We start from the raw sequence: 72,089 nt of genomic DNA on the forward strand, positions 1-72,089 counted from the left end.
TCAATAAGTTAAAAGGTAACCTTTTTTCCCCCTGAAAGACTGATATAAATCAAACTTTCTACAAGCATGGAAAACGTTGATCACATGGAAGCATTTCAAGGTCCAGTGATGATTCATGTGTTATTTTACTCTCTGTGTTCACACAGATGGTGTCAGTGTACACAGCTGTTATTTTTTTAGGACAAGAGGGAAGGTACCATCATCAGAACTCGGAATGAATTATTGTCTTCTTATGCATATACCCAGGAAGGTATTTATGTGTGAGATTCTGAACTAGGCTTTACATTATGCAGTAACACTGATGATGTGGGAATTCTGTCTTTTAATAGTTCTCTAAGTGATTCTGATAATAAGCCACATTAGTGGGTCTTCATGTTTGCTAAACTATATGTGAATTGACTCAATTCTGTAATACTTTTTTGGATATTTCAACATTAAATAACAGAATAAATTTACTTTCTCTACATCAGTGTTCTTAGAAACTAATTTCAAATGTAACCATTTGGGGGATATTTTAATGGGCAGGTATTTGTAAATCTCTTTATAGGATCAAGCAGTGTGTTCTCTATGCATTGATTAATATGCTAAAAATTAGTTGATATAGCATCTGTAGAAGTGGAATGAGTGACTTTAAATAACCCAAGGTAAGACTAAAGTAAGCAAGGTGTTACTTCAATTCATAGGAATGATAGGTCAAGTAAGAAGAGTATTGAAATTGACCACTTGATTTAGTAAAGTGAAAGTGTTATTTAGAAAGAATAACAGAGAATCAAGATGGGGTGGTTGCTTGAAAGAGATATGCGGTCCAAGGATATAAATATATTTTTAAACGTGGGGATATATCATACAAATATGCTGGAAGAAGGATGCAATATAGGGAGGAAAATTGTTGACGTTCAAAATGGAGAAAATTGAAGGAACACTGTTCTTAAGAGTGGTAAAGAGCACGGAATCTAGTGCAACCTCTAGAGAGGTTGGCCATAGTTAGCAACACAGACAATCTGTGTATTTGAAGAGCAGATGGGACATTATTTATGAGGTTAGATTGAAGTAATGTCAACAGAGACTTAGCGACTAGTTGTCATTACTACGCTTATTTTAGGAGATAGCTGGGCTAGTGAATATTGTCACTACTTATGATATAGTTTTTTGTGTGTGTGTGTGTGAAGCCTTCTTTTCCTCTAACTCTCTCTTCCCTCCCTCCCTCCCTTCCTTCTCCCCTATTTCTTTCCCTCCCTCTTTTATTCCATCTTCCTCCATCTTCCTTCCTTCTTTCCTTCCTTCCTCTCCTCTTCGTTAGTTTTATTCTTTCACACACAACTTCTCTCCTCTCCCCCACATCACCAATGCAAATGTAAACCCTGCTTACAACAAAAAACATATATCCTTCGTTATTTTCCCATGCTCATATAATCATATGCAAACACTTATAAATGGATACATGTATAGTATTTTTATTTTGTTTGCTGAATCATATTATTATACTGAAATGGCTGCCATTAATTGTTTTAAATATCTGTATTCCATATTTTTTGTTTGTTTAATGACATTATAAATAATGTCACAAAAACATGCCATGCATCTGTCCTTATGTTCTAGGGCTCTAATTTCTATGGGGTAGCTTTTGAAGGGAGCAGTTGTGTTGAAAGATATTTTTACTTTCATTAGAGATTGCTAACTTTTGTTCCAAAAATATTATAAAATCCATATTTTCCCTATCAGTGTAAGAAAATACCCTTTTTTATTTTTGCTAGCTATAGCTACTATCACTTTTAAAACGTTTTTGTCAGTTTCATGAATATAAGGTGATATTTGTTTTTTATTTTGTATTTTTCTATTTATAGGTGAACTTCAGCACCCTATTATATTTGGCCACTTTAATGTACTGTTTTTTTTAAATTGCTGGTTTCTGTCATTTGCCCAGTTTGCTATTGGTTTGTCTCTTATTTATTAATTGCTTAGAGCACTCTTTCTCTTTTAAATATTAACTCTGTGTCCTCAAAATTATAAATATTTTTAAATGGTATATTTTCCCAAATTCTTAAACAATTTTGAAATTGTCAAATATGTTTATTTTGGATTTCAATTTTTAAGTTTCTCCCATCCAGAGAATGTAGAAAGTCATCTCCTTTATTAACTGGAAAGTAAATATAAAGAAAATCTAGCTTTAGTTTTATATTAAATCTTTAATTCATTTATTTTTGTTTATGGTATTAGCTATATGCATAATTTTATGATCTTCCAGATGTAAAACTAGTTTTGGCAAACTCATTTGTTTAATAAACTGTCCTTTTCCCATATATATCCCAAATTACTTATTTCTCTCTCAATTAATTTGTAAGATTGCTGAGGTTGGGGACCATGCTTTAATCAGCCTTATATTTTTATAATGTCTTGCAATTCTGGAACATAATAACTCATAACACCTATTTGTTGAATGAATAAACAAATTATCCTAAAATTTAATGAAATTACTAGTAACAATTATATTTTTAGGTAATTTTGTCCTGAACACTGGAATAAGGACATACAGAAAGGCATGTGGAGCAAAGGAAAAATGTGATGGAGTTTGTCCTTGTGGGGCTCACTCAGAGCCCCCAGGGACAGAAAATATTATTTCTTGTGTTCTTGCTCATCTACATTGTGACAATGGTAGGCAACATATTCATTGTTGTGATTGTGGTGGTCATCCCAACTTTGGATGCCCCATGTACTTCTTCCTTGGCTACTTCTCATTTATGGATGCTGTTCATTCTACTACAGTTACCCCAAATATGATTATAGACTTACTCTATGAGAAGAAAACCATTTCGTTCCAAGCTTGCATGACCCAGCTTTTTATAGGACACCTATTTGGGGGTGCTGAGATTTTACTCCTTGTTGTCATGGCCTACGATGGCTACGTGACCATCTGCAAACCCCTGCATTATTTGACCATCATGAACCAACGGGTTTGCATTCTACTGCTGCTGCTGGCCTGGGCTGGAGGTTTCATGCATGCTGTAGTTAAACTTCTTTTTGTTTACAACCTTCCCTTCTGTGGCCCCAATGTCATTGACCATTTCATCTGTGACATGTACCCTTTATTAAAACTTGCCTGCACTGACACCTACGTTACTGGCCTCACTTTGGTTGCCAATGATGGGGCAATCTGTGTGGTCATCTTTATGCTCTTACTCTTCTCCTATGGGGTCATTCTGCACTCCCTGAAGAATCTTAGTCAGGAAGGGAGGCACAAAGCCTTATCCACCTGTGGCTCCCGTATCACTGTGGTGATCCTCTTCTTTGTCCCTTGTATTTTCATGTATGTGAGACCTCCTTTGACCTTACTCATTGATAAATCCTTGGCTGTGTTTTACACTGTTATCACCCCTATGTTGAACCCTCTAATCTATACTTTAAGAAATGCAGAGATGAAAAATGCTATGAAGAAGCTCTGGACCAGAAAAAGAAAATGAGGTGGCAGACAAATGTATCATCTATTTTCAGTGAAGAGTTGCTCCCTCCAGGAAAGCCATTTGTGATTATTTAATGGCAGTGAAATTTTCCTCAGGTTTAATAACTAGTATGCAGTGAAAATCATTTATTACATGAATACTTGCAATAATCAAAATATATTTAGAAAATTTTAATAATTTATTGGAAAAATATATGTTCACTTTTTGTCTGTAGAATGGCTCTCGAGATGATAATTTTATGTTATTAATACTATAAATTTATTTAAGTTTATGAAAGTTTTTCTCATGTTTTTCTTTTAAATAAAGTTAATCCTTTTTTGGAATTAATAGTGCTCATTACAGATTTCAGAAGAATGAATTAAGAAATAAGACATAAAAATTTCATTTACTCCTCCCCACACAAATACAGACAACATTAATATTTGAAGTATATATTTTATTTTTGTATTTGTAAGATACTATTTATATATAATTTTGTTCATATTGCTAGCATATTAAGGTTGAAGAGGAATAATGCTTCCTTCAGTATTATTCATAAGGAGACAGTATACTAAAATAATCTGAATGAAAAAGGGAGACATGCAGAAAAATAACTAAATCTTACTTATTTCTCCAATTGAGAAATCATATTAAGTCCTCAGGTGAAGCAGCTTGATTTGGTGCTATATTTATGTAAAAATGATCCATTGATCTTCCCAGATGTTTAGAATATCTGATAATACCTCTGCTATTTTCAATACTCCCTTCTCATGGCCTTCTAAAAAACAGCCAGGCTCTGCTTTTCATATGGAAAATTAGCATAATCCGTAATCTATGAACTTCAATTATGCAATGCAGAGCCAGATAGTAAATATTTTGGAATACACCATTGTCAAGGAAGATAGACAGTTGTGGTGGTGCATGTCAGTGGTTCCAGCTGCTCAGGAGGCTCAGGTTGGAGGATTTTTTGAGCCCAGGAGGTCAAGACTGCAGTGAACCGTGATCATGCTACTGCACTCTAACGTGGGTGACAGAGCAACACTGAGAAAAAAAAAAAAGAAAGAAAAAGAAAAAAAGATGCTGGCAATATATGATGCTTCCATTCTTACTTTCTTTATTGATAGAATGCAGATTATTAGGTAAAAAAAGGACTAAAACATATTGTTTCGTTGGAAAGACACTTAATTCATAAAAATCCGTGTTAAAATTTCTTTTGAATCAGGCTTGAAATAAAATTTTATCTGCCCCTGACTACAGGTAGAAAACATGTAATCAAAGAAACTCATTGTTCCTGCTTCTCCTCTGTAGTCTGGATTCATGAGGGACTAAGGCTAGGGAAAAACATGTCAATTTCCCTGGTAAATCACACTATGTGAGTTCACTTTGTATTATTATTTTTATCCTTATTATTATTACATGGAGATTTCTTATATCATCCAAGCTCTTCCAAAACATAGCACCATTCTCCAAATAGTATTGAGCATTTGGTAGTACCAGAGTTTATATAACTAGGTCCTGCATTTTTGGACATGTAATTAATTTTCTAATTTGTATGGTTCTATTAAGTGATGAAATAAAAAAATCTTGGTTAATTGTCTGTTTATGTTTATTGGTCTGAAAGTTCCGCGAAGTCAGGGAAAGTTACTTCTCTTTGTGCTCTCTGTTCCTTGCACAATGTCTGACACATAGAACCCACTCCATAAACTTTGTTAATTACTTGTTTCCTTGAGTTCTTAATCTATTGGAGGCAGAATTTTTACTGATACATTCTGATAAACTTTTTCCATATCAAAGATGCATATATGTTCATACCATTCTTTGATATTTGCTATAAACATTTACCTTACTATGTTATTGATGCTACAATTATGGATGTTTTTATATAGAAATGTTTTATCTTAACTTTTTTACTTCTTATTTTTTTCTGTCATATAACACCTCAGTAAATTCCATTTCCCTCTAGTGACTTTACACATTTTAACACCTTATTTTATTTATTTATTTTTCTTTTCAGATTTTGTTTTAGAATCAGAAGGCACATGTGCAAGTTTGTTACAAAGGTATGTTGCATGATGCTGAGGTTTGAAGTATGATTGCACCCACGCCCAGGTACTGAGCATGGTACCCAGCAGGTAGTTTTTGAGCCCTTGCCCACCTCCCTCTCTCCTGCCTCCAGTCGTCCCCGTTAAAAAAATCACTGTACAAAAACATTTGTTTTCCAGCCAATGGAAAATTTATTTTTCTTTATCATAAGAAAATATTGAAGTCTAGTTTTCCTAAACAGGTAAAATAACCTGCCAATCTAATCCATTAATTATTTTCAATAGCAATTTGGAATTTATCCTTTTAGTATGTCAAATTCTTTACATCTGGAAGGTGCAATCTCAGGACACTTCTTCTGTTTCTTCTTTTCTTGTTTTTTGTTTTTTTTTTCACCAACACACTATCCCAGTGGTCAAGGATTTTAAATATTTAAATAGAGATAGTCTCCCCTAATTACTACTCTTTTTCAGCTTTCTTGCAATTTCTAAATATTTATTTTTCCTAATAAACCTTAGGGCTGTTTTGTAAAGCTTGAATACTTTTCATAAAATTATATTTAGGGTTTCATGACTTTATTTGTTTATTTTGAGCAAAATGGTGTATTATAATATCTCATTTTCCTACCTAGAATAAGACACTTATTGTGAAGTCTTGATCGATAAATCTCAATCAAAAAGTGGGCAAAGGATATGCACAGACATTTTTCAAAACAAGACATACATGCTGTCAACAAGCATATGAAAAAAGGTCAATATTAGTGATCATTAGAGAAATGCAAATCAAAACCACAGTGAGATACCATCTCACACCAGTCAGAATGGCTATTATTAAAAAGTTAAAAAATTACAGGTGCTGGGGAGGTTGCAGAGAAAAAGGAATGCTTACACAGTGTTGATTGGGGTGTAAATTAGTTCAACCATTGTGGAAAACCATGTGGCGATTCCTCAACAAGACCTAAAAATGGAGTTACTATTTGGGCCAGCGACCCCATTACTGGTTATATACCCAAAAGAATATAAATCATTCTAACATAAAGACACATGCATGCACATGCCCATTGCAACACTGTTAATTGCAAAGACACAAAATCAACATAAAGGCCCATCATTGGTAGACTGGATAAAGAAAATGTGGTACATAGACAGCATGGAATACTATCCAGCCATAAAAAAGAATAAGACCATGTCCTTTGCAGAAACATGGATGGAGCCAGAGGCCATTATCCTTAGCAAATTAGCACAGGAACAGAAAACCAAACACCACATGGTCTCACTTCTAAGTGGGAGCTAAATGATGAGAACACACGAACACATAGAGAGGAACAACAGAGATGATGGAGGGTGGGAGGTGTGATAGGATCACAGAAATACTGATTTGTACTAGGCTTAATAACTAGATGAGGAAATAATCCATACAACGACCCCCTATGTCAGACTTCTAAAATGACACACCTCCATGACATCCCCATAACAAACCTTCACATGTACCACTGAACTTAAAGATTAAAAAAAGTTGTAAACATCTTCATAGTCTATATATACCTTGCCTTTTGACTTTTTCATTTAAAAAGGGAATTCTCTTATTTACATTTGATTAATATTTTCAATGACCTGACAAAAGAAGACTCAGCATCTTTTCCTGGCATTTCCTGGCACAGTCTTTAAAGCCATGGGCATAGGTCTGTATTCAGACACACATAGGCTTGTATCTGACTATATACAGGTTTGAATGTCATTATATAGGAGTCTGTATTTGACTGTGCACTCGTATCTGTATCCAGCAGCATTTATGTCTGTATGACCATATATAGGTGTGTATCCAGTGATACTTGGGTCTGTATCTAACTGAACACAAAGTCTATATATGAACACACAGGTCTGTATGTGAAAACACAAAGATCAGTATTTGATTACTTTTATGATTGCATTTATATAAGTTTTGCATATGATATCACCCAGTTCTGTGTCTGTCTACACATGGGGCTATATCTTGCCATATACTGAGCTGCACTGGACCACATGTGTGTTTTTATCTGCCCATACAGGCATTTATTTTGGGCCACTTACAGGTCTTTATCCAAGACACATGGGTTGTAGTATTATAGATATATGCTTGTTAGGAGGGAGGGTAAAGATTAAAATTTATAACAGTCAAAAAGTTTTTCAACACAGTTGTAAAATTATATACTTCCACAAGGGACATATGAGAGTTCCAGTTATTCCGCATCCTCAGTAACAATTGGATTGGTTTTAATTTGCATTTCCTGGATGACTAAAGATATTGAGCATATAATTCTTGGCTGGTCTGTTGAACATTAAAAAAATCATGTGGCTTGTCTTGACTTGTAAAACTTCTTAATACATTCTAGATACAAGTTCTTATTCAGACATATGTATTGTAAGCATACCCACAATGTATGGCTCACTTTTTCATATTATTAACAGTTTTTATGAGCCAAAGTTTTTATTTTGATGAAGTTTAATTTATCAATTTTTTTTGTATCCAAGGTCTTTCGGATAGAATATTAACAAAGAAACTTCAGACTTAATCTGCAATAAAGACTAAATGGATATAATAAGTATTTACAGAAAATTTCATCCAGTGGCTGCAGGAAACATTTTCTTTTCCTTAGCACACAAATCATTCTCAAGGATAGACCATATGTTAGGTTACAAAACAAGTCCAAAAACGTTCAAAAAATTTGAAATAATATCAATTATCTTCTCTGACAACAATGAAATAAAACTAGAAATTAATAATGATAAATTTTGGAAACGATACTAGTACATGGAAATTAAACAAAATGCTCCTGAATGATCAGTGGGGTCCATGAAGAAATTAATTTTATGGTATTTCCTTTGTCTTTTTAAAGGGAGGGGCATTTGAAAGACAGTTCCTACTTTCAAATGGTTTTCTAGATTTATATCAATTACCTCTCAGCAGCAATATATCAGTGCAGAATCTTACTGCATTCTTGTGAATGTAGACTATTATAAAAATAAATTATACTGACTTAAAAAAAAGAAGAAAACTGATAAATTTCTTGAAACAAACAATGGAAACAAATATACCAAAATCTATCAAATACAGAGAAAGCATTACTCAGATGGAAGTTTATAGCTATAAGTGCTTACACCAAAAAAACCCCTTCAAATAAACAAGCGAACAAAGCATCTTAAAGGAGTAGAAAAGCAAGAGGAAATAAAGCCAAAAACTAGAGGAAAATAAATGATAAGGATCACAGCAGAAATAAATAAATAAAAATACAAAATATCAATGAAACAAAAGGTTTTTTTTTTAAGTTAAACAAAATTGATAGAACTTAACCAGAGTAACTAAGGAAAAATATCCAAATAAATAAAATCAGAAATGAAAAAGGAGACATTAAAATTGATACTGCATATATTCGAAGGATCATTAGTGGCTACTATGAACAATTATATACCAATAAATTGGAAAATCTATAAGAAATGGACAAATTCCTAGATGCAAATAACCTACCAAGATTGAATGAGGAAGAAATCCAAAACCTGAGCAGCCTCGAAATAAAGAAAAGCCCAGGAGCTGATAGCTTCACATCTGAATTCTTCTAAACATTTAAAGAAGAATTAATACCAATCCTACTCAAACTATTCTGAAGAATAGAGGGGTAAGGAATATTTTCAAACTTATTCTGAGGCCACTATTACCCAGATACTGAAATCAGACAAGGATATATCAACAACAACAACAACAAACAAAACTACAGGCCAATATCTCTGATGAATATTGAAGCAAAAACCCTCAACAAAATACTAGCAAACTGAATTCAACAATACATCATTCATCATGACCAAGTGGGATTTAGCCCTGGGATTTCAGCATACGTAAATCAATCAGTGTGATACATCATATCAACAGAGTGAAGGGTAAAAACCATATGATCATTTCAACTGATGCTGAAAACGTATTTGATAAAATTCAACATCACTTCATGATAAAGCCCTGAAAAAGCTGGGGGTAGAAGGAACATACCTCAACATAATAAAAGCTATATATGGGAGATCCACAGTTAGCCTCATAGTGAATGGTGAAACATGGAAAACCTTTCTTCTCAGATCTGGAACACGAAGATGCCCACTATCCCCACTGTTATTCTGCATAGTACTGGAAGTCCTAGCTAGGGCAATTAGACAAAAGAAAGATATCAAGGGAATACAAATTGGAAAGGAAGAAGTCAAATTATCTTCGTTTGCTGATGATATGATCTTATATTTGGAATAACCACAATGAAACTGTTAGAAATAATAAATTCCATAGTTTCAGGACACCAAATCAACATACAAAAGTCAGTAGAATGTCTATATTCCAACAGTGAGCAATGTGAAAAAGAACAAATAATCCCATTTAAAAAAGCAACACATTAAATTAAATACCTAGGAATTAATCCAAAAAGTGGAAGATCTCTATAATGAAAACTGTAAACACTGATTAAGGAAACTGAAGAGGACACACACAAAAAAGGGAAAATATTTGATGTTCATGGATTGGAAGAAACAATTTTGTTAAAATGTCCATACTACCCAAAGCAACCTACAGATTGAATACAATCCCTATCAAAATACCAATGACGTTCTTCACAAAAATAGAAAAAAAAACTATCCCAAAATATACATGGAATCACTAAAGATGCAGACTAGCCAAAGCTATCCTGAGCAAAAGAACCAAATTGGAGGAATCATGTCACCTGACTTCATATTATGCTACAGAGATATAGTAAGCAAAATGGGACAGTACTGGCCTAAAAACAGACACATAGACCGATGGAACAGAATGGAGAACCCAGAAACAAATCCACACACCCACAGTGAACTCATTTTCAACAAAGGTGCCAAGAACATATGCTGGGGAAAAGACAGTTTCTGCAACAAATAATGCTGGGAAAACTGGATGTCTGTATGCAGGAGAATGAAACTAGATCTCTATTTTTCTCTAAATACAAAAAATCTAATTAAAATGGATTAAATACTTAAATTTAAGACCTCCAAATATGAAACGACTACAAGATAACATTGGGGAAACTCTCTTGGACATTGGTCTGTGCAAAGATTTCTTGAGCAATATTTCCCTAGCACAGAAAGGCACAAGTAAAAACGGACAAATGGGATCACATCAAGTTAAAAAGCTTCCACACAGCAAAGGATACAACCAACAAAGTGAAGAGACAACTCATAGAATGGGTGAAGATATTTGCAAACTGCCCATCTGACAAAGAATTAATAATGACAATGTAGAAGGAACTCAAACAATTCTATAGGAAAACATCTGGCTGAGCATGATGGCTCACACCTGTAATCCTGGCATTTTGGGAGGCTGAGGTGGGAGGATCACCTGAGGCCAGGAGTTGAAGACCAGCTTGGCCAACATGGTGAAAACCCATCTCTACTAAAAATATAAAAATTATCCAGGCGTGGTGGAGCATGTCTGTAATCCCCGCTACACGGGAGGCTGATACAGGAGAATCACGTGAACCCAGGAGGCAGAGGTTGTGGTGGGCTGAGATCGTGCCATTTCACTCCAGCCTAGGCAAGAAGAGTGAAACTCCATCTAAAAAAAAATCTAATAAGCCAATGAAAAAGTGAGCAAAATATTAGGGAATCCTAATACACTGTTGATGGGAATGTACATTAGTACAACTACTATAGAAAACAGTTTGAAGGTTTTTCAGAAAACTAAAAATTGAGCAACTATATGATCCAGTAATCCCTTTGCTCAATGTATACCTAAAAGAAAGGAAGTTAGTATATCAAAGAGCTATTGGCCTTCCCATGTTTGTTTCAGCACTATTCACAATAGCCAAAATTTGGAAGCAACCTATGTGTCCATTGACAGATAAATAGATAAAGAAAATGTGGTACCTATATATAATGGAGTACTATTCAGCCATTAAAAAGAATGAGATTCACTCATTTGCAACAACATGGATAAGACCAGAGGTCATTATATTATGTGAAGTAATCCAGGCAAAGAAAGACAAACATCATGATATCTAACTTATTTGTGGGATCTAAAATTCAAAACAATTTAACTTAGGGAAGTGGAGAATAGAAGGATGGTTACTAGAAGCTAGGAAGGGTAGCGGGGAGGTGAGAGGGTGGGAGATAAGGATAGTTAATGGGTACAAAAATAATCAGAAAGAGTGTATAAGACTTACTACTTGATAGCACAAAAGGGTGACTATGGTCGATAATATGTTAATTGTACATTTAAAAATAACTAAAAGAGTATAAGTGGATTGTTTGTAATGCAAAGGGTAAATGCTTGAGGGGATGGATACCCCAGTTTTCATGATATGATTATTATGCATTGCATGCCTGTATCCAAACATGTAATGTACCACATAAATATACAGAAGTACTATGCACCCACAAAAATTAAAAATTAAAATTTTAAAAAAGAATGTGTATTCTGCAGCTTTTGGGCACATTGTTCTCTTATGTAAATTGGTCAAATTTGTTAATGGTGTTGATTAAACCTCCCCTGCCCTCCCCTCCCCACGCCCTTCCCCATATCTTCCCCCTCCGTTTCCCCTCCCTTTCCCCACCCTTCCCTCTTCCACTTCCCCCTTCCTTCCCCCTTCCCTCTCCCCCTTCCCCCTTCCCTTCCACACACCTACTGTGAACTCATTTTCAACAAACGTGCCAAGAACATATGCTAGGGAAAAGACATATGCTAGGGAAAAGACATATGCTGGAGAAAAGTTTCTTCAACAAATAATGCTGGGGAAACTGTATGTCCATATGTAGGAGAATGAAACCAGATCTCTATTTTTCTCCAAATACAAAAATCTAATTAAAATGGATTAAAGACTTAAATTCCCCCTTCCCTTCCCCCTTCCCTTCCCCTTTACCTTCCCTTCTCTTCTCTCTTGCTATATTGCCCATGCTAAACTCAAACTCTTAGGCTGAAGTGATACTCCGACCTCAGCCTTCCAAGTAGCTAGGACAGAGAAACATGCCACCATATCCTTCTTTGTTCCTTGTTAGTTTTTTAAATGCTTTGAAGTACAGTTTTTGCCTTGTTTCAGATGAGACTTTGGACTTGGAGTTTGGGCTAATGCTGGAATGAATTAAGATTTCGAGGGACTGTTAGGAAGGCATAACTGTCTCTTTAAAATATGAAAGGGACATGAGATTTGGGAGGGGCCCAGGGTAGAATGATATGATTAGACTTTATGTCCCCACCCAAATCTCATCTTGAATTGTAATCCCCATAATCCCCACATGTCTAGGGAGAGAAAATGTGGAGGTAATTGAATCATGGGGGTAGTTTCCCCCATGCTGTTCTCGTGATAGTGAGTTTTCATGAGATCTGATGGTTTTATAAAGGGGCTCTTTTCCCTTTGTTCAGCACTTATCCTTCCTGCCGCCCTGTGAGGATGGTGCCTTTCTTTCCCTTTGCCTTCAGCCATAATTGTAAGTTTCCTGAGGCCTCCCAAGACATGCTGAATTGTGAGTCAATTAAACCTCTTTCCTTTATAAATTACCCAGTCTCAGGCAGTTCTTTATAGCAGTGTAAAAATGGACTGATACATTAAAGGATTGAATTAATGGACTAATTATCATTATGGTTGCATATGACACAGATTCAGGTTTTGATTAAAAACCTCTACTCCAACCTAAAACTGTACAACTATGATTACCTCTTTTTCTAAGTGTTAGAATCTCAACTTCAGTTCTGAGGCTCTCTGCCTGTAAGTCTCATGCTTCTAGGCACAGACTTTCTATCAACAAGGTTAGGTCCTCCTTGCTGAGGATGTGATTAGGTAAGAGAATCTGGGCCTGGTTTCCTCGTCATTCTGGCTTAAATATTACTTGCTTTACCTCAGTATTTCATAATGTAAAACATAATTTATTGTTCAATTTACTTCAGCATTTCTTTTTTCACATTACAAGATTTTCACGTTACTTGGCATTCAGTTACTCTTTCTTGACAAAAGCCAAGTCTTTTTCCTTGGCAAGAACCAAGTATTTTTCCCCTAGGGATTGTTCTCTAGAAGAAAAGTGTCCATTTGAATTTGTTCCAAATATTCTAATTAATCTCTAAATGCCTTTTGGTCTTTTTAATTACAAATATTGATGATGTAAAAGTCATAGACTATGTGTACACATATAAATGGAAGATTTCTTTTCCTGATAGAATAACCTATGAGATAGATAGGTTAAACATTAAAATTTCTGCCCAAGCTACAGTATGTCTTCAACTGGTATCTAGTCCTCTAGATGGGTTGTTTTATTTCATCCACCTTTGTTTGTAAAAATTTGTAGAAGATCTCAATTTCCTGGAATGAGATTTGGGAGATATAGAGACATGCCTTTAATCAGAAAAGAAGTGGTCTTAGGAATATACTACTTGAATGACTGAAAGACTGAAGAGTTCTGCTTCTGCCCGTAAGAAAGCTTTGTCATTGGCTTTTTCACAGTTAAATCCCAGCATTTCCTTCTTAGCTATAGAGCTAAATAGCTGGGCACATGAATGTTATAAATCCTTGATCACAGTAAAATATTCATGGTTGCTTCACCATTATTGACAGAGAAGTTACAAATTCAAGAAACAAATTTTGGTGTTGACAAATTTTTTGTTTGCTTACTTGGGTCACCAGATAATGGGCATGTCCAGGTTAATTTCCACTAATTAGGTCAATATTTATATAGTCATGCAAAGAAATAATCTCTGTTTTTCTATGAAGAAATTTTCCAGGGGATGTAAAATTTTAACTACCTTTGTACAGTAGTTCTAGCATTATGTTTAAGTGTCTATATTTTGGATATCTGCTCTGGATACCTTTATACTTTTCTGAAAGCCTGAGATAATAGAAAGCCTGTGTGGAAATATGGAAATTGTCCCACTAGGAGATATTTCTAGATCCATGGACCAGCCATACATTTTTCACAAGTTTTAAGAACACAAATAGATGCATGAGATACCTTCAGTAACCCTCAGTGAAAGAAGCATTGCTTTTCTGGACCAAGGACAAGACCCAAGATGTGAGTTTTTGAAGCAATTGACAAGGGATACTCACTGAAACTTCCTGTAATGTTTTGAAATATAGCTAAAGTCTTAAATCTCACATGTTTTCATTGGAGGAATCTTAATTGGGAAAATTAAGCAAGCAAAACACAGACATTAATCAGAGTATACAAGTATATTTGGTTTTCATATACAGCCTTATAAGTGTTTATTTTCTAATTTTCCAAGTAACAGGAGAAACATGTTCCATGTTACACATAAAATAAGTAAACCAATAGATTTATAATCTAGTATGTAGAGTATTTTATTATGTGATACATTAACATAGGTATAGAATTATTTTTAGATATATTGGATTGGAAAATTTAAAATTGCAGACTATATCAAGTGTGTTAGAGTGTAAAGAATTCAATGCCTAATATGTTCTGGAAGCATGATATGGTCTTTTATGTGTGAATCTAAAAATTATCTCAGCATATACAAGTTCAGGAAAGTATTGAGTCTACTATTCTTTAGAGAGATTTACAAAACCGTATTGTTTTATAAATTTTATCTATAAGGGATTATTTTTGTTACTATGGGATTTTATCATTTGAAAAAGTCACGTTCTTAGGAAGCTTAAGTTTTTTTGTCTAGAAAAGTGTTAACTTAGTTATTTATGTTGAGTGCCTAGTAATATTGTCTTTCGGTTTTTAAAGTATTAAATCTTTGATGACTTAAGCTAAAGAGGATAGTTTACATATCCTGGTTTTTACAAGTAAACATCTAAACTGCCCAAGAGAAGATTTATCCTGGTGAAATTTATCATTGATGATTAAAGTGTGAAAAGCAACTAAATCTTGCAGCAAGTAAGATGTGAAAAAAAGAGAATGGGCTATAGGTTTTATTATACCCTTGAGTTCTTCAACGGATGTGTCTTTGTTAGTCTATAACTTCAGCAATGACAGAACTCTAGAATCAGCTGGAAGTGGTAATGTGAATGAGACATGTGGAACGTTTATCACAAATGGCTTCTAAGGAAGCTCAAACTCTCTCTGCACACATCCTCCTCCACTGTCAGATCTATGTGAACGGAATCATCTCATCTACATTTGAGATTTAGTAATTCTGTAGTTTTCCTCAGCAGTGAATATCACAAAGTTTGGGTTTGTATTTCTACTTGTCCCATTGTTTTTTTTTCTTTAAGTTTGTCCTTAACTGTCAGATCTAGAGACACTAAGAGATCAATGTTGTTTTTATTTTTCTTTTTGAATTGTCTTTTCTTTTCTTTTTCTTTTTTAAACTAGGATCCAGTCAATGTCTATTTGTTATGGCTATTCCCAAAGCCTCCTGAGTCACGCAGGGACCCACAGGAGGTTGTGCTTCCAGTATTTCCTCACTAAAATAAATTTTTCTGAAGATTTTTAGCAGAAAACTAGCCTCAATTTTTTTTTTTTTTTTTTGAGATAGTCTCACTCGGTCACCCAAGCTGGAGGACAGTAGTGTGATCCTGGCTCACTGCAACCTCTGCCTCCTGGGTTCAAGTGATTCTCATGCCTCAGCCTCTTGAGTAGGTGGAATAGCAGGTGTGTACCACCATGCCCAGCTAATTTGTCTCACTTAATTATGAAATTAATCATCTTATTTCCTGTGAATATTAATGTATTTACTATAATTTCTCTTTTTTTCTGATTTGACCCCTTTTTCTTTCATTTTCTACCATTTAGCTCTCCTGCCGATGATCAGTTCAACTTTTTTTAACTAGAAGTCTGCTTGCTTCTCATTAAGGTATATTTCATTACAAAGAAAATCACTACTCATACATAATTAAATTTGTAATTCCTAAGACATACAATTTTATTGTGTGCCCCAAAAAGTTTTCCTGAATTATGAGTGTTTTATTCTTTTTAACCTAGACTATGTCTATAAATCTTTTCAAGTTGACAAAGATTCACATGATTTGTTCTATCTTCAAAGTGAAGCATTCAAGAACACTGATAATAACTATAATTTATCGAGTCCTTACTAGGTGCCAGCCAGTGTTCTAGGCACTTTACTTTCTTTTATAAATCAACAGTTATTTCACTTAATTTCAAAATTGCTGAAAATCAAGCAATTAAGAGGTAATGACTATTGAGATCCCCATTCTACAAATGATGAAAGTAAGGGTCAGAGAGCTTTAGTAAATGGCCCCAAGTCTCATAAAAAATGGTGAACATGAGGTTGTAGCTGAAGAAATGTGACTCCAGTGTCCACATTATTCACAACATGCTGCACTTTCCCTTTGAGGATGTCTTGGATCTTAAATAGGTGCATACTCAGTGAGAAGCTTATAGTCACTACTCACTGTAATAATAAAACCCATTGTCCCACAGACTACCATTTTTCATGTAACAGTCATGAGCTTTGAAAATTTTTATTTAATTATATATTTATAAAAAAAGAAAATTGTCAGCAGAATACCATAAACGAGAGATGCACTAATAGTTCTGTAGATAGTTGATTAGAAAGGATTCTGAATTTCTCAAATAATCCCATTGTTTTCCAGTGAGTAAACTGAGACAGACTTTAATTGCATTCAAAAAATGACTCAAATCCATGTCTTCTTACATGGAATTTGGAATTTCTCTTAGAGTATGCTTCTTCTTGGAATCTGATAGCTAAGATTCTATTTTTGAGTACTTTTGGTATCTAGATAGTGTTATGAATAAAACCATGTCCTACTGTTCTGTACCTCTTTCTACAGTGTCTATTTTCTCCTCTCTCACTACCTAGCTCATCTCAAGAATTCATGAAAAAAAACCACAGCATATTTGGTAGTTGGTGATAGTCATGAGTTAGTTCACTTGAGTTCAAATTAATTAAAATTAAGATATAGTATGTAAGTGTTGAAAAAAATTACGGTATAGGCAAAGATAAAATGGAGAGAATCACAGCACTTTATAAGTTGGACAAGGAGTCAGACCAAGTAATCACTACAGGGAACAATGTGATAAATAATATAGCTATTTATACATTTCAGAGTCATGTCTTCTGACATTTAATGAAAGACGAATAAAGACTGAACATATTTTGAGGCATGAAGGAATGAAGGTCTAATAGTAGAAGGCCAGAGTACTGAGTGACATATTTCAGAAGATGTTATTCTTGGTGCTGCACAGATCATATTATAAAGATACCACACATACAAACACAAAGCACTAAATCTATGTCAATTATTTATTTAGAATTTGTTACCACCAGCAGAGAGGAAGTCATTTGAGACCAAGAACCTGTCGCCTATTCATCACAGCTGAATTCTGTGCCAAGAAAAATGTTTTAAATAAGAAATTATAAAATGTATGAGTGGCTTTTGGGACTTTAACACTTCTTCTGTATAGAATATTCACTAAAACTTAGAGGTAGAAGCCTTTACCTGTCACAGAAATGAAAATCTTTGTGGAGAAATAGAATTGTCAAGGGAAGATGGACTCTTTGGATGAGAAACACAATAGAGACTTACTGCATGTTTATTGTGTGTAAATCACTATTGAGGATACAACAATGAAAAGGTGCTCTGCGACACAATTGATGTAAGCATGTTCCTGTTCACTATTTCATTACAGGTCTTGTTCTCCTGAGCTCTCACCTCTGATACAAGACTTAAAGAAGAGTAAATGAGGCAGAATAACAATATTACAGAATTTGTCCTCCTGGGCTTCTCTCAGGATCCTGATGTGCAAAATGCATTATTTGTCATGTTTTTACTCATATACATTGTGACTATGGTGGGGAGCCTGCTCATTGTGGTGACTATTATTGCCAGTCCCTCTTTGGGCTCCCCAGTGTACTTCTTCCTTGCCTGCCTGTCATTTATAGATGCTGTGTATTCCACCACCATTTCTCCTGTATTGATTGTATACTTACTCTGTGATTAAAAGACTATTTCCTTCCCAGCTTGCATGGGTCAGCTATTTATAGAGCACTTGTTTGGTGGTACTGACGTCTTCCTTCTGGTGGTGATGGCCTATGATCGCTACGTGGCCATCTGTAAGCCACTGCGCTATTTGACCATCATGAATTGACAGGTTTGCATCCTTCTGTTGGTGGTGGCTGTGACTGGAGGTTTTCGGCATTCTGTGTTTCAAATTTTAGTTGTGTACAGTCTCCCTTTCTGTGGCCCCAATGTCATTTATCACTTTTTCTGTAACATAAACCCCTTATTGGAACTGGTGTGCACTGACACCTACTTCATAGGCCTCACTGTGGTTTTCAATGGTGGCGCAATCTGTATGGTCATCTTCGCCCTTCTACTAATCTCCCATGGGGTCATCCTAAACTCTCTTAAAACTTATAGTCAGGAAGGGAGACATAAAGCTCTGTTTATCTGCAGCTCCCACTTTACCATGGTTATCTTGTTTTTTGTTCCCTGTATTTTCATATATGTTAGACCCGTTTCAAACTTTCCTATTGATAAATTCCTGACTGTGTTTTATTCAGTTATCACACCCAAGTTGAATCCTTTTATATACACGTTGAGAAATTCAGAGCTGAGAAATGCTATAGAAAAACTCTTGTGATACCAAAGTGGGAAGACAGGATTTAGATGCTCCAAGCTCAATTAAGAAGTCATCCTATCTTGGCATCTGTTTGAAGTTCAAGATCTCAACCTCTATAACCAGAACTGAGAGTGGATGGGGCTGCTTGGGTGCAGGTCCTATTGTGTACATTTTAAATTATGTATTTTCTCTATTACATATCTATTGAGAGAGGACATTTCTCCTGTATTCCCAGCACAGAGTGGAGAAAAGGAGGAATAGGTAATTAAAATAGATGCTCCTGTTCAAAAGGGAAGGCTATGGTGCTTCCTTCTGTGTAATTTATTTAAAGACTTTGTGGAAATATACAAGCACCATATTCACAAATATCTTTGAAACTGCCCCTTCTCAGACTTGAGCTGAAACTCTATGTGCAGTCAGATAATACTCTTAAGAACCTTGGAATTATATTTGTCTAGTTTAAGGTACTTACGTGACCCACCATTAAATTTTTCTGAAGTTTATTCATAGTGTCTTTACACCCACAAGTTCAGAATGACTTTTATTTGGATGACCCATCTTACTTTTAGAGTACTTAGCTCTTTGCAGAGACTGGAAAGGGAAACCATTTTCATCTTTGACACCCACAAGTTCTGACTCTTTTATGTTTCTTGTAAATTCTGTCTGAAAATATAACAGTTAATCTTTTAAGTAGTATTATTTTAAAAATCTGACTTATTATAACATACAATGCTATAATAAACAGCTGTAACTTTCAATATTCTATTTGGAAATTTTAGTCGTATCCACCTATTCATTTAAGTACATTTTTTATTTTCTACCTTACTATAGGTAACAGAATTACTAAACAGTTATGTCTATTTTCAGCCTTTACTTACAATATCATGGAGGCCCTTGGTTTTATATACTACAGCCAGTTCCAAACACTTTAAATTGTTGTTATGGAAACACCACACTTTAAGGTGCCACTTTTTATTCTTGTCCTGTCTTCATGTATGGTGCAGGGCTCCACAGTTTTTTTGATTTCAAACAACCTTCATTTTATTTTATCTCAAAATTTTGTGAGTCAGGAATTCAGGCAGTTGTTGGCTGGGTGTTTCTTCTGTTTTGTGTGGCAAGGACTGAAGTCACTGTATTATTCAGCTGATAACTGAGTTTTATGTAAACGCAGGATAACTTAATGCACATTTAAAGCATATTGGAAGGGATGACCTCAAGAGATGCATTGGGTCCTCTTCCTATCCCTTTAGATGAAGGAACACAAGATCACTCCAAAGAATAGTCTAGCTTTTTACATCGTGCTCAGAGATCCCAGTGGTAGAAAGTAGATGGGTCCGGCCAGCTAAGGGCTGTGTCCGGAACTGACACAATGTCACTTGCATCATATTCTATTTGTCATAGTGATCACATGACCACCCAGATTTGAGGTTTTACAGAAATAGAAGATAACCTTTGATGCGGAAGTTTCAAAGTCACCTTGCAGATCAGCATGCAGGAAAATTGTCCACATCTCAAAAAGAGCATATTGTAGTTTTATTCATTTTAAGTTAGATCCATAAATCATCTTGAACTAACAACATCTGAGCAACATTGGGTTTTCTAATTCCTGAATATAGTATATCTGTTAGGTATTTAAAATGTTTATTTTTGAAGAGTTTTGCAGTTGTTATTCATGTAGGGATCTTCCTTATCTATTCATAAGTATTTATGTTTTCAGATTTCATCACAGATTTTTAATTAAAAAATCCATTTGTCATTGTTGCTAGTATGTATGTAAAGGAAATTGAACTTTTTATTTGACATTTTAGTCCTATAAACTTGAAAATTTACTTCTTATTCCTACAAAGTTATTCTTTAGGGTTTTCTCTAACACTATCATGTTATCTGCAAGTAAGTGTAGCTCATTACTTGGAAAGAGATGGGATGTTTCAGTTTCTTTTTGTGTCATGTTTAGAAGGTTGTTCTTTACATACATTTTACCTAATTCATCTAAGCTGTCAAACTAATTGAAATAATGTATTTCAGAACAATCCTTTTCTAACCTTTTAAGTCTAAAAGATCTATGGGGTGATTATTTGTTTTATGATTTCTGATATTGGTAATTTGAATTTGTCTTTCCTTTGATAACTCTTGCTGGCAATTTATCAATTTCATTACCAACTTGTGGCTATTTTCATTTTCTCTATTTTATGTTTTCCATTTTATTGCTTTTGATCTTATATTTATGTCCTTTCATTTACTTACCTTGCCTTTTATTTACTGTTCTTGTTCTAGCTTCTTAAGGTGAAGGCTCAGATTCCTGCTTGTAAATATTTATTTTAAATGTAAGCTTTTATAGCTATACATGTTACTTTAAGTACTGTTTTGATCGCACCTCAAACATTTTGATGTTTTTTGTTATTGCTGAGTTCTAAATATTTGCTTATTTACGTTATACTTTTTTCTTTGATTCATAGGTTCACTAAATATTTATTGGCATGCTTCCCAATATTTGAAGCATACTCTAGATATATTTATGAGTTATTTGTTTATACAAAGGAAATTATTTCAAGATTTAGTGATTCAAACAATATGTACTCATTCTCAATTTCTGTAGGTCAGGAAACTAAGGATGGCTTAGGTTCCCATGCTTCAAGGTCTCTCACAAAACTGTAATCAAGGTGATGGTTGGGGCTACCATCTCATATGAAAGCTTGGCTGAGGAAGGATCCTCTTCCACTCTGGTATTGGGATATAGGTCCTATTTTTATATTAGTTCTTCATCTTGAAATCATAATTTAGACAACAGTATCATTGATCATATCTGATATTTCTGCAGAATAAAAATATTTTTGTGCATGTTTTAGCACTTACCAGTAAGACAGCACAGCACGTATAGACATGCTCTTTGAATTTTAGCAGTAATACATATTACATTTCGGGTGATGTGTTTAATCCATTTACTAGCTAAGTTGAAAATGACTAACTTTTAGTGTAGCCTGTTATGTGATAAAGACTTTAGCTATCTCAGATAGGTATTTATGGGACTCTTTAAGACTCTTATGACACAAAGATCAAACATTTAGCTCAACATATGATGAGATGAAGGTGTTCAATAGATCCAATGGTAAGCCAAGTCATGGAAATAACAGTGGAAGCCCTTAAATACTGCTTCCTTGTTGGAATAAAAATTTCTTTATTGTAGAAACAGTTATTGGATTGATATTAGAATATAATTAAAATATTGAGTTAATGGATGTATTAGTCCGTTTTCACACTGCTGATAATGACATGCCCAAGACTGGGAAGAAATAGAGGTTTAATTATACTTACAGTTCCACAGGGCTTGAAAGGCCTCAGAGTCATGGTGGGAGGTGCAAGGCACTTCTTACATGGCAGTGGCAAGAGAAAAATGAGGAAGACACAATTCAAGTTGAGATTTGGGTGGGGACACAGCCAAACCATATCAATGGACTACTGATCATTATGGTTATATCTGACTTAGATACAGGTCTTGATCAAAAGCCTCAAAAGCCTGTACTCTAACTAAAACTGCAGCACTATGATTATCTATTTTTCCATGAATCAGAATGTCAACTTCCGTTCTTAGGCTCTCTGCCTCTGAGCCTCAGGGCTTCTTGGGCACAGACTTTCTAACAGGAAGGGTAAGACCCTCCTCACTGGGAGCATTTTTAGCAAAGAGAACCTGGGGCTGGTTCTCCTTTAATTCTGGCTGAAATATTACTTGCCTTACCTAAATATTTCATAACATGCATCTCATAACTTATTATTCAATTCACTTTAAAATTATTCATTTCATATTGCAGGCATTTCACATTACTTGTCATTTAGCTACTTTTCCTTAGCAAGAACCAAATCTTTTTTCTCTAGGAATTTTGTAAGAAAAAAGTATACAGAGAGGTTATCTCATTTGAAGTTGTTCCAAATATTCTAATTAACTAATCTATAGTGACGTTACTCTCTCTTTCTCAAATATTGTTGATGTAAAGGTTATAGACTGTGTCTACAGACATAAATGGAAGAATTGTTTTTCTGATAGAGCAGCCCAGGAGATATCAAAAAAGTTAAATTTCTGCCCAAGGTAGAGTATGTCTTCAGGTGGTATCTAGTCCTTTAGGTGTAATATTTTCTTGCAATGTCTACCATTGCTTGTAAAAATGAGTGAAAGTTCTCAATTTCCTGGGATGAGATTGGGGAGATATAGAGACATGATTTTACTTAGGAAAGAAGTGGTCTTAGGGATATGCTAGTTGAATGACTGAAAGACTGAAGAGTTTGGCTTCTGCCTGTGGGAAAGCTCTGTCACTGGATTCTCCATGAAGTTAAATCTCAGCATTGTCCTTGTTAGGTACAAAGCTTAATAGCTGGGCACATGAATGTTATAAATCCTCAATGACAGTAAAGTACCTGTGGTTGCTTCATCATAATTGAGAAAATATTCAAGTAACAAATATAAGTGTTGCTACTTGTGTCATATAAAATGGTGTTTTCCAGGTTAATTTCCACTAATTAGTTCCACTTTTACATAGTCAAGCAGAGACAGTCTCTTTGTTTTTCTTCGAAGGCATTTTCCAGCAGGTGAGAATATTCAATTACCTTTCACAGTAAATATTGTCGTTATCTTAAAGCATTATTATAGTTTGGTCATCTGCTTTGGATAGTGCTATACTTCTCTAAAGACTAAGACAATGAGAAGCCTGCATGGAACTGTGGAAACTGTAGCCACTAGGAACTAGTTCTATATCCATGGATCAGCCATGTATATTCCTGTGTTTCATGAGGACACATAGAGGCATGAGGTATCTATGGCAATCCTCAGTGAAAGAAGCACTGCTTTTCTGGACCAAGATGTGAGTATTTGAAACCATTGACAAGAGATAATTCATTAAAAATTCCTGTGATATGTTGAAATGTAGCTAATATCTTAAAAACCAATGGTTTTATTTGATAAATTCTAATTGGAAAAATTAAGCTAGCACACATGGAAATTTATCAGTGTATACAATGTATATTTGGTTTTAATATACAGCCTAATTGTATGTTTCCATTTGTCAAATAAGAAGAAAACATGTTCCATATTACACCTAATAATAAATGAACCAATAGATGTGTAATCTTAGTGTTTGTGATATTATATTTTATATGATATATTAATAAATGTGTACAATTACTTTCAGATATATTTGATTAGAGAATTTAAAATTCTGGATCATGTCAAGTTTGTTGAAGTGTAAATGAACAAATGTCTGTTATGTTCTGGAAGCATAATACAGGATTTTACTTATGAATCTAAAAATTATTTCAGCAAACATACTAATAGATACATATGGTCAGGAAGGTACCTAGTCAGCTGTCATTTAAATAGATTTATAAAACTGTGACTGTGAAACATAATATTATAGATGTTTTTGTGTTATTACAGAATTTTATCTTTTGAAAATGGCATGAACTTAGGAAATTATATTAAATCATTTTTTTCTAGAAAATCGTCAACTTAGCAGTTTACATTGAAAGCCTAGCAATGCTATGTTGCAGCTTTTAAAGTATTATGTTTTTAATTATTTAAACTATAAAGGATAATTTTATACCCTAGTTTTACAAGTAAACATTTAAATTGCCAAATAGAATTTTCCTGTTGAATGTAGTTTTGATGATGAAAGGGGGAAAACACACTAAACTCTGCAGCAAGCAAGATGTAAAAAAAAAAAAAAAAAAAAAACCAGAATTGGCTATAGGCTACTTTATTCTCTTGTGTTCTTCAGCATGTGCATCTCTATAAGTCTATAGCTTCAACAGTGCCAGAACGCTTTATCAGCTGGAAGTGGTAACATGAATGAGACATGTGTAAAGTGCATCACAGCTGGCTTCTAGAGACAGCTCAGACTCTCTCTGCACACGTCCTCTTCCACTGCCAGATTTATGTAAATGGAATCATCCTGTCTACATTCGAGGTTTAGTAATTCTGCAGTTTTCCTCAGCAGTGAATAATCACAACGTCTGGGTTTTTATCTCAACTTGTCCCATTGTTCTCTATAATTTAAGTTTGTCCTTAACCATCAGATGGAGAGACTTTGATAAATCAATGTGTTTTGTTTTTCTTCTGAGTTTTCTTTTCTTTTCTTTTTGGTGTTTATTAGGATTTGCTCTGTGTTTGTTTGGCTACCCCAAGAAGCCTCCTGAGTCTCCTCAGGGACCACAGCGGGTTGTGCTTCCAGTATTTCCTCACTCTCTGAAGATTTTTAGAAGAACACTAGACTCAGTTATCACATTAATCTTTTTCTTCTTTTTACCCATGGACATAAAGTTATTATTGTAATTACTCTGTTTTCTGATTTGATCCCTTTTTCTTTCATTTTTTAAACCATTTAGCTCTCTGTCAGATGATGGGTCCAAATTTTCTACTATAATTCTGCCTGATATTGTCAAGATACTTTCCATCACAGATAAAATCACTACTCATACATAATTAAATGGATAATACCTAAGACATACAAGACATAAAATTATATTGTGTCCCCAAAAGCTTTTCCTGAATTATATGTGTCTTCTATTATTTTTTCCTCTGGACGATGTCTATAAATCTTTTCAAATTGACAAAGATGCAGATGATTTGTTTTTTTTTAATTATACTTTAAGTTTTAGGGTACATGTGCACAACGTGCAGGTTTGTTACATATGTATACATGTGCCATGTTGGTGTGCTGCACCCATTAACTTGTCATTTAATATTAGGTATATCTCCTAACGCTATCCTTCCCCCCTCCCCCACCCCACAACAGGCCCCAGTGTGTGATGTTCCCCTTCCTGTGTCCATGTGGTCTCATTGTTCAATTCCCACCTATGAGTGAGAACATGCAGTGTTTGGTTTTTTGTCCTTGCGATAGTTTGCTGAAAATGATGGTTTCCAGTTTCATCCATGTTCCTACAAAAGACATGAACTCATCATTTTTTATGGCTGCATAGTATTCCATGGTGTATATGTGCCACATTTTTTAAAATCTAGTCTATCATTGTTGGACATTTGGGTTGGTTCCAAGTCTTTGCTATTGTGAATAGTGCCACAATAAACATAGGTGTGCATGTGTCTTTATAGCAGCATGATTTGTTTTGATCCAGTGTTCACAGTGAAGCATTCAGGAACACAAGTATTAGCTGTCTTTTACTGGGCCTTTACCAGGTGCCAGCCAGTGTTCTAGGAAACTTTACTTTGTTGTAATAAAAAAACTCTAGATGTTTCAAATGAAAATGAGCCATAGAGCAGTTTAGTAAGTGGCCCAAAATCATATAGTAAGTGGTGAAACTGGGCTTGTAGCTGAGGCAGTGTGGCTCCTTTGTCCCCATTATTTGTCACATGCTACACTTTGTTTCCAAGGATTTCTTGAATCTTAAATAGGCACATATTGAGTGGGAAACTTGTAGTCATAATTTACTCACTCTAATCATGAAACATCTACCACTGACTACCGTTATTCATGTAACAGTTATGAGCTTGGAAACTGCTATTTAATTATAAATATATGAAAAATGAAAGAGTCAGAAGAATATAATAAGGGAGGGGTGCACTAATAGTTTTTTAGGTGGTTGACTGGAAAGGATTCTCAGTTCATCTAATTCAATCACATTGTTTTCCAGTGAGCAAACTGAGACAGACATGTAAATTCATTCAGAAAATGACTCAAATTGATGTCATCTTACAGTGAACGTGGACTTTCTCTTTCAGTATGCTGTTTTGGAATCTGGACACTAAGGTTCTATTTTTGAATACTCTTGGTATCTAAATAGTGTTAAAAATAACACAGTGTCCTCTGTTCTGTACCTTTTTGTACGGTGTCTATTTTCTCCTCTCTCACTATCTAGTTCACCCCAAGAAATCAGAAAAAAAACTCACAGCTAATGTGGCAGTTGGTGATAGCCATCAGTTAGTTTTCTTGAGTTCAAAATTTGTTGGTGAAAATCAGGATACTGTATGTAAATATGATTTAAAAATTGTGGAATAGGCAAGAATAAGATGCAGAGATGTGCAGCTCCTTATAAGGCAACAGAGGGTTAGACCAAGTAATTGCTACAGGGAATAATGTGATAAATAATACTTTACTATTTATTCAGGTTAATGTCCAGTCTCTTGACATTTAATGAGTTATTCATAAAGACTGAACATCTTTCGAGGCATGAAGGACTGAATGTGTAACTGTGGAATGCCACAGTACTGAGTGAGATATTTCAGAAGATATTACTTTTGATGCTACACAGATCATAAAGATAATACAACAACTACAAACTCAAAGCACTGAATATGCACGAATTTATTTATTTAGAGTCTATTACCACCATGAGAAAGTAACATTCTTGAGACCAATAATCTGTTGCCTATTCATCATAGCTGACTTCTGTGCCAAGAAATATGTTTTAGATAAGGAGTTATGAAATATATGAATGGCTGTTTTGCCTTTAACTCTTCTTCTGTACAGAATATTCACTAAAACTTAGAGGCAGAAGCTGTTACCTGTAGGCTGAAACGAAAATCTTTGAGGAGATGAGGAACTCAATAGAGACTTACAAAATGTTTATCATGTGTGTAAGTCACTATTGAAGATACAATGATGAAGAAGTGCTCTGTGACATCATGGATGTGTTCATATTCCTGTTCAGTATTTTGTTACAGGTGCTGTTCTCCTGAGCTCTTTACTCTGATACAAGCCTCAGAGAATAGAAAATGAGACTGAGTAGCAATGTTACAGCATTTGTCCTCCTAGGCCTTACTCAGGATCCTGATGTGTAAAATGCATTATTTGTCATACGTTTACTCACATACATTATGACTATGGTGGGGAACCTGCCTATTGTGGTGACTATTATTGCCACCCCCACCTTAGTCTCCCCAGTGTACTTCTTTATTGCCTGCTTGTCATTTATAGATGCTGTGTATTCCACCACCATTTCTCCCAAATTGATTGTAAGCTATCTCCATGATAAAAAGACTATCTCCTTCCAAGCTTGCATGGGTCAGCCATTTTATAGACCACTTAGTTGGTGGTGCTGAGGCCTTCATTCTGTTGGTGATGGCCTATAATCGCTATGTAGACATCTGTAAGCCACTGCACTATTTCACCATCACGAATTGACAGGTTTGCATCCTTCTGTTGGTGGTGGCTGTCACTGCTGGTTTTGTGCATTCTGTGTTTCAAATTTTAGTTGCGTACAGTCTCCTTTTCTGTGGTCCCAATATCATTGACCACTTTTTCTGTGACATGTACCCATTATTGGAACAGGCACACACTGACACCTACTTTATAGGCCTCACTGTGGTTGCCAATGGTGGAGGAATCTCTATGGTCGTGTTCATCCTTCTACTAATCTCCTGTGGGGTCGTCCTAATCTCCCTTAAAACTTATAGTCAGGAAGGGAGGCATAAAGCCCTGTCTACCTGCAGCTCCCACATTACCGTGGTTGTCCTGTTTTTTGTTCCCTGTATTTTCCTGTATGTTAGACCTGTTTCAAACTTTCCTATTAATAAATTCATTACTGTGTTTTATACAGTTATCACACCCATGTTGAATCCATTAATATACACATTGAGAAACTGAGAGATGAAAAATGCTGTAGAAAACCTCTGGTGTAAATATTAACTCTAGATAGAATAAGAGGGTACATTTTCATGTAGGTACAGGGTAATGCAGGTAAAGCCTTTCCAGCGAGTTTGTTAGACCTGTAATGGCAATTCAGGGGTCCTAGATTGGGAAAGCGGGATTCAGGAGCTCCCAGGTCAGTTAACATCTTGTCCCATCATGAGCTCAATTTGACATCCAGGATGTCAAATTCTATATCCAGAGTGATTGTGGACAAAGCTCTTGGGGTACAATTTCCAATGCACAGCTCTTTTATTCTGGTTCTCTATTTTCAGGTCTATGGACTAGAGACAGGGTTTTTCTTTCTGATTCTCAGCATACAATGGAGGAAGAGGAGTAAATAACCAAAAATAGACACTACTGTTTACAAGAAAATGCTAAGGTGCTTCCTTCAATGCAATTTCCTTAAAAACATTGTAATATTTCTGTGTTTTTTAAATTGTCATTTAAAACATTATACAAGAGCCACACTCACAAATATCTTTGCAACTGACTCTTCTTGGGTTGGAGCTGAGAGTCTGTGTGTGTGCAGTGGGATAATTCCCATAGGAGTCTTAGAATTATTTTTGTTTCTTTGGTAGGGTTTATGAAACACACTTTAAAATCTTTCTGAAGTCTTCTCAAAGAAACTTCCATTGACAACTTTGACATGACTTTTATTTCTGACACTTAAAGCATGTGGCATTGTTTTTAATATTAGAAGCTAGGCGACATTATTAACATTGAGAGTCTTTAGATCTTTGGAGAGACAGGAAAGGGAAACCAGTTTTATTTTTGGAACCAGCAAGTTTGGGCTGTTTTCTTTTTCTTTCTTTTTTTTAATTTTAGCAGTATATTTTATTTAACCCAATATATCCTAAATATTTTGATTTCAATATGTATTCAGTATAGAAATTAAGATTCTGTACATTCTTTTGTTTTCTTTTTTCTTTTTATAAAATTTTATTATTATTATACTTTTAAGTTTTAGGGTACATGTGCACAATGTGCAGGTTTGTTACATAGGTATACATGCGCCATGTTGGTGTGCTGCACCCATTAACTCGTGATTTAGCATAAGGTATATCTCCTAATGCTATCCCTCCCCCCTCCCCACACCCCACAACAGTCCCCGGTGTGTGATGCTCCCCTTCCTGTGTCCATGTGTTCTCATTGTTCAATTCTCACCTATGAGTGAGAACATGCAATGTTTGGTTTTTTCTCCTTGCGATAGTTTGCTGAGAATTATGGTTTCCAATTTCATCCATGTCCCTACAAAGGACATGAACTCATCCATTTTTATGGCTGCATAGTATTCCATTGTGTATATCTGCCACCTTTTCTTAATCCAGTCTATCATTGTTGGACATTTGGGTTGGTTCAAAGTCTTTGCTATTGTGAATAGTACCACAATAAACATACGTGTGCATGTGTCTTCATAGCAGCATGATTTATAACCCTTTGGGTATATACCCAGTAATGGAATGGTGGAGTCAAATGGTATTTCTAGTTCTAGACCCCTGAGGAACTGCCACACTGACTTCCCCAATGGTTGAACTACATTACAGTCCCACCAACAGTGTAAAAGTGTTCCTATTTCTCCACATCCTCTCCAGCAGCTGTTGTTTTCTGACTTTTTAATGATCGCCATTGTAACTGGTGTGAGACGGTATCTCATTGTGGTTTTCATTTGCATTTCTCTGATGGCCAGTGATGATGAGCATTTTTTCATGTGTCTTTTGGCTGCTTAAATGTCTTCTTTTGAGAAGTGGCTGTTCATATCCTTCACCCACTTTTTGATGGGGTTGTTTGATTTTTCTTGTAAATTTGTGTGAGTTCATTGTAGATTCTGGATACTAGCCCTTTGTCAGATGAGTAGGTTGCAAAAATGTTCTCCCACTTTGTAGGTTGCCTGTTCATTCTGAGGGTAGTTTCTTTTGCTGTGCAGAAGCTCTTTAGTTTAATTAGATCCCATTTGTCAATTTTGGCTTTTGTTGCCATTGCTCTTGGTGTTTTAGACATGAAGTCCTTGCCCATGCCTATGTCCTGAATGGTAATGCCTAGGTTTTCTTCTAGGGTTTTTATGGTTTTAGGTCTAACATTTAAGTCTTTAATCCATCTTGAATTAATTTTTGTATAAGGTGTAAAAAAGTAATCCAGTTTCAGCTTTCTCCATATGGCTAGCCAGTTTCCCAGAACCATTTATTAAATAGGGACTCATTTCCCTATTGCTTGTTTTCATCAGGTTTGTCAAAGATCAGATGGTTGTAGATATGCGGCAATATTTCTGAGGGCTCTGTCCTGTTCCATTGACCTATATCTCTGTTTTGGTACCAGTACCATGCTCTTTTGGTTACTGTAGCCTTGTAGTATAGTTTGAAGTCAGGTAGCTTGATGCTTATGGCCTTTGTTGTTTTGGCTTAGGATTGACTTGGAAATGCGGGCTCTTTTTTGGTTCCACATGAACTTTAAAGTAGTTTTTTCCAATTCTCTGAGAAAGTCATTGGTAGCTTGATAGGGATGGCATTGAATCTATCAATTATCTTGGGCAGTATGGCTATTTTCATGATATTGATTCTTCCTACCCATGAGCATGGAATTTTCTTCCATTTGTTTGTATCCTCCTTTATTTCATTGAGCAGTCGTTTGTAGTTCTCCTTGAAGAGGTCCTTCACATCCCTTGTAAGTTGGATTCCTAGGTATTTTCTTCTCTTTGAAGCAATTGTGAATGGGAGTTCACTCATGATTTGGCTCTCTGTTTGTCTGTTATTGGTGTATAAGAATGCTTGTGATTTTTGTTCATTGATTTTGTATCCTGAGACTTTGCTGAAGTTGCTTATCAGTTTAAAGAGATTTTGGGCTGAGACAATGGAGTTTTCTATATATACAACCATGTCATCTGCAAACAGGGACCATTTGACTTCCTCTTTTCCTAGTTGAATACACTTTATTTCCTTCTCCTGTCTGATTGCCCTGACCAGAACTTCCAACACTATGTTGAATAGGAGTGGTGAGAGAGGGCATGCCTGTCTGGTTCCAGTTTTCAAAGGGAATGCTTCCAGTTTTTGCCCATTCAGTATGATATTGGCTGTGGGTTTGTCATATATGGCTCTTATTATTTTGAGATATGTCCCATCAGTACCTAATTTATTGGGAGTGTTTAGCATGAAGGTTGTTGAATTTTGTCAAAGGCCTTTTCCTCATATTGAGATAATCATGTGGTTTTTGTCTTTGGTTCTGTTTGTATGCTGGATTACATTTATTGATTTAGATATGTTGACTCAGCCTTGCACCCCAGGGATGAAGGCCACTTGATCATGGTGGATAAGTTTTTTGATGTGCTGCTGGATTTGGTTTGCCAGTATTTTATTGAGGATTTTTGCATCAATGTTCATCAAAGATATTGGACTAAAATTCTCTTTTTTGGTTGTGTCTCTGCCAGGCTTTGGTATCAGGATGATGCTGGCCTCATAAAATGAGTTAGGGAGGATTCCCTCTTTTTCTATTGATTGGAATAGTTTCAGAAGGAATGGTACCAGCTCCTCCTTATACCTCTGGTAGAATTCGGCTGTGAATCCATCTGGTCCTTGACTTTTTTTGGTTGGTAAGCTATTGATTATTGCCACAATTTCAGATCCTGTTATTGGTCTATTCAGAGATTCAACTTCTTCCTGGTTTAGTCTTGGGATGATGTATGTGTCAAGGAATTTATCCATTCCTTCTAGATTTTCTAGTTTATTTTCATAGAGGTGTTTGAGGTATTCTCTGATGGTAGTTTGTATTTCTGTGGGATTGGTGGTGATATCCCCTTTCTCATTTTTTATTGCATCTATTTGATTCTTCTCTCTTTTCTTCTTTATTAGTCTTGCTAGCGGTCTATTTTGTTGATGTTTTCAAAAAACCGGCTACTGGATTCATTAATTTTTTGAAGGGTTTTTTGTGTCTCTATTTCCTTCAGGTCTGCTCTGATATTAGTTATTTCTTGCCTTCTGCTAGCTTCTGAATGTGTTTGCTTTTCTACTTCTTTTAATTGTGATGTTAGGGTGTCAATTTTGTATCCTTTCTGCTTTCTTTTGTGGGCTTTTAGTGCTATAAATTTCCCTCTACACACTGCTTTGAATGCGTCCCAGAGATTCTGGTATGTTGTGTCTTTGTTTTCACTGGTTTCCAAGAACATCTTTATTTCTGCCTTCATTTTGTTATGTACCCAGTAGTCTTCCAGGAGCAGGTTGTTCAGTTTCCATGTAGTTGAGCCATTTTGAGTGAGTTTCTTAATCCTGAGTTCTAGTTTGATTGCACTGTGGTCTGAGAGACAGTTTTCATAATTTCTGTTCTTTTACATTTGCTGAGGAGTGCTTTACTTCCAAGTATGTGGTCAATTTTGGAATAGTTGTGGTGTGGTGCTGAAAAGAATGTATATTCTGTTGATTTGGGGTGGAGAGTTCTGTAGATGTCTATTAGGTCCGCTTGGTGCAGAGCTGAGTTCAATTCCTGGGTATCCTTGTTAACTTTCTGTCTCGTTGATCTGTCTAATGTTGACAGTGGGGTGTTAAAGTCTCCCATTATTATTGTGTGGGAGTCTAAGTCTCTTTGTAGGTCCCTCAGGACTTGCTTTATGAATCTGGTGTTCCTGTATTGGGTGCATATATATTTAGGATGGTTAGCTCTTCTTGTTGAACTGATCCCTCAACCTTTATGTAATGGCCTTCTTTGTCTCTTTTGATCTTTGTTGGTTTAAAGTCTGTTTTATCAGAGTCTAGGATTGCAACCCCTGCCTTTTTTTGTTTTCCATTTGCTTGGTAGATCTTCCTCCATCCCTTAATTTTGAGTCTATGTGTGTCTCTGCATGTGAGATGGGTTTCCTGAATACAGCACACTGATGGGTCTTGACTCTTTATCCAATTTGCCAGTGTGTGTCTTTTAATTGGGGCATTTAGCACATTTACATTTAAAGTTAATATTGTTATGTGTGAATTTGATCCTGTCATAATGATGTTAGCTAGTTATTTTGCTCATCAGTTGATAGAGTTTCTTCCTAGCCTTGATGGTCTTTACATTTTGGCATGTTTTTGCAGTGGCTGGTACCAGTTGTTCCTTTCCATGTTTAGTGCTTCCTTCAGGTGCTCTTTTATGGCAGGCCTGGTGGTGACAAAGTCTCTCAACATTTGCTTGTCTGTAAAGGATTTTAATTCTCCTTCACTTATGAATCTTAGTTTGGCTGGATATGAAATTCTGGGTTGAACATTCTTTTCTTTAAGAGTGTTGAATATTGGTCCCTATTCTCTTCTGGCTTGTAGAGTTTCTGCCAAGAGATCCTCTGTTGGTCTGATAAGCTTCCTTTGTGGGTAACCCGACCTTTCTCTCTGGCTGCCCTTAACATTTTTTCCTTCATTTCTACTTTGGTGAATCTGACAATTATGTGTCTTGGCGTTGCTCTTCTCAAGGAGTATCTTTGTGGCATTCTCTGTATTTCCTGAATGTGAATATTGGCCTGCCTTGCTAGATTGGGGAAGTTCTCCTGGATAATAACCTGCCGAGTGTTTTCCAACTTGTTTCCATTCTCCCCGTCACTTTCAGGTAAACCAATCAGACGTAGATTTGGTCTTTTCACATAGTGCTATATTTGTTGGAGGCTTTGCTCATTTCTTTTTATTCTTTTTTCTCTAAACTTCCCTTCTCACTTCATTTCATTCATTTCGTCTTCTATCACTGATACCCTTTCTTCCAGTTGATCACATCAGCTCCTGAGGCTTCTGCATTCTTCACATAGTTCTCGAGCCTTGGCTTTCAGCTCCATCAGCTTCTTTAAGGACTTCTCTGCATTGATTCTTCTAGGTATTCATTTGCCTAATTTTTTTTCGAAGTTTTTAACTTCCTTGCCATTGGTTTGAATTTCCTCCTGTAGCTCGGAGTAGTTTGATCATCTGAAGCCTTCTTCTCCCAACTCGTCAATGTCATTCTCCATCCAACTTTGTTCCATTGCTGGTGAGGCGCTGCGTTCCTTTGGAGGGGGAGGAGAGGCGCTGTGCTTCTTAGAATTTCCAATTTTTCTGCTCTGTTTTTTCCCCATCTTTGTGGTTTCATCTACTTTTGGTCTTTGATGATGGTGACGTACAGATGAGTTTTTGGTGTGGATGTCCTTCTGTTTGTTAGTTTTCCGTCTAAGAGACAGAACCCTCAGCTGCAGGTCTGTTGGAATTTGTGAGAGGTGCATTGCAGACCCTGTTTGCCTGGGTATCAGCAGCAGTGGCTGCAGAACAGCAGTGGCTGCAGAACAGCGGTGGCTGTAGAACAGTGGTGGCTGTAGAATATCGGATATTGGTGATCTGCAAATGCTGTTGTTTGATCGTTCCTCTGGAAGTTTTGTCTCAGAGGCGTACCCGGCCATGCGAGGTGTGAGTCTGCCCCTCCTGGGGTGTGCCTCCCAGTTAGTCTGCTCAGGGGTCAGGGACCCACTTAAGGAGGCAGTCTGCCTGTTCTCAGATCTCCAGCTGTGTGCTGGGAGAACCACTACTCTCTTCAAAGCTGTCAGACAGGGACATTTAAGTCTGCAGAGTTTACTGCTGTCTTTTTGTTTGTGTGTGCCCTGCCCCCAGAGGTGGAGCCTACAGAGGCAGGCAGGCCTCCTTGAGCTGTGGTGGGCTCCACCCAGTTCAAGCTTCCCAGCTGCTTTGTTTACCTAATCAAGCCTGGGCAATGGCAGATGCCCCTTCCACAGCCTCACTGCCGCCTTGCAGTTTGAGCTCAGGCTGCTGTGCTAGCAATCAGTGAGTCTCCATGGGTGTAGGACCCTCTGAGCCAGATGCGGGATATAATCTCCTGGTGTACTGTTTTTTAAGCCTGTTGGAAAAGCACAGTATTTGGGTGGGAGTGACCCGATTTTCCAGGTGCCATCTGTCACCCCTTTCTTTGACTAGGAAAGGGAAGTCCCTGACCCCTTACACTTCCTGAGTGAGGCAATGTTTCGCCCTGCTTTGGCTCGCACCCATTGTGCTGCACCCACTGTCCTGCACCCACTCTCTGGCACTCCCTAGTGAGATGAACCCAGTACTTCGGATGGAAATGCAGAAACCACCCATCTTCTGCATCGCTCAAGCTGGGAGCTGTAGACCAGAGCTGTTCCTATTTGGCCATCTTGGCTCCACCCCCCTGTTTTATTTTTCTTGTAAGTTCTGCCTGAAAATTCAAGTTACTCTTTTAACTCATATTTTTATTTATGACTTATATCCTACACTGTTATAAGAAACAGGTTGAACTGTCAATATTGTACTTGAAATTTCAGCTGGATTCACCTGTTCATTTAAGTACACTTTCTGTTTTTTACATTACTATAGGTGGCAGTGTCACCGTATCTTTCTGGCACTAGATAAGGGGTCACATTTTTTCCCCCAGTTACTTCTGTCTTTTCAGCCATCAGTTACATCGTCCAGGATACCCTCTAACTGTCATCTAGCTTCTGGTATTAAAGCCTATGCCTCGTGCTTTAGATTGTTGTTGTGGAAGCACCACACTCACAGGTGCCACTTTTTATTCTAGTTATCTCTTCCTGCATTGTAGAAGGCTCCACTGTTTTTGTGACTTAATCAATAATTTATTTTATCTTCAAATGTTATGGGCTAGGAATTCAGGCAGTGGTTCACTGGGTATTTCTTCTGCTTCATGGGGCTGGGACTAAAGTCACTCAATGTTATTCAGCCAATTGCTGAGTCATCTGCAGGGCCCAGGAAAGCTTATTTCACATTTATATCATCTTGGATGTGATGACTGGAAGATATCTACTGAGTCCTTCCTCCTATCCATTTAGATGAATCACCACAAGGTCTCTCACAGGATAGACAGCCTTTTTACATGGGATTAAGAGACCCCCATGGTAGAAAGTAGAAGATGTCAGGCCAATTAAGGGCCATGACCAGAACCCGCACAATGTCAGATACAACATCTTCTATGGTTCAGAGTGCTCACATCACCATTCCAGATTTGAAATGTTACAGAAAGTGATGATAACCCTTGATAGGGAAGTGGCAAAGTCACTTTGCAGAGCAGTGTGCAGAACAGTTGTCTACCTCTGAAAAAGAACATATTGGGAGTTTTTATGAGACTGAGTTGGATCTATAAATCATCTGGCACTGAATTAACATCTTAACAAGAGTGGGTTTTCTAATTCTTGAATAGAATATATCTATTAGGTGTTTTAAATATTTATTTTTGAAAACTTTTGTAGTTATTAGAGTAGGGATCTTACTCATCTCTTCCTATTTATGTGTTCAGATGCTTTCACAGGTTTTTAATTTCATTTGTTATTGCTGTTAGTATATATAAATGCAATTGAATTTTTTGTTATTTGAGTCTTATAAACGTGCTAAATTTGCCACTTCTTTCTAGCCATCTCTGTAGAGTCTTTAGAGTTTTCTGAGATACTATTGTATTATCTATAAACAAGAATAGTTCATTACTTAGAGGGATAGAGGAGCGTTTGGGTTTTCAATTTGCTTTGGGTTCATTTTCAGAAAGTTGCATTTTCCCTACATTTTACTGTTTTATCTGTGCTGCCAAAGTAATTAACATAATGTTTTTCATAACAATCCTTTTCTATCCCTTTAAAGTCTAAAGGATCTATTTGAAGATGATTTTGTAAAAATGTCTGATATTGTAATTTGAATTTCCATTTCTTTTCTCTTTCTTGATCGTTCTTGCTAGAAGTTTATCAAGTTTATTATAAAAGTACCAACTTTCCACTATTTTGATTTTCCCTATTTTATGTTTCCCATTTTATTGATTTTTGATCTTATAGTTATTATGTCCTTTCTTTTACTTGCCTTGGCTCTAATTTACTCTTCTTAAAGTGAAAATTCAGATTGATGCTTTTAAACATTTATTTTTAATGTAACACTTATAGCTATAAATTTCCCTCTCAGTACTATTTTAGTTACATCTCACAAATTTTGTTATGTTTGTTAGTGTTGAGTTCTAAATATAAGTTACTCTAAAACATAGGCTCAAAACACTATGTTTTTATTATGTCTCAGTTTCTGTAGGCCATGGAACTAAGGATGACTTAGCAGATGCCAGTGCTTCAGGGTCTTTTACAAATCTGTAATCATCATCTGGCTGGGGATACAGTTTCATATGAAAGCTTGACTGAGGAAGGATCCACTTCCAAGCTGGCTGTTGGCAGGACTCAGTTTCTCAATAGAAATAAAAAAATCTTTTGAAAGTGTCATTCTACTTAACATCCCACAGCACTTGAAATTGTTTTATATATTTTACTGCTGCATGTTGTTAACTTCTGAATATATTGTTATTCATTTTCTTTGAACAATTTTTATAAAACAACTAAGAAAGAAAGAGAATCTCTGTTTAATCCCTATGTATTATATCTACTTTCTGAATTCTTTTCTATAAATTATGATTTTTATGTAATACATTGTGTTTTTCAGCCTGAAGACCTTTTTTTTGCACTTTTTATAATACAGGTCTGCTGGTTATGACCTTTCTCATTCCTCAAGTACTGAGCTCATTATTGTATTGCATATGACAGTTTGAGACCATGTTTAGCTCTCCCCTAACACAAAATAGGTAAGAGATTGAAAGAGTGAGAGGAAATTCCTGCAATTTGCTAGTGCAAGGGGTGTTGGAAAAGAGTTTGAAGTTCAATTTCTGCCCTAGTAGAGTGATATAGTAAATTTTCAGCTTTTTGTTGAAACTCAAGAATGTCCATGTCTCAGCATTAATGTCAACATCCCAGAATTAGGGATTATGCCATAGCACTTTTCAATGTCCGTTATCATTTGGGCTACTCCTTTTCTTTCTTTATCTTTTATCATCTTCACTTTTTCATAGCTCTAATTTGTTCTTATGTAATTGTATCAACAGAATCATTTACCACCTCGTGTCTTTCCTACAAACAATACAATTCTCAGGCAGAGCATTAAATAACTTCAGTGTAATTCTCCAATTAAAGTGAGAAGGGGTTCATTGTCTTTTCCTAGCATTAGCTGACTTCATGTCACATATGAGAGAAACTGGAGTTTTATTCTCTGGAGACAAGATAATGTCATGGGTAAAGATTAATAGTGTCCATTCTAGGCGTTATCACCCATCTGTGTGCTCCTTTCCCATGTGACATGATTTTTCCTTTTAACTAATTTATCTTTAACCAATTCCTTTTAACTAACTTATCTTTAACGAATTCATCTTTTGAATAAGCCATTATTATGTGGTTTGTAGTGTAAGCTGTATAATATAAAATCCCAAATCCCAGTGTTAATCCTAGTGTGGCAGAATTAGGCTTCTGCAGGGGTCTCCAGTGTGCATAACTTCACATAGTAGACACTTCTGAAAACAACTGGGCATTAAAGTTATTGGGTTCTAATGGCATTGTGTGAGTAACTTCCCATTATAAATACCCTAGAGTCATTGTCATTTCTTTTGTGTTACTAGGATGTGAAACAGGTGGTATATTTGCTAAGGTTTCTAAAATTTCTTGGTTGGTCATGGACCATGTTGTTCCAAGGAACTTGCCTGATTACTCCAAACTCTGTATTTTGGTTAGACTGATCAATTACATTAGACTAGTGATATTTACTGTTACTCCCATACTCCTTCAAGCTTCTGAGGAATCAATTATTATGATGTTATCAATGAATTAATCAAATCAAAATGAATTTATTTATTTTTATTGTGTGTTGTGTAAATTTTTTTTTCACCAAATTATGTCATTGTACTAAGTATATATCCTTGGGGAAAAATGATAAATATATTTTGCCATTTTTCTACATAAAACTGAACTATTCATGATATTTCTTTGATTGTAAAAGTTCATCTGGAAGCATAAAGATATGGAAATTGCAATTAAATATGGAAAGAATGATGAGCTATTCTGGATAAGACAGATTATAAGGTTATAACAATTAAAACAATGTGGTTCTGTTTCAAACATATACATTTGTAAAAAAACAATAGGACTTATACATTACTTCAGTTTCCTATACATATTTAAATTGAGGATGTTTCAGTCATGATTTTTTTTACAAATGACAGAAAATTCAATCTATTTTGAAATAGAAGAATATTTATTTGTTGGCTAACCTAAGTGTAAAATTTAATGTTATGTCCAGCTTCATGGTAAGTGTATAAAATTGATTAATTATTTAATGAAGAAGCCCTTTTCTTTGTTGATTGTATCCTGTGTGTCCCATGTTGGATTTAATCTCACTCTCTTATCACAAGAAGGGTTTCTATCTGTAGCCATTGAGAGAAGGCTCTTTTCACCACTGTGGCAGAGGTAATTGGCCTGATTATGATGTGGAATGGAGGTGTTATAACACAATAGTGGCAGGGAATCATATTTTTGTCTTCCAGGTGACTGACATGGGCACATCTTCTCATGCCCTGTCAAATTGTGATAATAAGTGAGAAAGTACAAGAATACTGTTCTGAATGAGTACAGTGATCAGGGATGAGATATTTTGGGGATGAAGGTCTAAGCTACATGTTTAAGTAAGTCATGAGATCAGTAGCATTGCTAGTGGAAGGTGAAGTGGGAGAAATAGAATTGAAAATGAAGGAATAAGATGCTAAATAGCAACTGCAACTCTATGATCAGCCAAGGTGCCATGAGACGTAGTTTCTCCTTTAAACTTTCTATTCTAATTTCCCCCAAAAAACAGAATCCTAAAGAGGCTATTCTCATGTGTATATGAAGAAATAGATTCCAGTGACATAAGAGGTAGACTCTGATGGATATAAGGATGTACTTCCTTGCCCTCTCTTTAGGAAAGAAGGATGCATTTTTCCAGTTGCTGGGCATGCTGTTAGTAGACAACCTTCAGATATTAGCCCTTTCAATATCTGTAGAAGTTGCAGAAAGCCACCTCCCCAAAGGCCTCATGTCCTTTTCCAGAGAAGTCCCTTTTTGCATGTAGATCTGTATTCAAGTGTCACTTGAGTGCAAGTGGGAAATATAACCTTGTTGTAGAAAGAAATATTTCATTTGATTAACAAATTGCAGAGTCTAAATAATACACTCTGGCAAGAATTGGAGGAATGTGTGGAAATGGACCTTGTGGATATTGGAACAAAAATGGCAAAATAGTCGGCTGTATTGGGGAATGTTTATTAGCATTGGGATAATTTATCAGAATATATGTAACATGGGCATAGGATGACTATAACTTACTGAGCACATACTGTGTGTCAAACATATGGAAGTGAGCATTTCACATTCTCAGGTTAGGATTGTCCAGCTGGCACCATGACCCACCCTTTAGGAGAACATTTCAATGTCCCATTTGTTCAGCTTCTAGGTGATGAGAAATGTGGTTATACCAGTAAATTCTATTGTGCTGAGTGATATGTTTTACTTTATTTACTAGAAATGTTTCGTATGGATAGAGAATAAATGAGATACCATGACACTGGGTAAAGGATTCTACTCTGTGAGTAATAAATAAGGCAAGTGCCAGAACAAATATATAACCAGAATATATGATGACAAAATGCTGTCTTCTCTAGACTTAGGGGTTGCAATGAAGTAAGCTGTCACAGGGTTGTTGGCTGGTTTCCCAGCTATTTGTACCATGTTAATGAGTCAATGATGGACATTGCTGATGGCATTTAAGACCTTGAGGCTTTGTACAGTGTTCATCTCTGCAAAAGTGAATACAAAGGTAACTGGGAAAAACGCTTACTGACATCTAAAGTGCAGTTCATGTTTATGAGATTCCTGAAAGCTTCCTCTGCGGTAGTTTCTTTTTGTTAGGTATTTATATCAGAAACTAACATTGTAGTATTTGGTGTTCATTTTGAGAGATTCATCCACATATGGTTCTTCCAACTACTTTGTCATCATTTTTCCATTTTTAAATTTCCAATTTCCTCATTAGCTCATCCAATCTGTGAGACAGTATCCATTTTCAGCCTAGATCCATAGGTATAGTGATTATTCCTTCCACATACAGCAGAAAACAAGACCGACTGCTCAAAATAGTGCCCTCCGGGAGGCTTTTCCTTCACCCCATGCTTCCAGACCACCTTCCAGGGACAGTGCAGCATTTGCAGAGTTTTTTTCTGTTTTTGCCATTCCATACAGATTGGTTACTGCTTTTGTTGTGGTCATCTTTAAAATATAGTTTGTTTTTTATTTTCTCTAACTTTATTGAAGTGTATTTGACAAAAATATATAATTATATTTAAGACATACAATGTGATGTTTTGGTAAATATATACATTGTGAAATGATTACCACAATCAACATGCTCATGACCTCACATAGTTATCTTTTTTGTGTGCTGAGAATATTTAAGTTGTATTTTCTCAGCAAATTTCAAGTATACAATATGGTATTATCAAGCATATTCTCTATGCTGTAACTTAGCTTTCCATAACTTATTCATTCTGCATAACTGAAACTTTGTACTCTTTGACCAACATCTCCTCATTTCTCCCTCCCCACAGTCCCTGGCCATCACCATTGTACTGTCTGCTCTATGAGTTTGACATTTATTTTTAGATTCCACATTTAATTGAGATAATGTGGTCTTTACCTTCAGTGTGGAGAAAAGGGAACCCTTTTACATATTGGTGAGAATGTAAATTGATACAGCCATTATAGAAGAAACTACGAAGGATAAAACTACCATATGATCCAGCAATCCCACTACTCAGTATGTATCAAAAGAAAATGAAATTAGTATCTTGAAGATATACCTGTGTTTCCATATGTACTGCAGCATTATTCATAATCACCAAGATATGTAAACAACTTAGATGTCCATTGACAGATGAATGAATAAAGACAATGTGATATCCATCTATCATCTATCTATCAAATCTATCTATCTATATCTATCTATCTTTCTATCTACACATCTAATCTACACATGCACACATATACTCACAAAATATGTGGTATTATTAGCTACAGAGATTATGGTGTACCTTAGATCACCAGTATTTCTTCATCCATCATAAATTAAAATTTGTACAATTTTCCCATTGTATTTGTATATGCAACGCAATAATATTTCATAATAAAACGTTTAACCCTTCAAAAGAACATTCTGCTATTTTTGACAATGTGAATGAACCCGGAGGACTTAATAACCTCTTTGTTTTATTTTGCTTTTAATTGACGAACAGTAATTGTATGCATTTGTGTAGTACAATGTGATGTTTTTATATCGTATGTGACAACATGAATTTAACTAGAGGACATTATGCTAAGTGAAATGATTTCTTGACTAGGTATTTAGTGCACTTATTTTTGGTCTTTACTATTTTCTAGCAAATGCAAGTAATATTTTAGCTGAGACTTACAAGCTTTGATATGTTGTATTTTCGTTATTATTAGGCGCAAAGTATTTTCTAACTTCTGCGATTTATTTTCACCAATGGATTATTTAGAAGTGATATGTTTAATGTTGAGCCATAGAAAATTTCCGGATAATTTTAGTTTTTCATTTCTTAGCTGATTTTCTTGTTGTTTGGTGACATATTTTATTATGATGATTACTTGAAATTCATTGAGAGTTGCTTTGAGAACCAGCATATAATTGATTTTAGAAAATGTTTCATGTGCTCTTGAAAAGAATGTGCATTTTACCACTGCTTTATATGATCATCTCATATGTCAATGGCTCAGACATATTAATGGTTTTATTTAAATCCTAAATATATTTATAAATTTTTGTATGTGCATATTCTAGCACTTAGAGTTGTGCTAAAATTTTCCTATGTTATTGCTGATTTGTCTATTTCTCCTTTTAGGTCAGTCTATTTATAAAAAAACTTATAAAGTTGTGCTTTTGGGTACAAATGAATTTATCATTTTATCTTCATGTTAATAATCTTTTGTCATTACAGAAATTTATTTCTGGCAATATTACTTGCCTTGAAGTCTAGTTTTCTCTGACATTAGCATAGAAATAGTGTTCTTTTGATCAGAATTTATGCAGTTTATTAAATTATTTTATTTTTACATTTATCCTGTTATTTCATATGTTTCTCTTATTAGGCTCTTACCATTGTGTTCTATTTCTTTTTTTTATTATTATACTTTAAGTTTTAGGGGACATGTGCACAACGTGAAGGTTTGTTACATATGTATACATGTGCCATGTTGGTGTGCTGCACCCATTAACTCGTCATTTAACATTAAGTATATCTCCTAATGCTATCCCTCACCCCTCCTCGAACCCCACAACAGGCCCCGGTGTGTGATGTTCCCCTTCCTGTGTCCATGTGCTCTCACTGTTCAATTCCAACCAATGAGTGAGAACATGTGGTGTTTGGTTTCTTGTCCTTGTGATAGTTTGCTGAGAATGATGGTTTCCAGCTTCATCCATGTCCCTACAAAGGACGTGAACTCATCATTTTTTATGGCCGCATAGTATTCCATGGTGTATATGTGCCACATTTTCTTAATCCAGTCTATCATTGTTGGACATTTGTGTTGGTTCCAAGTCTTTGCTATTGTGAATAGTGCCACAATAAACATACCTGTGCATGTGTCTTTATAGCAGCATGATTTATAACCCTTTGGGTATATACCCAGTAATGGGATGGCTGAGTCAAATGGTATTTCTAGTTCTAGATCCCTGAGGAATTGCCACACTGACTTCCACAATGGTTGAACTAGTTTACAGTCCCACCAACAGTGTAAAAGTGTTCTTATATTTCCACATCCTCTCCAGCACCTGTTGTTTCCTGACTTTTTAATGATTGCCATTCTAACTGGTGTGAGATGGTATCTCATTGGGGTTTTGATTTGCATTTCTCTGATGGCCAGTGATGATGAGCATTTTTTCATGTGTTTCTTGGCTGCATAAATGTCTTCTTTTGAGAAGTGTCTGTTCATATCCTTCCCTCACTTTTTCATGGGGTTGTTTGATTTTTTCTTGTAAATTTGTTTGAGTTTATTGTAGATTCTGGATGCTAGCCCTTTGTCAGATGAGCAGATTGCAAAAATGTTCTCCCATTCTGTAGGTTGCCTGTTCACTCTGATGGTAGTTTATTTTGCTGTGCAGAAACTCTTTAGTTTAATTAGATCCCATTTGTCAATTTTGGCTTTTTTTGCCACTGCTTTTGGTGTTTTAGACATGAAGTCCTTGCCCATGCCTATGTCCTGAATGGTATTGCCTAGGTTTTCTTCTAGGGTTTTGATGGTTTTAGGTCTAACATGTAAGTCTTTAATCCATCTTGAATTAATTTTTGTATAAGGTGGAAGGAAGGAATCCAGTTTCAGCTTTCTCCATATGGCTAGCCAGTTTTCCCAGAACCATTTATTAAATAGGGAATTCTTTCCCCGTTTCTTCTTTTTGTCAGGTTTGTCAAAGATCAGATAGTTGTGGATAAGTGGCATTATTTCTGAGGCCTCTGTTCTGTTTCATTGGTCTATATCTATGATTTGGTATCCGTACCATGCGGTTTTGGTTACTGTAGCCTTTTAATATAGTTTGAAGTCAGGCAGCATTATACCTCCGGCTTTCTTCTTTTGGCTTAGGATTGACTTGGAAATGCGGGCTCTTTTTTGGTTCCATATGAACTTTAAATTAGGTTTTTCCAATTCTGTGAAGAAAGTCAATGGTAGCTTGATGGGGATGGCTTGGGCAGCATGGCCATTTTCACGATATTGATTCTTCCTACCAATGAGCATGGAATGTTCTTCCATTTGTTTGTATCTTCTTTTGTTTCATTGAGCAGTGGTTTGTAATTCTCCTTGAAGAGGTCCTTCACATCCCTTGTAAGCTGGATTCCTAGGTATTTTCTTCTCTTTGAAGCAATTGTGAATGGGAGTTCACTCATGATTTGGCTCTCTGTTTGTCTGTTATTGGTGTATAAGAATTCTTGTGATTTTTGCACATTGATTTTATATACGGAGATGTTGCTGAAGTTGCCTATCAGTTTAAAGAGATTTAGGGCTGAGACAATGGGGTTTTCTATATATACAATTATGTCATCTGCAAACAGGGACAATTTGACTTTCTCTTTTCCCAATTGAATACCCTTTATTTCCTTCTCCTGCCTGATTTCCCTGGCCAGATCTTCCAACACTATATTGAATAGGAGTGGTGAGAGAGGGCATCCCTGTCTTGTGCCAGTTCACAAAGGGAATGATTCCAATTTTTGTCCATTCAGTATGATATTGGCTGTGGGTTTGTCAATGATGGCTCTTATTATTTTGAGATACATCCCACCAACACCTAATTTATTGAGAGTTTTTAGCATGAAGGGTTGTTGAATTTTGTCAAAGGCCTTTTCTGCATCTGTAGAGATAATCATGTGGTTTTTGTCATTGGTTCTGTTTACCTGCTGGATTATGTTTATTGATTTGCATATGTTGAACCAGCCTTGCACCCCAGGGATGAAGCCCACTTGATCATGGTGGATACACTTTTTGATGTGTTGCTGGATTCGGTTTGCAAGTATTTTACTGAGGATTTTTGCATCAATGTTCATCATGGATATTGGTCTAAAATTCTCTCTTTTGGTTGTGTCTCTGCCAGGCTTTGGTATCCGGATGATGCTGGCCTCATAAAATGAGTTAGGGAGGATTCCCTCTTATTCTATTGATTGGAATAGTTTCAGAAGGAATGGTACCAGCTCCTTCTTGTACCTCTGGTAGAATTCGGCTCTGAATCCATCTTGTCCTTGACTTTTTTTGGTTGGTAAGCTATTAATTATTGCCTCAATTTCGGAGCCTGTTATTAGTCTATTCAGAGATTCAACTTCTTCCTGATCTAGTCTTGGGAGGGTGTTTGTGTCAAGGAATTTATCCATTTCTTCTACATTTTCTAGTTTATTTGTGTAGAGGTGTTTATAGTATTCTCTAGTGGTAGTTTGTATTTCTGTGGGATCAGTGGTGATATCCCCTTTGTCTTTTTTATTGCATCTATTTGATTCTTCTCTGTTTTCTTCTTTATTATTCTCACTAGTGGTCTATCAGTTCTTTTGGTCTTTTCAAAAAACCAGCTCCTGCATTCATTGATTTTTTGAAGGGTGTTTTGTGTCTCTATTTCCTTAAGTACTGCTCTGATCTTAGTTATTTCTTGCCTTCTGCTAGCTTTTGAATGTGTTTGCTCTTGCTTCTGTAGTTCTTTTAATTATGATGTTACGGTGTCAATTTTAAATCTTTCCTGCTTTCTCTTGCGGGCATTTAGTGCTATAAATTTCCCTCTACACACTGCTTTGAATGTGTCCTAGAGATTCTGGTATGTTTTGTCTTTGTTCTCACTAGTTTCAAAGAACATCTTTATTTCTGCCTTCATTTCGTCATGTACCCAGTAGTCATTCAGGAGCAGTGTGTTCAGTTTTCATGTGGTTGAGCAGGTTTGAGTGAGTTTCTTAATCCTGAGTTCTAGTTTGATTTCACTGTGGTCGGAGACACAGTTTTTATAATTTCTGTTCTTTTACATTTGCTGGGGCATGCTTTACTTCCAACTATGTGGTCAATTTTGGAGGAGGTGTGGTGTGGTGTTGAGATAAATGTGTATTGTGTTGATTTTGGGTGGAGAGTTCTGTAGATGCCTATTAGGTCCACTTGGTGCAGAGCTGAGTTTAATTCCTGGATATCCTTGTTAACTTTCTGTCTCATTGATCTGTTTAACGTTGACAGTGATGTGTTAAAGTCTCCCATTATTATTGTGTGGGAGTCTAAGTCTCTTTGTAGGTCACTAAGGACTAGTTCTATGCATCTGGGTGCTCCTGTATTGGGTGCATATATATTTAGGATGGTTAGCTCTTCTTGTTGAATTGATCCCTTTAGCATTATGTAATGGCCTTCTTTGTCTCTTTTGATCTTCGTTGGTTTAAAGTCTGTTTAATCTGAGACTAGGATGGCAACCCCTATCTTTTTTTGTTTTCCATTTGTTTGGTAGATCTTCCTCCATCCCTTTATTTTGAGCCTATGTGTGTCTCTGCACATGAGATGGGTTTCCTGAATACAGCACACTGCTGGGTCTTGACTCTTTATCCAACTTGCCAGTCCATGCCTTTAATTGGAGCATTTAGCCCTTTTACATTTAAGGTTAGTATTATTATGTGTGAATTTGATCCTGTCATAATGATGTTAACTGGTTATTTTGCTCATTAGTTGATGCAGTTTCTTCCTAGCCTTGATGGTCTTTACAATTTGTCATGTTTTTGCAGCGGCTGATACCAGTTATTCCTTTCCATGTTTAGTGCTTCCTTCAGGAGCTCCCTTAGGGCAGGCCTGGTGGTGACAGAATCTCTCAGCATTTGCTTGTCTGTAAAGGATTTTATTTCTTCACTTTTGAAGCTTTGTTTGGCTCAATATGAAATTCTGGGTTGAAAATTCTTTTCCTTAAGAATGTTGAATATTGGCCCCCACTCTCTTCTGTCCCGTAGAGTTTCTGCCAAGAGATCCACTGTTAGTCTGATGGGCTTCCCTTTGTGGGTAACCCGACCTTTCTCTCTGACTGCCCTTAACATTTTTTCCTTCATTTCAACTTTGGTGAATCTGACAATTATGTGTCTTGGAGTTGTTCTTTTCGAGGAGTATCTTTGTGGCATTCCTTGTATTTCTTGTATGTGAATGTTGGCCTGCCTTGCTAGATTGGGGTAGTTCTCCTGGATAATATTCTGCAGAGCGGTTTCCAACTTGGTTTCATTCTCCCCATCACTTTCCGGTACACCAATCAGATGTAGATTTGGTCTTTTCACACAGTCCTATATTTCTTAGAGGCTTTTTTCATTTCTTTTTATTCTTTCTTCTCTGAACTTCTCTTCACGCTTCATTTCATTCATTTCATCTTCCATCGCTGATACCCTTTCTTCTAGTTGATCGAATTGGCTCCTGAGGTTTGTGCATTCATCATGTAGTTCTTGTGCCTTCATTTTCAGCTCCATCAGGTCCTTTAAGGACTTCTCTGCATTGGTCATTCTAGGTATCCATTCATCTATTTTTTTTCAAAGTTTTTAACTTCTTTGCCATTGGTCGAACTTCCTCCTTTAGCTCGGAGTAGTTTGATCTTCTGAAGCCTTCTTCTCTCAACTCATCATTCTCCATCCAGCTTTGTTCCATTGCTGGTGAGGAGCTGCATTCCTTTGGAGGAGGAGAGGTACTCTGATTTTTAGAGTTTCCAGTGTTTATTCTCTGTTTTTTCCCCATCTTTATGGTTTTATCTACCTTTGGTCTTTGATGATAGTGACGTACGGATGGGCTTTTGGTGTGGATGTCCTTTCTGTTTGTTAGTTTTCCTTCTAACAGTCAGGATCCTCAGCTCCAGGTCTGTTGGAGTTTGCTGAAGATCCGCTCCAGACCCTGTTTGCCTGGGTATCAGCAGCAGAGGCTGCAGAACAGCAGATATTTGTGAACTGCAAATGCTGCAGCCTGATCGTTCCTCTGGAAGTTTTGTTTCAGAGGAGTACCCAGCCGTGTGAGGTGTCAGTCTGTCTGGACTGGGGGTTGCCTCCCAGTCAGGCTACTCGGGGGTCAGGGACCTACTTGAGGAGGTAGTCTGCCCATTCTCAGATCTCAAGCTGTGTGCTGGGAGAACCACTACTCTCTTCAATGCTGTCAGACAGGGACAGTTAAGTCTGCAGAGGTTGTTGCTGTCTTTTGTTTGACTGTGCCCTGCCCCCTGAGGTGGAGCCTACAGAGGCAGGCAGTCCTCCTTGAGCTGTGGTGGGCTCCACCCAGTTCGAGCTTCCTGGCTGCTTTGTTTACCTACTCAAGCCTTGCCAATGGTGGGAGCCCCTCCCCCAGCCTCACTACAGCCTTGTGGTTTGATCTCAGACTGCTGTGCTAGCAATGAGTGTGGCTCTGTGGGTGTAAGACCCTCTGAGCCATGTGCGGGATATAATCTCCTGGTGTGCCGTTTTTTAAGCCCATTGAAAAAGTACGGTATTAGGGTGGGAGAGACCCAATTTGCAGGTGCCATCTGTCACCCCTTTCTTTGACTAGGAAAGGGAATTTCCTGACCCATCACACTTTCCAGGAGAGGCAATGCCTCACCCTGCTTTGGCTCATGCAGGGTGTGCTGCACCCACTATCCTGCACCCACTGTCCAGCAATCCCCAGTGAGATGAACCAGGTACCTCAGTTGGAAACGAAGAAATCACCTGTCTTCTGCATCGCTCATGCTGGGAGCTGTAGACTGGAGCTCTTCCTATTTGGCCATCTTGGCTCCACCCCAGGTTCCACAGTTTTTGTGACTTAAAACAATCACCAATTTATTTTATTTTCAAATTTTGTGGGCTAGAAATTCAGGCACTGGTTCGCTGGGTATTTCTTCTGTTTCATGTGGCATGGACTGAAGTCAGTGTTATTCAGGTGATAGCTGGGTCATCTGTAGGATCCAGGAAAGCTTACTTCACATTTATAGCATCTTTGAGGTGATGACTGGAAGAGATCCACTGAGTCCTTCCTCCTATGCATTTTGATTGAGGACCACAATGTCTCTTCAAAAGATAGTCAGGCTTTTTACATCGCACTAAGAGATCCCCATGGTGAAAAGTAGAAGACATCAGGTCAATTAAGGGCTATGTCCAGAACAGGTCAAGTAAGGGCTATGTCCAGGATCTCTCTTGCACCATCTTCTATAGTTCAGAGTGGTCACATGACCATCCCAGATTTGAAACTTTACAGAAACAGATGATAATCCTTGACGGGGAAGTGGCAAAGTCACTTTGCAGAGCAGTGTGCAGAAAATTGTCTACATCTGAAAAATAACGTATTGGGAGTTTTATTCAGATTGAGTTGGATCCATAAATCACCTTGGACTGAATTAACATCTCAACAATAGTGGCTTTTCTAATTCTTGAATGCCATATATCTGTTATGTGTTTTAAATATTTATGTTTGAAAAGTTTCGTAGCTATTAGTGTGGGGATCTTACTCATCTGTTCCTAAGTATTTATGTATTCAGATGCTTTCACAGGTTTGTAATTAAAACAATTCCAATTGTTATTGCTGTTAGTATATATAAATGCAATTGAATTTTTTAATTAGTCATTTGAGTCTTATAAATGTGCTAAATTTGTCACTTATTTCTAACCTTCTCTGTAGATTCTTTAGAATGTTCTGAGACGCTATCATATTATCCATAAGCAAGAAAAGTTCATTACTTGGAGGGATAGAGTAGCGTTTAGCTTTTCAATTTGTTTTGGGGTCATTTTCAGAACGTTGGATTTTCCCTACATTTCACCGTTTTATCTAAGCTGTCAAAGTAATTGAAATAATCTTTTTGATAACAATCCTTTTCTATCCTTTAAAGTCTAAAAGATCTATTTGAAGATGATTTTTTTAAAAAATCTGATATCGATAATATGAATTTCTATTTCTTTTCTCTTTCTCTATCATTCTTTCTAGAAGCTTGTCAATTTTATTATAAAAGTACCAACTTTTCACTATTTTGATTTTCTCTACTTTATGTTTCCCATTATATTGATCTTTGGTCTTATAATTATCTTGTCCTTTCTTTTGCTTACCTTGGCTTTAATTTACTCTTCTCAAAGTGAAAGTTCTGATTGGTGCTTTGAAATATTTTTTTAATATAACACTTATAGCTATAAATTTCCCTCTCAGTACTATTTCAATTATATCTGCCAAATCTTTTGTTTACTTTTTAAAATTTTTTAGGGTTCTTTAAAAAAATTATACTTTAACTTCTAGGGTACATGTGCACAACTTGCTGGCTTGTTACACAGATATACATGTGCCATGGTGGGCAACTGCACCCATCAGCCCATCATTTACATTAAGTATTTCTCCCAGTGCTGTCCATCTTCCTGCCCCCCACACCACAACAGACCCCATTGTGTGATGTTCTCCACCCTGTGTCCAAGTGTTCTCATTGTTCAGTTCCCACCTATGTGTGAGAACATGCGGTGTTTTGTTTTCTGTCCTTGTGATAGTTTGCTGAGAATGATGGTTTCCAGCTTCATCAATGACCCTGCAAAGGACAGGAATTCATCCTTTTTATGTTGTACAGTATTCCATGATGTATATGTGCCACATTGTCTTAATCCAGTCTATCATCGATGCACATTTGGGTTGGTGCCAAATCTTTGCTATTGTGAATAGTGCCACAGTAAACATACGTGTGCATGTGTCTTTATAGTAGCATGATTTATAATCCTTTTGGTATATACCCAGTAATGGGATCACTTGGTCACATGGTATTCCTAGATCCAGATCCTTGAGGAATCACCACACTGTCTTCCACAATGGTTGAACTAGTTTACAGTCCCGCCAACAGTGTAAAAGTGTTCCTATTTCTGCACATCCTCTCCAGCATATGTTATTTCCTGACTTTTTAATGATTGCCATTCTAAATAGTGTGTATGGTATCTCATTGTGGTTTTGATTTGCATTTCTCTGATGGCCAGTGATGATGAGCACTTTTTCCTATGCCTGTTGGCTGCATAAATGTCTTCTTTTGAGAAGTGTCTGTTCATATCCTTCCCTCACTTTTTGATGTGGTTGTTTGATTTTTTCTTGTAAATTTGTTTGAGTTCATTGTAGATTCTGGATATTAGCCCTTTGTCAGATGGGTAGATTGCAACATTTTTCTCCCATTCTGTAGGTTGCCTGTTCACTCTGATGGTCATTTCTTTTGCTGTGCAGAAGCTCTTCAGTTTAATTAGATCCCATTTGTCAATTTTGGCTTTTGTTGCCATTGCTTTTGTTGTTTTAGACATGAAGTCCTTGCCCATGCCTGTGTCCTGAATGGTATTGCCTAGGTTTTCTTCTAGGGTTTTGATGGTTTTAGGTCTAACATTTAAGTCTGTAATCCATCTTGAATTAATTTTTATGTAAGGTGTAAGGAATGGATCCAGTTTCAGCTTTCTCCATATGGCTAGCCAGTTTTCCCAGTACCATTTATTAAATAGGGAATCCTTTCCCCATTTCTTGTTTTTGTCAGGTTTGTCAATGATCAGATGGTTGTAGATATGCGGTGTTATTTCTAAGGACTCTGTTCTGTTCCATTGGTGTATATCTCTGTTTTGGTACCAGTACCATGCTATTTTGGTTACTGTAGCCTTGTAGTATAGTTTGAAGTCAGGTAGCGTGATGCGTCCAGATTTGGTCTTTTGGCTTAGGATTGTCTTGGCAGTGTGGGCTTTTTTTGGCTCCATATGAAATTTAAAGTAGTTTTTTTCCCAATTCTGTGAAGAAAGTCATTTGTAGCTTGATGGGGATGGCATTGAATCTATAAATTTCCTTGGGCAATATGGCCATTTTCACAACATTGATTCTTCCTGTCTCTGAGCATGGAATGTTCTTCCATTTGTTTGTGTCCTCTTTTATTTTGCTGAGCAGGGGTTTGTAGTTCTCCTTAAAGAGGTCCTTCACATCCCTTGTAAGTTGGATTCCTAGGTATTTTATTCTCTTTGTAGCAATTGTGAACGGGAGTTTACTCATGATTTGGTTCTGTATTTCTTTGTTATTGGTGTATAGGAACGCTTGTGATTTCTGCACATTTATTTTGTATCCTGAGACTTTGCTAAAGTTGCTTATCAGCTTAAGGAAATTTTGGGCTTAGATGATGGGGTTTTCTAAATATATAACCGTGTCATCTGAAAACAGGTACAATTTGACTTATCTTTTCCTAATTGAATACCCATTATTTCTTTCTCCTGCCTGATTGCCTGGGCCAGAACTTCCAGCACTATGTTGAATAGGAGTGATGAGAGAGGGCATGCATGTCTTGTGCCAGTTTCCAAAGGGAACGCCTCCAGGTTTTTCCCATTTTTTATGATACTTGCTGTGGGTTTGTCATAAAGAGTTGTTATTATTTTGAGATACGTCCCATCAATACCTAATTTATTGAGAGTTTTTAGCATGAAGCGTTGTTGAATTTTGTCTAAGGCCTTTTCTCCATGTATTTAGATAACCATGTGGTTTTTGTCTTTGGTTCTGTTTATATGATTGATTACATTTATTGATTTGCATAGGTTGAGCCAGCCTTGCATCCCAGGGATGAAGCCCACTTGATCATGGTGGATAAGCTTTTTGATGTGCTGCTGGATTCGGTTTGCCAGTATTTTATTGAGGATATTTGCATCGATGTTCATCAGGGATATTGGTCTAAAATTCCCTTCTTTTGTTGTGTCTCTGCCAGGCTTTGGTATCAGGATGATGCTGGCCTCATAAAATGAGTTAGGGAGGATTCCCTCTTTTTCTATTGATTGGAATAGTTTCAGAAGGAATGGTACCAGCTCCTCTTTGTACCTCTGGTAAAATTCAGCTGCAAATCCATCTGTTCCTGGACTGTTTTTGGTTGATAGGCTACAAATTATTGCCTCAATTTCACAGCCTGTTATTTGTCTATTCAGAGATTCAACTTCTTCCTGGTTTAGTCTTGGGAGGGTGTATGTGTCAAGGAATTTATCCATTTCTTCTAGATTTTCTAGTTTATTTGCGTAGAGGTTCTTATCGTATTCTCTGATGGTAGTTTGTATTTCTGTGGCATCAGTGGTGGTATCCCCTTTCACATTTTTTATTGCTTCTATTTGATTATTCTGTATTTTCTTCTTTATTAATGTTGCTAGCATTCTATCAATTTTGTTGATCTCTTCAAAAAACCAGCTCCTGGATTCATTGATTTTTTGAAGGGATTTTTGTATCTCTATCTCCTTAGGTTCTGTTCTGATCTTAGTTATTTATTGCCTTCTGCTAGCTTTTGAATTTGTTTGCTCTTGCTTCTCTAGTTCTTTTAATGTGATGTTAGGGTGTCAATTTTTGATCTTTCCTGCTTTCTGTTGTGGGCATTTAGTGCTATAAAGTTCCCTCTACACACTGCTTTAAATGTGTCCCAGAGATTCTGGTATGTTGTGTCTTTTTCCTCACTGGTTTCAAAGAACATCTTTGTTTCTGCCTTCATTTTGTCATGTACCCTGTAGTCATTCCGGAGAAAGTTGTTCAGTTTCCATGCAGTTGAGCAGTTTTGAGTGTTTGTTAATCCTTTTTCTAGTTTGATTGCACTGTGGTCTGAGAGACAGTTTGTTATAATTTCTGTTCTTTTACATTTGCTGAGGAGTGTTTTACTTTCAACTATGTGGTCAATTTTGGAATAAATTGTGGTGCTCCAAAATTGTGGTGCTCCAAAGAATGTATATTCTGTTGATTTGGGGTGGAAGGTTCAGTTGATTTGGGGTGCAAAGTTCTGTAGATGTCTGATAGGTCCGCCTGGTGCAGAGCTGTGTTAAATTCCTGGATATCCTTGTTAACTTTCTGTCTCGCTGATCTGTCTAATGTTGACAGTGGGGTGTTAAAGTCTTCCATTATTATTGTGTGGGAGTCTAAGTCTCTTTGTAGGTCTCTAAGGACTTGCTTTATGAATCTGGATGCTCCTGTATTGGGTGCATGTATGTTTAGTATAGTTAGCTCTTCTTGTTGTATTGATCCCTTTACCATTATATATTGGCCTTCTTTGTCTCTTCTGATCTTTGTTGGTTTAAATCTGTTTTAACAGAGACTAGGATTGCAACCCCTGCCTTTTTTTTGTTTTCCATTTGCATGGTAGATCTTCCTCCACCCCTTTATTTTGAGCCTATGTGTGTCTCTGCATGTGAGATGGGTCTCCTGAATACAGCACACTGATGGATCTTGACTCTTTATCCAATTTGCCAGTCTGTCTTTTAATTGGAGCATTTAGCCCATTTACATTTAAAGTTAATATTGTTGTGTGTGAATGTGATCCTGTCATTATGATATTAGCTGATTATTTTGCCCGTTAGTTGATGCAGTTTCTTCCTAGCATTGATGATCTTTATAATTTGGCATGTTTTTGCAGTAGCTGGTACTGGTTTTTCCTTTCCATGTTTAGTTCTTCCTTCAGGAGCTCTTGTAAGGCAGGCCTGGTGGTGACAAAATCTCTCAGCATTTGCTTGTCTGTAAAGGATTGTATTTCTCCTTCACTTATGAAGCTTAGTTTGGCCGGATATGAATTTTTGGGTTGAAAATTTTTTTCTTTAAGAATGTTGAATATTGGCCCGCACTCTCTTCTGGCTTATAGAGTTTCTGCCAAGAGATCCGCTGTTAGTGTGATGGGCTTCCCTTTGTGGGTAAGCTGACCTGTCTTTCTTGCTGTCCTTAACATTTTTTCCCTCATATCAACTTTGGTGAGTCTGACAATTATGTGTCTTGGAGTTGCTCTTCTCAAAGACTATCTTTTTGGTGTTCTCTGTATTTCCTGAATTTGAATGTTGGCCTGCCTTGCTAGGTTGGTGTTCTTGTTTTCCAACTTGTTTCCATCCTCCCCATCACTGTCAGGTAAACCAATCAGAAGTTGATTTGGTCTTTTCACATAGTCCCATATTTCTTGGAGGTTTTGTTCATTTCTTTTTACTCTTTTTTCTCTAAACTTCTCTTCTCACTTCACTTCATTTATTTGATCTGCAATCACTGATACCCTTTATTGCAGTTCATGGAATCAGCTACTAAAGCTTGTGCATGCATCACGTAGTTCTCGTGCCATGGTTTTCAGCTCCATCAGGTCATTTAAGTTCTTAACTACACTGTTTATTGTAGTTAGCCATTCATCTAATCTTTTTTCAAGGTTTTTAGCTTCTTTTCAATGGGTTTGAACACCCTCCTTTAGCTGGGAGAAGTTTGTTATTACCGATCATCTGAAGCCTTCTTCTCTCAACTTGTCAAAGTCATTCTCCATCCAGCTTTGTTCCATTGCTGGCGAGGAGCTGCTTTTCTTTGGAGGAGAAGAGATGCTCTGATTTTTAGAATTTTCAGCTCTTCTGCTCTGGTTTCTCCCCATCATTATGGTTTTATCTACCTTTGATGTTTGATGATGGTGATGTACAGATGGGGTTTTGGTGTTGATGTCCTTTCTGTTTGTTAGTTTTCCTTCTAATAGTGAGGACCCTCAGCTCCAGGTCTGTTGGAGTTTGCTGGAGGTCCATTCCAGACCCTGTTTGCCTGGCTATCACCAGCAGAGGCTGCAGAATAGCAAATATTGCAGAACGGCAAATGTTGCTGTCTGATCATTCCTCTGGAAGCTTCATCTCAGACGGACACCTGGCTGTATGAGCTGTCAGTCAGCCCCTACTGGGAGATGCCCCCCAGTTAGGCTACTCGGGGTTCAGGGAACCAGTTGAGGAGGCAGTCTGTCTGTTCTCATATGTCAACCTCCGTGCTGGGAGAACCACTACTCTCTTCAAAGCTGTCAGATAGGGACGTTTAAATGTGCAGAAATTTCTGCTGCTTTTTGTTCAGCTATGCCCTGCCCCCAGAGGTGGAGTCTACAGAGGCAGGCAGGCCTCCTTGAACTGTGGTGTACTCCAGCCAGTTCGAGATTCCTGGCAGTTTTGTTTACCTACTCAAACCTCAGCAATGGTGGGCACCCCTCCCCCAGCCTCGCTGTCACCTTGCAGTTCAATCTCAGACTGGTGTGCTAGCAATGAGGGAGGCTTTGTGGGCATGGGACCCTCTGAGCCATGTGTGGGATATAATCTCCTGGTGTGCCATTTGTTAGACCATTGGAAAATCACAGTATTAGGGTAGGAGCAACCCAATTTTCCAGGTGCTGTCTGTCTTGGCTTCCCTTGGCTAGGAAAGGGAATTCCCCAACCCCTTGTACTTCCCAGGTGAGGCAACGCCTCACCCTGCTTTGGCTCTCACTCCGTGGGCTGCACCCACTGTCCTGCATCCACTGTTCAACAAATCCCAGTGAAACGGACCTGGTACCACAGTTGGAAATGCAGAAATCACCCATCTTCTGTGTCACTCACGCTGAGAGCTGTAGACTGGAGCTGTTCCCGTTTGGCCCTCTTGGAACATACCTCTCCTGAATACACTTTATTTCTATCTCTTGCCTGATTGCCCTGGCCAGAACTTCCAACACTATGTTGAATTGGAGTGGTGAGAGAGGGCATCCCTGTCTTGTGCCAGTTTTCAAAGGGAATGCTTCCAGTTTTTGCCCATTCAGTATGATATTGGCTGTGGGTTTGTCATAAAGTGCTCTTATTATTTTGAGATGCATTCCATCTATACCTAGTTTAACGAGAGTTTTTAGCATGAAGCACTGTTGAATTTTGTTGAAGGTCTTTTTTGCATCTATTGAGACAATCATGTGGTTTTTGTGAGTGGTTCTGTTTATGTGATGGACTACGTTTATTGCTTTGTGTATGTTGAGCCAGCCTTGCATCCCAGGGATGAAGCCCACTTGGTCATGGTGGATAAGCTTTTTGATGTGCTGCTGGATTCAGTTTGCCAGTATTTTATTGAGGATTTTCATGTCAATGTTCATCAGAGATATTGGTGTAAAATTCTCTTTTTTGGTTGTGTCTCTGCCAGGCTTTGGTATCAGGATGATGCTGGCCCTATAAAATGAGTTACAGAGGATTCCCTCTTTTTCTGTTGGTTGGAACATTTTCAGAAGGAATGGTACCAGCTCCTCTTTGTACCTCTGATAGAATTTGGCTGTGAATCTATCCAGTCCTGGACTCTTTTTGGTTGGTAGGCTATTAATTATTGCCTCAATTTTGGAGCCTGTTATTGGTCTATTGACCTATTCAGAGATTTAATTTATTCCTGGTTTATTCTTGGGAGGATGAATGTATCCAGGAATTCATCCATTTCTTTTAGATTTTCTAGTTTATTTGTGTAGAGGTGTTTATAGTATTCTCTGATGGTAGTTTGTATTTCTGTGGGATCGATGGTGATATCCCCTTTATCATTTTTTATTGCATCTATTTGATTCTTCTCTCTTTTCTTCTTTATTAGTCTGGCTAGCAGTCTTTCAACTTTGTTGATCTTTTCAAAAAACCAGCTCCTGGATTCATTGATTTTTTGAAGTGTTTTTTTGTGTTTCTATCTCCTTCAGTTCTGCTCTGATCTTAGATATTTCTTGCCTTCTGCTAGCTTTTGAATGTGTTTGCTCTTGCTTCTCTAGTTCTTTTAATTGTTATGTTCGGCTGTCAATTTTAGATCTTTCCTGCTTTACCTTGTGGGCATTTAGTGCTATAAAATTCTCTCTACAGACCACTTTTAATGTGTCCCAGAGACTCTGGTACATTGTTTTTTTTCTCATTGGTTTCAAAGAACATCTTTATTTCTGCCTTCATTTCGTTATATACCCAGCAGTCATTCAGGAGCAGGTTGTTCAGTTTCCATGTAGTTGTGCAGTTTTGAGTGAGTTTCTTAATGCTGACTTCTAATTTGATTGCACTTGGTCTGAGAGAGAGTTTGGTCTGATTTCTATTCTTTTACATTTGTTGAGGAGTGCTTTACTTCCAACTATGTGGTCAATTTTGGAATAAGTGTGATGTGGTGCTGATAAGAATGTATATTCTGTTGATTTGGGGTGGAGAGTTCTGTAGGTGTCTATTAGGTCTGCCTGGTGCAGAGCTGAGTTCAAGTCCTGGATATCCTTGTTAGCCTTCTGTCTCGTTGATCTGTCTAATGTTGATAGTGGGGTGTTAAATTCTCCCATTATTATTGTGTGGGAGTCTAAGTCTCTTTTTAGGTCTCTAAGAACTTGCTTTATGAATCTGGATGCTCCTGTATTGGGTGCATGTATATTTAGGATAGTTAGCTCTTCTTGTTGAATTGATCCCTTTACCATTATGTAATGGCTTTGTTTCTCTTGATCTTTGTTGGTTTAAAGTCTGTTTTATCAGAGACTAGGATTGCAACCCCTGCTTTTTTTATTTGTTTTCCATTTGCTTGGAATGTCTTCCTCCATCCCTTTATTTTTAGCCTGTTTGTGTCTCTTCATGTGCAATGGGTCTCATGAACACAGCACACTGATGGGCCTTGACTTTTTATCCAATTTCCCAGTCTGTGTCTTTGAATTGGAGTATTTAACCCATTTACATTTAAGGTTAATATTGTTATGTGTGAATTTGCTCCCGTCATTATGATGTTAGCTGGTTGTTTTACTCGTTAGTTGATGCGGTTTCTTCCTAGCATTGATGGTCTTTACAATTTGGCATGTTTTTGCAGTGGCTGGTACCGATTGTTCCTTTCCATGTTTAGTGCTTCCTTCAGGAGCTCTTGTAAGGGAGGCCTTGTCATGAAAAATATCTGTCAGCATTTTCTTGTCTGTGAAGTATTTTATTTCTCCTTCACTTATGAAGCTTAGTTTGGCTGGATATGAATTTCTGTGTTGAAATTCTTTTCTTTAAGAATGTTGAATATTGGTCCCCATTCTCTTCTGGCTTATAGAGTTTCTGCCAAGAGATCTGCTGTGAGTCTGATTGGCTTCCTTTTTTGGATAACCCGAACTTTCTCTCTGGCTTCCCTTAAATTTTTTCCTTCACTTCAACCTTGGTGAATCTGACAATTATGTGTCTTATAGTTGCTCTTCTCGAGGAGTATCTTTTTGGTGTTCTCTGTATTTCCTGAATCTGAATGTTGGCCTGCCTTGGTAGGTTGATGAAGTTCTCCTGGATAATATCCTGCAGAGTGTTTTCCAACTTGTTTCTGTTCTCCCCATCACTTTCATCTACACCAATCAAACATAGATTTGGTCTTTTCACATAGTCCCTTATTTATTGGAGGCCTTGTTCTTTTCTTTTTACTCTTTTTTTCTCTAAACGTCTCTTCTCACTTCATTTCATTAATTTGATCTTCAATCACTGATAGCCTTTCTTCCTCTTGATCGCATTGGCTTTTGAAGCTTGTGCATGCATCACGTAGAACTCGTTCTGTGGTTTTCACCTCCATCAGGTCATTTAAGGTCTTCTCTACACTGTTTATTCCCGTTAGCCATTCATTTAATCTTTTTTCAAGGTTTTTACCTTCCGTGCTGTGGGTTCAAACATCCTCCTTTAGCTCAGAGGAATTTGTTATAACTGTCCTTCTGAAGCCCTCTTCTGTCAGCTCATCAAAGTCATTCTCCATCCAGCTATATGCCATTGCTGGAGAGGAGGTGCAATCCTTTGGAGGAGAAGAGGTGCTCTGGTTTTTAGAATTTTCAGCTTTTCTGCTCTGGTTTCTCTCCATCTTTGTGGTTTTATCTTTGGTCTTTGATGTTGATGACCTACAGATGGAGTTTTTGTGTGAATGTCCTTTTTGTTGATGTTGATGGTATTCCTTTCTGTTTGTTAGTTTTCCATGTAAGTCAGGCCTCTCAACTACAGGTCTGTTGGAGTTTCCTGGAGGTCCACTCCAGACCCTGTTTGTGTAGATATCACCAGCAGAGGATGAGGAACAGCAAATATTGCAGAACAGCAAATATTGCTGCCTGATCCTTCCTCTGGAAGCTTCATCCCAGAAGGGTACCCAGCTGTATGAGGTGTCAGTCAGCCCCTACTGGGTGGTGTCTCCCAGTTAGGCTACACAGGAGTCAGAGACCCACTTGAGGAGGCAGTCTGTCTATTCTCAGAGCTCAAACACCATGCTGGGAGAAGCACTGCTCTCTTCAGAGCTGTCAGAAAGGGACATTTAAGTTTGCATGAGTTTCTGCTTCCTTTTTTTCAGCTACGCCTTATTCCCAGAGATGCAATCTACAGTGGCAATAGGCCTTGATGAGATATGGTGGGCTCTGCCCAGTTTGAGCTTCCTCAGTCATTTTGTTTACCTACTCAAGCCTCAGCAATGGCAGATGCCCCTTCCCCAGCCAGGGTGCCACCTTGCAGTTCAATCTCAGAGTGCTGCACTGGCAGTGAGAAAGGCTCCGTGGGTGTGGGACCTGCTGAACCAGGTGCGGGATATAATCTCTTGGTGTGCTGTTTATGAAGACCATTGGAAAAGTGCAGTATTTGGGCAGGAGTGTCCCGATTTTCCAGGTACCTCAGGTGGAAATGTAGAAATTACCCGTCTTCTGCATTGATCATGCTCACATCTCACAAATCTTGATATGTTTTAGTTAGTGTTGAGTTCCAAATATTTGCTTATTTCTATTATAAGTTTTACTCGGATTCATAAGTTATCAAAAATTTATTACCAAGTTTCCAAATATTTGAAGATTTTGCTAGATATATAAGCTACTTATACCCATATAAAATGTACTCTACAACTTAGGCTCAAAACTCTATGTACTTGTTATGTCTCAATTTCTGTAGGTCAGGGAACTAAGGCTGGCTTAGCAGATTCTAGTGCTTCAGGGTCTTTTACAAATCTGTATTCATCATCTGGCGGGGGCTAGGGTTTCATATGAAGGCTTGACTCAGGAAGGATCCAGTTACTAGCTGGTTGTTGGCAGGACTCAGTTTCTCAATAGCAATGAAAAAACTTTTGAGTGTCATTCTACTTAACATCCCACAGCATTTGAAATTGTTTTATATATTTTACTACTGGACATTGTTAACTTCTGAATATATTGTTATGAATTTTCTTTGAACAATTTTTATAAAACAACTAAAAAGAGAAAGAAAGAGAATCTCTGTTTAATCCCTATGTATTATATCTACTTTCTGAATTCTTTTCTATAAATTATAATTTTTATATAATATTGTGTTTTTCAGCCTGAGGAACTTTTTTTTTGCATTTTTCATAATACAGGTCTGATGGCTATTACATTTCTCATCTCTCAAGTACTGAGCTCATTACTGAATTGCATATGGCAGGTTGAGACCACATTTAGCTCTCCCCTAACACAAAATAGGTAAAAGATTGACAGTGAAAGGAAATTCCAGCAATTAGCTAGTATAAGGGGTGTTGGAAAAGTTGGAAGTTCAATTTCTGCCCTAGTAGAGTGATATAGTAAATTTTCAGCTTTCTGTTGAAACTCAAGAAAGTCCATGTCTCAGCATTACTGTCAACATCCCAGAATTAAGGATTATACAATAACACTTTTTGACATCCTTTATCAATAGGGCTACTCTTTTTCTTTCTTTATCTTTTATCATCTTCACCCTTTTATAGTTATAATTTGTTTTTATGTGGTTGTATCAACAGAAGCATTTACTGCCTTGTATCTTTCCTACAAATAGTAAAATTCTCAAACAGAGCATTAAATAACTTCAATGTAGTTCTCCCTTTCTAGTGAGAAGGGGTTCATCGTCCTTTCCTAGCATTAGCTGACTTCACATCACATATGAGAGAAACTGGAGTTTTATTCTCTGGAGAAGGATAACGTCATGTGTAAAGAATGAGTGTCCATTCTAGGTGTTATCACCCATTTGTGTCCTCCTTTTACATCTGATATGATTTTTCCTTTAAACTATTACCTATTTAATTCCAATTCATCTTTTGAAAAAGCCATTATATTGTGGTTTGTAAGGGGTATAATATGTCAATTTGGGGTACTTTTGTATTTGTTTGTTTTGAAACAGAATCTCACTCTGTCATCTAGTCTGGAATGCAGTAGTATGATCCTGGCACACTGCAACCTCTGCCTCCCAGGTTCAAGGTATTCTCCTGCCTCAGCCTCCCGAGTAACTGGGATTATAAGCATGTATGACCACACCCAGCTAATTTTTGTATTTTTAGTAGAGGCAGGTTTTCACCATGTTGGTCAGGCTGGTCTCAAACTGCTGACCTCAGGTGATCTGCCCAACTTGGCCTCCCAAAGTGCTGTCAATTACAGGTGTGAGCCACTTCTACCGGCCTATGTGATGTACTTCTTAGCTCATTTATGTCCACTGGCCATGAGAAAATTTGTGCTTTGATTCATTGAGCTTTGGAGATCAAATTGGTAGTCCATGTATTGTTTCAATATCCAGATGGTGTTTTCATTTGTGGCTTGGATTACAGGCTAAGTGAATCTCAAAGTGTCATTAGAAGTCTAATCATGGTAAATCCATTTGACATCAATAAGAGCTATGGCTATTGGTCCTTTGTAATAATCCTAAAATCTCTGTTGGTTCTTGGCACTAGCAAGAACTCTTTAATCCTATTTAAACAGTAGTTCTGCTATTGTTTTTTAAAATTTATTATTATCATACTTTGTGTTTTAGGGTACATGTGCACAACATGCAGGTTTGTTACATATGTATACATGTGCCATGTTGGTGTGCTGCACCCAGCAACTCGTCATTTAACGTTAGGTATATCTCCTAATGCTATAGCTCTCCCATCCCCCCACCCCACAACAGTCCCCGGTGTGTGATGTTCCCCTTCCTGTGTCCATGTGTTCTCATTGTTCAATTCCCACCTATCAGTGAGAACATGCGGTGTTTGGTTTTTTGTCCTCACGATAGTTTGCTGAGAATGATGGTTTCCAGCTTTATCTATGTTCCTACAAAGGACATGAACTCATCATTTTTTATGGCTGCATAGTATTCCATGGTGTATACGTGCCACGTTTTCTTTATCCAGTCTATTGTTGTTCAACATTTAGGTTGGTTCCAAGTCTTTGCTATTGTGAATAGTGCTGCAATAAACATACGTGTGCATGTGTCCTTATAGCAGCAAGATTTATAATCCTTTGGGTACATACCCAGTAATGTGATGGCTGGGTCAAATGGTATTTCTAGTTCTAGATCCCTGAGGAATTGCCACACTGACTTCCACAAGAGTTGAACTAGTTTACAGTCCCACAAACAGTGTAAAAGTGTTCCTGTTTCTCCACAACCTCTCCAGCACCTGTTGTTTCCTGACTTTTTAATGATTGCCATTGTAACTGGTGTGAGATGCTATCTCATTGTGGTTTTGATTTGCATTTCTCTGATGGCCAGTGATGTTGAGCATTTCTTCATGTGTTTTTTGGCTGCAAAAATTTCTTCTTTTGAGAAGTGTCTGTTCATATCCTTCACCCACTTTTTGGTGGGGTTGTTTGTTTTTTTCTTGGGAATTTGTTTGAGTTCACTGTAGATTCTGGATATTAGCCCTTTGTCAGATGAGTAGGTTGGAAAAATGTTCTCCCATTCTGTAGGTTGCCTGTTCACTCTGATGGTAGTTTCTTTTGCTGTGTAGAAGCTCTTTAGTTTAATTAGATACCATTTGTCAATTTTGGCTTTTGTTGCCATTGCTTTTCGTGTTCTAGACATGAAGTCCTTGCCCATGCCTATGTCCTGAGTGATATTGCCTAGGTTTTCTTCTAGGGTTTTGATGGTTTTAGGTCTAACGTGTAAGCCTTTAATCCATCTTGAATTAATTTTTGTATAAGGTGTAAGGGAGGGATCCAGTTTCAGCTTTCTCCATATGGCTAGCCAGTTTCCCCAGCATCATTTATTCAATAGGGAATCGTTTCCACATTTCTTGTTTTTGTCAGGTTTGTCAAAGATCAGATGGTTGTAGATATGTGGCATTATTTCTGAGTTCTGGCCAGGGCAATCAGACAGGAGAAGGAAATAAAGGGTATTCAATTAGGAAAAGAGGAAGTCAAATTGTCCCTGTTTGCAGATGACATGATTGTATAGCTAGAAAACCCCTTCGTCTCAGCCCAAAATCTCCTTAAGCTGATAAGCAATTTCAGCAAAGTCTCAGGATACAAAATCAATATGCAAAAATCACAAACATTCTTATACACCAATAACAGACAAACAGAGAGACAAATCATGACTGAAATCCCGTTCACAATTGCTTCAAAGAGAATAAAATACCTAGGAATCCAACTTACAAGGGATGTGAAGGACCTCTTCAAGGAGAACTACAAACCACTGCTCAATGAAGTAAAAGAAGATACAAACTAATGGAAGAACATTCCATGCTCATGGGTAGGAAGAATCAATATCATGAAAATGGCCATAATGCCCAACGTAATTTAGAGATTCAATGCCATCCCCATCAAGCTACCAATGACTTTCTTCACAGAATTGGAAAAAAAGCTATTTTAAAGTTCATGTGGAACCAAAAAAGAGCCCACATTGCCAAGTCAATCCTAAGCCAAAAGAACAAAGCTGGAGGCATCACGCTACCTGACTTCAAACTATACTACAAGGCTACAGTAACCAAAAGAGCATGGCACTGGTACCAAAACAGCATGGTACTGGTACCAAAACAGAGATATAGACCGATGCAACAGAACGGAGCCCTTGGTTTAATTCATCTTCTGTACTTTTTTTTGTTTCAATTTCAGTTAGCTCTGCTTTGATCTTGGTTATTTATTAATTCTGCTGGTTTTTGGTTTGGTTTGTTCTTGTTTCTCTAGTTTCTTGAGGTGTGACCTTAGATTGTCAATTTGTGCTCTTTCAGTTTTTTCAGTGTAGGCATTTAGGGTGAAAAACTTTCCTCTTACCACTGCCTTTGCTTTATCCCAGGGGTTTTGATATATTCTGTCATTATTGTTGTTCAGTTCAAAGAATTTTTAAATTTCCATCTTGATTTTGTTTTTGTGGCAATGCTCATTCAGGAGCACGTTTTTAAATTATAATGCATTTGCATGGTTTCAAAGGCTCCTTTTTGTGTTGATTTCCAGTTTTGTTCCACTGTGATCTGAGAGTGCTTGATATAATTTCAGTTTCCTTAAATTTATCAAGTCTCATTTTATGGTCTATCTTATGGTCTGTCTTGGAGAAAGTTCTGTGTGCTGTTGAATCGAATGTGTCTTCTGTGGTTGTTGGATGAAATGTTCTGTATATATCTGCTAATCCCATTTGTTCCCAGGTATAGTTTACATTCATTGCTTCTTTGTAGACTTTCTGTTGATGACCTGTCCAGTGCTGTCATTGGAATATTCAAATCTCCCACTATTATTGTGTTGCTGCCTATGTCATTTCTTAGGTCTATTAGTAATTGTTTTATAAATTTGGGAGTTCCAGTGTTAGGTGCACATATATTTAGGATTGTGATATTTTCCTGTTGGACAAGGTGTTTTACCATTATATAATGTCCTGCTTTGTCTCTTTTATCTGCTGTTGCTTTAAAGTTTGTTTGTCTGATATAAGCATAGCTACCCCTGCTTGCTTTCTTTTGGTGCCCATTTGCATGAAATGCCTTTTTCCACATCTTTACTTTTATTTTATGTGAGTCCTTATGTGTTAAGTGAGTCTCCTGTAGGCAGCAGATGGTTGGTGAGTTCTTATCCATTCGGCAGTTCTGTATCTTTTAAGTGAAGCATTTAGACCAGTTACATTCAATGTTAATATTGAAATGACAGTACCATCACATTCATTGTGCTCTTTGTTGCCTGTGTACTTTGGTTCTTTTGTTTTTGCTTTTTAACGTATTTTTGTTTTACAGGTCCTGTGTGATTTATGCTTTAAAGAGTTTCTGTTTTTTTGGTGTTTCCAGGTTTGTTCCAGGATTTCAAGCTCCTTTTAGCAGTTCTTGTAGTGGTGGCTTGGTAATGGCAAACTCTTTCAGGATTCGTTTGGCTGAAAAAGACTGTCTTTCCTTGATACATGATGCTTAGTTTTTCTGGATACATAATTTTTGGTCGATAATTGTTTTGTTTGGGGAGGCTGAAGATAGAGCGCCAATCCCTTCCACTTTGTGGGGTTTCTGCTGAGAAATCTGCTCTTAATCTGATAGGTTTTTCTGTATAGGTTACCTGGAGCTTCTGTCTCACAGCTCTTAAGATTCTTTCCTTTGTCTTAACTTTGGATAACCTGGTGACAATGTGCTTAGGCCAAGACCTCCTTGTAAGATGAATTTCCTGGTGTTCTTTGTGCTTCTTGTACTTGGATGTCTAGGTCTCTAGCAAGGCTGGGGAAGTTTTCCTCTATTATTTTCCCAAATATGTTTCCCAAGCTTTTAGAATTTTCTTCTTCCTCAGGAACACTGATTATTATTTTGTTTGGCCATTTAATGAAGTTCAAGACTTCTTGGGGTCTTTGCTCATATTTTCTTATTCATTTTTCTTTGTCTCAGTTGGATTAGGTTAATTCAAACACCTTGTCTTCGAGCTTTGAATTTCTTTCTTCTACTTGTTAAATTCTATTTCTGAGTGTTTCTAGAGCATTTTACGTTTTTAACAGTGTGTCCAAAGTTTCCTGAATTTTTGAATGTTTTTTTCTTTAAGCTATATATTTCTTTGAATATTTCTCCATTCACTTCTTGTATCCCATTTTGGATTTCCTTGCATTGGGCTTCACCTTCCTCTGGTCCCTCCCTAATTTGCTTAATAACTAACCTCCTGAATTCTTTGTCAGGAAAATAAGGGATGTCTTCTTGGTTTGGATTCATTGCTGGTGAACTAGTGTGATTTTTTGGGGGTGTTGAAGATCCTTGTTTTGTCATATTACCAGGGTTGGTTTTCTGGTTCCTTCTCATTGGTGTAGGCTCTGTCAGATGGAAGGTCTAGGGCTGGAGGCCGTCATTCAGATTTTTTTTTGTCCCACGAGGTGTTCCCTTGATGTAGTATTTTTCAGGTTTTCCTGTGGATGTTGCTTCTTGTGAGCCAATCTACAGTAATTATTGTCTCTCATCTGGGTGTAGCCACCCAGAGAGTCTACCTTGTTCTGGGCTTGCACTGAGGTTGTCTGCAGAGTTGTGTGAATGAACCATCTATGGATCTCTCAGCCATGGATACCAGCGCCTGTTCCAGTGGAGGTGGCGGAGGGTGCAATGGACTCCAAGGGCTCCTTAGATTTGGTGGTTTAATGCTCTATTTTTGTGCTTGTTGGCCTCTGCCAGGAGGTGGCACTTTCCAGAAAGCATCAGCTGTAGTATTGTGGAAAGGGAAAGGCTGTGGGTGAGGCCCTAGAACTCCCAAGATTATATGCCCTTTTTCTTCCGCTAACAGTGTGGATAGGGAAGGACCATCATTTGGGGGTGGGGCTAGGCATGTCTGAGCTCAGACTCTCCTTTGGTGGGTCTGGCTGTGGCTGCTGTGGGGGATGGGTGTGATATTCTGAGGTCATTGGTTTGTGTACCTAGGAAGATTATGGGTGCCTCTGCTGAGTCCTGCAGGATGTCAGGGAAGTGTGGGAAAGTGAGCAGTCAAGGGCCTCACCCAGTTCCCATGCAAACAGAAGGACTGGTCTCACTCACACTGTGTCCCCCATAGTAATCTGAGTCTGTTTCTAGGTGGAGGGCAAATAGGTCTTGAAAACTTGCCCAAGGCTTTCTGTTTCGCAGCTGTGGAAAAAAAGGGATTTAGTTCTTCCCTGACCTGTGAAGTCTGCAAACCAGATTTGAGCCCTCCCCTGAGTTCTGGCCAGGAGGTTTCTCATCCCATTCAAATAGATACGAAGTTCAGCTTGAGAAGTCCTTCTCTCTGGGGAGTTTCACTGCCTGCTCCTCTGGCCACCCTTCTGATGGATCCCTGTGGTGCCAGACAGGAATGGGCTGCTTGGGGATCCAGTGAGCCCCCAGGGCCTTTCTGCTGTTTCCTCTACCCCTGTATTTTTCTTGGCTTGGCTCTCTAACTTGACTCAGCTCCAGGTAAAGTCAGGAATTTCTCCTGCAAACCGACCTTCAGCTTCTCTAGTGCAGGTGTGTGTTCGGGAGAGGAGGGTCTCCGTTTCCCACTTCTGCAATTATGGCACTCAGAGTATTTGAGGTGTCTCCTGGGTCCTGCAGGAGCAGTCTGCTTCTTTCAGAGGGTTTGTGGGTCCTCTCAGGATGACTGGTGTGTTGTTGTAGTCATTCTGGAGCTAAAATTCACAGTGCAAGCCTCCGTAAGCTGCTCTTTCCAGAGCTGCAATCTAGTCCTGCCTCCCATCCACCATGATCCCTGAAATCCTCAGTCTTAAAAATACCTGGGAGTACATAACATGCTGATATAATTTGGCTTTGCCTGTGCCCAAATCTCATATTGAATTGTAATCCCCAGTATCCCCATGTGTTGTGGAAGGAACTAGGTGGAGGGTATTTGAATTATGAGGTGGTTTCCCCCATGTTGTTCTCTTGATCATGAGTGAGTTCTCATGAGATCTGATGGTTTCATAAGTGTCTGTCATTTCTCTTGCTGTCGCTTCTTCTCCCTCCTGCATCATCTGATCTAACAAACACTTTTGTGTCATTCTGAAAAGTGGGAAGAATTAGTGGTTATTTGAATTCAGCTAGAAGGGACATACAGAATTTTGGTTTATTTTCATATTAGTTGTCCATCTTGGAGTTGTAATTTAATCCATGGTGTCTTTGATCATATCTGATAGTTCTTCAGAATTATACGTTTGTGCATCTTTTACCACTTACCAGTAAGGGAGCACAGTGCTTACAGACATAGTCTTTAAATTTTAGAAGTGATACAGATTACATTTGGGGTGGATGAATTTCATCCATTTATTAGGTAAGTTGAAAATGACCAACTTTTAGTGGAGCCCAGTACATGATAAACTCATTAGCTGGTTCAGATCTGTATTTATGGGACTCTGTATCTAACACTGTTATGACACAGAAGATCCAATATTTAACTAAACATATGATGAGATGAACGTGTTCAATGGAGCCAATGGTAAGCCAAGTCACGGAAATAACAATGGAAGCCCTTAAGCATTGCTCCCTTGTTGGAAAATACAAATTTCTTTATTCTAGAAACACTTACTGAATTGATGTTGGAATACAATTAAGTAACTGAATTAATGGACTATAGATCATTATGGTTATATCTGACATAGATTCAGGCCTTGATCAAAAGCCTTTACTCTGATCTAAAACTGCAGAACTATGATTACCTGCTTTTTCAAGAATCAGAATGTCAACTTCTGTTCTTAGGCTGCCTGCCTCTGAGCCTCAGGACTTCTTGGGCATGGAATTTCTAACAGGAAAGGTAAAGCCCTTCTTTTTGGGAATATGCTTAGGGAAGAGAACCTGGGACTGGTTCCCCCTTCATTCCGGCTTAAATATTACTTGCCTTACCTCAGTATTTCATAATGTGAAACTCATAATTTTTGTTCAATTTATTAAAAAATTTTTCTTTTCACATTATAGGCTTTTCACATTACTTGGCATTTAGCTACTCTTCCTTGGTGATGCCCAAATCTTTTCCCTCTAGGGAGTTTCTAAGGGGAAAAAAAGATGTTCAGAGAGTTTACTTCATTTGAATTTATTCCAAATAATGAAATTAAATAACCTATAATGACCTTACACTCTCTTTTATTTAAAATACGATGATGCAAAAGTCATAGATTGTGTCCACACACATAAATGGAAATATTATTTTCCTGATAGAATAACCCAAGAGATATCTGAAGAGTTAAATTTCTGCCCAAGGTAGAGCATGTCTTCATTTGGTATCTAGTCCTTTAGGTGTGGTGTTTTCTTGTCATATCCTCCATGTTGTGTAAAAATTTGTTAAAGTTCTCAATTTACTGGGCTGAGGTGGGGAGATATAAAGACATGATTTTAATTAGGAAAGAAGTAGACTTAGGGGTATGCTATTGAAATGATATCTGAATGACCAAAAAACTGAAGAGTTTGGCTTCTGCCTGTGAGAAAGTTCTGTCATTGTTTTTTCCATAAAGTTAAATTTCAGCGTTGTCCTTGTTAGGTACAAAGCTTAATAGCTGGGCACATGAACGTTATCATAAATCCTCAATCACAGTAAAGTACTTATGGTTACTTCACCATAATTGAGGAAAATTTCATGTAACAAATTTTAGTGTTGGTATATTTTTGTTCACTTGTGTCACAAAATAAGGGTCTTGTCCAGGTTAATTTTCATTAATTAGGTCAATTTTTACATAGTCATGCAGTGATAATATTTTTGGTTTTTTATGAAGAAATTTTCCAGCAGGTGAGATTATTTAACTACCTTTGTGTATTATGTTTAAGCCTCTTTATATTTTGGTCATCTGCTTTGGATATTTCCATACTTCTGTAACAACTGAGATAATGAGAAGCCTGTGTGGAATTGTGGAAACTGTAGCCATTAGAAACTAGTTCTATAACCCTGGATCAGTCATTCATATTTACGTGTTCTGTGATCACAAATAGGTGCATGAGGTGTCTACATTAACACTCAGTGAAAGAAGCATTGCTTTTCTGGATTACAGTGTGAGTATTTGAAACCAGTGACAGGAGATATTCATTGAAAATTCTTCTGATATGAGGAAATGTAGCTAATATCTTAAATACCATATGATATTGTTGAAGGAATTCAATTGGGAAAGTTAGCCAGGAAACATGAAAACTTTTTGGAACATATAATGTATATTTGGTTTTAATATATAGCCTAATTTATTTTTCTTTTCTATTTGTTAAATTAAAAAAACATGTTCCATACTACATGCTTAATAAACCAATAGATTTATAATTATAATCTTAATTTTTGAGATGTTGTATTTTACATGATATACTAATAAAAGTGTACAATTACTTTCAGATATATTTGATTAGGGAGTTTAAAATTGCAGATCATGTCAAGTGTGTTAGAGTGTGAAGGAACCAATGCCTGTTATGTTCTGGAAGCATAATATGGGCTTTTACTTACGAATCTAAAAAATCCCAGCAAACATACTAGTAGATAAATATGCTGAGGAAAGTATCTAGTCTACTGTCATTTAAATAGATTTATAAAACTATGATTGTGAAATATAATATTACAGAGGTTTTCTGTTATTATGGGATTTTATCTTTTGAAAATATCATGTTCTTAGGAAACTATGTTAAATCATGTTTTTCTAGAAAAACTTAGCAGTTTACATTGAAAGTCTTGTAATCCTATCTTTCAGTTTCTAAAGTATTCCGTTTGTATTTACTTAAACTATAGAGGACGGCTTACTCACCCTATTTTTTACAAGTAAACATTTAAATTGCCAAAGGATTATCCTGTTGAAATCTA

General features: G+C 37.1%; 1 protein-coding gene and 2 pseudogenes across 1 annotated transcript; all 3 read left to right on the forward strand.

Annotated features, from left to right (window-relative positions):
• The first annotated feature begins 2,547 nt into the window (after positions 1–2,547).
• On the forward strand, positions 2,548–3,458 carry LOC100982399 (olfactory receptor 4A15-like; annotated as a pseudogene).
• A 14,666-nt stretch (positions 3,459–18,124) lies between these two features.
• LOC100991264 (olfactory receptor 4A8-like) lies at positions 18,125–19,027 on the forward strand. The gene is given in 1 exon segment (XM_014346800.4): positions 18,125–19,027. A coding segment is annotated over 1 exon segment (903 nt).
• Positions 19,028–27,719: 8,692 nt separating this feature from the next.
• LOC100982077 (olfactory receptor 4A8-like) lies at positions 27,720–28,667 on the forward strand (annotated as a pseudogene).
• Positions 28,668–72,089: the final 43,422 nt, after the last annotated feature.

This window comes from Pan paniscus, chromosome 9, assembly GCF_029289425.2.
Source record: "Pan paniscus chromosome 9, NHGRI_mPanPan1-v2.0_pri, whole genome shotgun sequence".
NCBI classification, from domain to species: Eukaryota; Metazoa; Chordata; class Mammalia; order Primates; family Hominidae; genus Pan; species Pan paniscus.